Source organism: Chiloscyllium plagiosum, unplaced genomic scaffold (genome assembly GCF_037043375.1).
Source record: "Chiloscyllium plagiosum isolate Xiang-an unplaced genomic scaffold, Cpla_swu_hap1 HiC_scaffold_48, whole genome shotgun sequence".
Lineage (NCBI taxonomy): Eukaryota > Metazoa > Chordata > Chondrichthyes > Orectolobiformes > Hemiscylliidae > Chiloscyllium > Chiloscyllium plagiosum.
In genome coordinates, this window is record NW_028270186.1 from 39094709 (window position 1) to 39166797 (window position 72089).

The 72089-nt window shown below is 47.1% G+C and overlaps 1 long non-coding RNA gene across 2 annotated transcripts; it reads right to left on the minus strand.

The window, feature by feature from the left end:
- Positions 1 to 2076: 2076 nt before the first annotated feature.
- On the minus strand, positions 2077 to 54783 carry LOC148135876 (uncharacterized). 2 transcript variants are annotated; one of them, XR_015754915.1, is made up of 7 exons: positions 54680 to 54783; positions 36797 to 36907; positions 27929 to 27999; positions 27176 to 27310; positions 18674 to 18785; positions 10629 to 10755; positions 2077 to 2204 (listed from the first exon to the last, which is right to left on the minus strand). It is a non-coding gene; the product is annotated as an uncharacterized LOC148135876 (long non-coding RNA). The 2 variants fall into 2 exon arrangements; XR_015754914.1 differs by lacking the exon at positions 27929 to 27999.
- Positions 54784 to 72089: the final 17306 nt, after the last annotated feature.

Sequence of the window (72089 nt, forward strand, 5' to 3'; positions counted from 1 at the left end):
TTACAGCGACTGGATGCATTGAGGAGTTGGAGGCTGCTACAGGTGTTAAACATGCTGCAATAACCTTACATAGATCAGGGGGATTGGAAGCTCTGGAGATAAAGAATGAGAATTGCAGTAACTGAAGAATATCACAGAGATGGGGAGTAACATATGAGTTAGAGGAGTTATAACATGAGATGAGCTGTATTCAATGGAGTCAGGAAAGATACAGGGAGATCTGAAGGGACTACAAGTGATCAAAAGGACAGTGAGGCTTCTCAGTGTAGGATTGGGGTAGTTTACACGGACAGGGAGTATTTTATGGAATGTTGCTATTTACAGAGATTATGAAGTTATATGGAATTGAGGAACGAACAGAGATATGGAAGGCTGTAGTTAATGAAGTCATTTGTTGATGTCAGATGCTGAGGTTCTGGAAATTATATGGACCGGAAAGCTGGATAATCTGTCAGAGCTTACAGAGACAGGAACAGCAATAGAGCCTGGGGACACTAACACAGATAGGGGTGTAAGAGCTGGAGAAGGTTATGGAGAAGATTAGATTGATGGAGAGACTAGAGGAGCTTACATTGACAGGGCGGGTGATAGCGGCGGGAGAATGTTACATAGATGGTAAGTCTTATAGAAACTGATCGGGAGAGTCACAAGTATTGGAGTTGTTTCCACAGATCGGGGGTGTTGCAGGGACCTGAGAGGATTACGCAGATAGGGAGGATTGTAGGATGCCCACATTTTCAGAGTGTTTCAGGAATGGAAAAGGTTACACAGTTAAGGAGAGATGTTGGAGCTGTGGGAGTTCACAGAGACTTGGAGGTTTGAAGGGTTTGGGGCTGTTTATGGATAGAGGGATATATTTAGGGACAGTAAAATAGAACGCAGAGGGAGAGTATAGATTAGATTCCTTACAGCATGGGAACAGGTACTTCGGCCCATCAAGGCCACACCGACCCTCCAAAGGGTAACCCACCCAGACCCACTTCTCGCTGACAATGCACCTAACACTATGGGCAATTTAGAATGACCAATCCACCTGACCTGAACATCTTTGGACTGTGGGAGGAAACCGGAGCACACCCACGCAGACACAGGGAGAATGTGCAAACTCCACACAGACAGTCACCCAACGCTGGAATCGAACCTGGGATCCCTGGCGCTGTGAGGCACCATTTCTCACCACTGAGCCACCGTGATCCCCCAAATTGCAGAATTACATGAAGAGATATTGTTTGAGGTGCTGGGAGGGCTGTCGGGTTTGGAGGAGCAAATAGAGATGTGGAGTGCTGTTGCGGCTTGAAAAGGGTGTGGAGGTGTTAATACAGATAAGGAGGTCGGTAGGGATGGGAGAAGGTTACTGAGGTCGTGTGGTGCTATCGCCAGGAGGCAGGAGTGTTATAGGGCCTGCAGAAGGTTACAGTGATATCATATTCTCCTGGGGCTTGAGAAAGGTACACAGGTGGGTACTTTGGTCCAGGCTGGAGGATTTTACAGTGACGGGGGCACTGTAAGTATTGCGCAAGATTACAGAAATCGGGATTATTGTACTGAGATTAGTGAGATTGGGCATGTTATCGACACTGGAGCAATTTACATATGGGGAGAGTCATCAGCATTGGAGTAGGTTTCAAATATACAGCAGGAATATGGGAGGGGTGGAGGTTGCAGAAATAATAATATTTCTGGGAATAACAAGCATTCAAGACAACAATTTGGACCAAAAGGCATGTTTCCATGCTGCATAACTGCATCACACGACAAGAGACAGTGTGAGAGAGGGAATATAGAACAGAAAGATCCCAGGTTTCAATACCATCTCATTGAGGAAGGCCTACTTTCCCCTCTGTTGTACTGATCCTCACTAAGACAGCACAGGCCTGGATTGATAACTGTCAACTTACTGTATTGTCAGAGGAAGGCTCAGTACAGCAGAGATGAAAATTAACAAGACGGTGGGGATTGAGCCTGGGACCATCATGCTCTGTGTTCGTGCTTCAACACCGTATCTGTGTCATGTCTTCTGGACCAAAGTTAGATCCCTTAAATACACTCTGCTCTGTTCACTGTGAGTGATCTTACCTCACTGCAGGATTTACTGAAGGCTCCAGATCTCACTCTCCATCTCTCTGGCTGACCGACTGTCTTCAATGTGGTGATGAAGGAAACAGGAATTGGGGGTTCTGCTGAGTCGGGAGCATCCTGAGTACCTACAGGAGACAGAGAAATGAACAGAATGGGAAATTAGACTGATGCAGTCAGGATTACACATGGAGAATGGCACTGAATCCCGCAGAGATCTGGAATATTCCAGTCTCCATCCCTGGCTTATGCTGCCCGTCTCTCTGGAGTGGAGAATTCTGTTGCCTCAGGATCTGGAGTAGCTGCAAAAGGTGTGGTCACCGGCAGCAATTAGACCCTCACAGTGACATATATCACATGGAGAGAGACTGCGTGATATCACCAGAGTGCAGGAAGGTATCAGGATCAAACCACGGTTAGGAAGAAGGTGCACTGGGATCAGTACTCAGGGCTGAGGGAGCTATCAGTGGGCCAGGCAATGGCCTCGTGTTACTCTCACGCGACTCTTCATCCAGAATTTAATGCCGGTAGCAGGGATACCCATCTGACTACTGAATACCCTTTAAGTAAGAAAATCTGTTATGTGCTGCAGGTCTGGCCTACATATGAATCCAGACCCAGAGCAAGGAGGTTGACGCTCAACTGCCCGCTGGAATGATCTGACAAGCCACTCAGCTCAAGGGCAGCTCGGGGGTGGGCATGAAATGCTGGGAAGCCAGAGACAGCAACATCCCACGAGTGAAATAAAAACAACACTGCAGGGAGCAGTGTCCTGGCCAATCGTGTCGGTAGGTTTATGGACAGGGCTTTAAACTGACAGAGAGGATGCAGGGACAGGGTTCAGGTGAAAGGAGCTTTCCAAATCCAAATAGAAAAGGTGACGCATCAGAGCAGCGTAAGGACGTGACAATACAAGCAGAAGGGAACGGGAAAGGGACAGAGTTTAACTAAAACTGTACACCACTGAATTAGGCTGTGACAGCAATTTCTGGGAAAAAGTCAATTACAGTTTTTTTTGGAATTGTCAAAGTATCAGCAATAACTTGTAACACAGGGAAAAATAAGATTTGGTCACCAGAAAGATGCGTTTACAAGAGAAACTGTGCTGTGTTCTAAATAGGGATGGTTATAGTTGCAGGAAGAAGTTTCAGGAGGCTGAAGAGGATGAGAACTGAACGAATAGACACAATTAGGAAGATTTGCTCGGAGTGCCAGAGGTAACAGAAACACCAATGTTCTGATCTGAAACAGATGACCCAGATTGGGATGGGTGTGGGGATTGGAGGTGGTTTCACAGGGAGGGTTTGGGGGCGGGTGGGGTGCTCTGTTGGACGCGGGCGGAGGGTGATGTTGGATGGGTCTGGGGGCAGGCGAGGTGCTCTGTTGGAGCCGGGTGGAGGGTGATGTTGGATGGGTTTGGGGGTAGGGTGGGTGGCAAGTGGAGGGTGGCGCTGCACGGTTTTGGAGGCGGGGGGTGTCGCGGGTCGGTGTTGGATAGGTTTGGGGGCAGGCAGGGTGCTCTGTTGGAGGTGGGCAGAGGGTGATGTTGGATGGATTTGGGGATGGGAGGGGTGCTCTGTTGGAGGCGGGCCTAGGGTGATGATGGATGGGTTTAGGGGTGGGATGGGTGGCAAGTGGAGGGTGGCGTTGGACGTTTTGGAGGCGGGGGTGGCGTGGGTCGGTGTTGGATGGGTTTGGGGGCGGGCGGGGTGAACTGTTGGAGGCAGGGAGAGGGTGATGTTGGATGGGTTGGGGGCGGGTGGCAAGTGGAGGGTGGCGGTGGGCAGGACTTTGTGGCGGGGGATGGCGTGGGTTGGTGTTGGAAGGGTTTGAGAATGGGTGGGAGGCGATATTGAGGTGTGAGTGGGGGCGGTGTTGGAAGGGTTTGGGGCCGAGCAGCGGGGTGTTTTCGGGAGTTGGCGGGGCATGAGGGCTCGCGCATGGTTTGCTGCTGCCTAGTCATCTCAACGGGGACTAGACATTACCAAAACTCCGAGCCCCAGAGGAAAGGCATGGAATCGATTAATCGAATAACCAATTATCTGAATGTACTATTGCCCGCCCATCTCGTTCAGATAATCGAGGTGACTGTGTAAACAGCTGGATGTTAACCTGGTTTTGTGTGATTTTTACCTTCACCCAATCAACCTCTGCTCGATCCTGCTGAATGGCCCCAATGGTGGCCCTGTTCCAGTTTAAGACCTTAAATTGTGGACCTGTCTGATCTTTTTCCACAACTATGTTAAAAATAAGACAGTTGTGGTCACTGGACCCAAACTGCTCTCTGACTGACACTTCAGTCACTTGGCTGACCTCGGTTTCTGAGGGGAGGTCCAGTGTTGCATCCACCTGAGTAGCATAAAGCCCTGTACATCTTGATTTAGGAAACATTCTTAGACACATTTGACAAATGCCACCCCGTATGGTCCTTTTACACTCTGGGTGACCCAGTAAATCCATGGGAAGTTAAAATCTCTATCCAATACTACTCTATTATTTTTATCGGTACCTGAAATCTCACTGCGCATTTTCTCCTCTCATGCCCGCTGGCTATTTGGGGGACTAGAACACCATCCCAGCAGACTGACCACCCCCTTTTTGTTTCTAACTTTTTAAAAATATGGCCTCATTTGATGACCACTTAACAATATTGTCTCTCAGCACTGTTTTTCTGCCCTCCCTAATCAAAGGGACAACTTACCCTCCTCAATTACTTGTCCTTCTGTCACGCATGTAGCTTCTGTATCTTAGAACACTGTGCTGTCAGTCTTGCGCTTCTCTCAGCCATGTTTCTGTTATGGCTATAATATCCCAGTCCCCAGAGCTAATCCATGGTCTGAACTTGTCTGCCTTACCAGTCAGACCTCGTGCGTTGAAATTAATGCCTTTTAAACCAGAAGTCTTTTCCCTCCCTGTACTGTGCCCAGATATCCTGGATAGGAAACTTGCTTTCGGTGGCTCATGTATTTTCCCCTGACGAGTTGATGGCCCCTGTCTTATTCAGAGTCTCTACTCCCTGCCAAACTAGTTTAAATTCTGCCGGGTAACACTAGCAAATCTCCTCCCAGTGATACTGGTGCCTCTCTGCTTCCAGTGCAAACCATCCCCCCTGGTACATGTCACCTCCACCCAGAAGAGATCTCAATGACCTAAGAACTGAAAACCCTACCCCCTATACCAGCGCCTCAGCCACACATCCATTGGCCGATCTTTCGAATTCTATCCTCACTGGCACGTGGCACTGGGAGTAATCTGGAGATCATTAACCTCAATATCCTGTTTTTTTTTTACTTCTTACCTAATTCCCTGTACTTATTTCACAGGGGCCTATCCCTTTGTCTACCTCTGTCACGTGGGCCGATGTGGACAATGACCTCTGGATGTTCACCCTCCCCTTAAGAATGTTCAGTAACCGCTCAGAGACATCCTTGACCCTGGCACCCTGGAGGCAGCACACCATCGGGGGTCTCTTCTGCAGCCACACAGTCTCCTGTCTGTCCCCCTCACAACTGAGTCTCTTATCAGTATTGCAATCATTAGACAGGATATGACAAACAGAGCAGGGAGGAACTACCCGCTGTTGGGTCAATATTAGGAAAGTGGGAATATTTAAAAGTGATGCTGTGAAAACTCTGGGCCAGTGGGTTCCTTGAAGAGTGACTAGTGAAGGCAGCAACTCCAGTGAATACTGATCAAGTGATATCGTGAGTTTGATAAAGAAGATCCAGTTCAATAAAATCAGTTGAAGCCATTCACAAGTATAGAGAGGGCAAGCGGGTTGTAGAAAATGAGGGACAAACAATGGTCATGAAGTACATTTGGCAGATACAACTGAGGAAAAACCACAAGATGTTTGATCACCATTGTTAGCATAACAGGCTTCCCAGCGAAAGGGTGAGGCCTGTTAGAAACTAAAGGGACAATCTGTGCATGGAGCCAGAGGAAGTAGGTGAGGTCTTCAATGAATACTTCCCATCTGTATTCACACAGGAGAAAGGCAATGTAGCCGGGGATTTCAGTCGTGATGGTGAGGTTCTAGAACATGGTAAGATCAATAAGGAGGGGGTATTAAATGTTTTCACAGGCATAAATAGGTGGAGAAATCCACAGAGCCCAATGAAATGTACCCCAGGCTGCTGTAGGAGGTAAGGAAGGAGATTGCTGGGGCCCTGGCGGATATATTTAATGCTTTGCTGGCCACAGGTGAAGTGCCGAATGACTGGAGGATCACTAATGTGGTTCCTTTATTCAAGATCAGCAGGGACAGGCCAGGTAATTACAGAGCAGATAGTCTGATAGCAGGGGGAGGGGTATTATTGGGAACAATTCTGAGGGACAGTTTGAATTCATAACTGGAAAGGCACGGATTGATTAGGGTTAGTCAGCACGGATTTGATACAGGATGATCTTGTCTGGTGAAATCAGTTCAGTTTTTTGAAATGGTGTCTGAAAATACTGATGGGTGCAGTGCAGATGTTGTGGGTTCCAGGGAGTTCTTTAAGGCCTTTGACAAGATCCCACAAGGAAGGCTGGTCCAAAAGGGAAGAGCCCATGGGATCCAAGGCAAGTTGGCAAATTGGACCCATAATTGCTGGAGGGTTGGTTTTGTGACTGAAAGCCTTTGCCCAGCGGGTGTACCACAGAGACCTGGGCAGGAACCATTGCTGTTCCTTAGGGGCATTAATCATTCGGATATGAAAACAGAAGGTATCATTATTAGGTTTGCAGATGACATGAAAGGTGAGGGTGTTGTCCACAGTGAGGGGGATGGTCTCAGGCTACAGTCTGAAGGTTGAGGCTGGGACAGAATTTCAATAGAGTAATTTCAATTGATAACCAGGCTAGAACACAGCAGGCAATGAGGGAAAACTGATGAATTAAATTGCATTTACTTTGATGTAAAATGCCTGACAGGTAAGGCAGATGAACGCACGGCATGGATGCAAGGATGGGACTGGGAAATCACAGGAATTACAGAAACACAGCTGAGGGAGGGACAGGACTCGCAGTTCATTGTTCCAGAGGACAGATTCAACAAGAAGGATAGAAAGGGAGGCAAGGGAGGAGGGGGAGTGGAGTTTTTGATCAGTGACAACATCACTGCAGCACTGAGAGAGGATATTCCTGGGGATTGCCCAGTAAAGCTGTTGTGGAACTGAGAAATAAGAATGAATAATTAGTTTGATATGACTGTACTACAAGCCCACAGTAGTCAGCGCGAAATTGAGCAGCAAATATGTCGGAAATCTCAGATATCTGTAAGAAGGATAGGGTTGCAATGGTAGGGGATTTTAACTTTCCAAACCTAGACTGGGGGACTGTCAGTGTGTTCACAGCTTGGATGGGAGGGATTTGTTCAGTGTGTTCAAGAAAACTGACTCAATCAGGATGTAACTGGCCCGACTGGAGAAAAGGATAAAACCTGACCTCCCTTCGGGAAACAAGGGAGAGAAAGGGGCTGAAGAGTTTGTGGGGCAGGACTTCTGCAAAGTCACCACAATTCTATTAGTTTGAAAATAGCGATGGAAAAGGGCAGGCCTCGTCCACAAGTTAAAGATCAAAACGGGCCTTGCCTCAGTCCAGAAGGTATTAGGCAACACTGTCCAAAAATTGATTCGTGGAGGCTATTTGCAAGTAAAGGAATGTCGGGCAAGTGGGACACTTTCAAAAGAGAGATAAATTAATATTTCAGGGCCAGCATATTCCTGTTAGCGTGAAGAACAATGCCGACACAAGTGGGATACACTGGATGACTGGGGATATTGAGGCTCTGGTCAAAGCAAAAGGGGGCACATGTCCTCTATAGCCAGCTGGATTAAGTCAATCCCTTGAAGAACATTGTGGGTGTGGTAATACTCTTAAGAGGGAAACCATGAGGGCCTAAAGGGGAACTGACAGAGCTTTGGCATAGAAGGTTCAGGAAAATCCAGAGAGATTCTAAAAGTATATTAACAATAGAAGATTAACTTGGGACAGAATGTGACCCCTTAAAGTCATCTATGTGTGAACCCACAGGAAATGGGTGAGATCTAAAACAAACACTTCACGTCAGAACTTACTGTGGAAAACACAGTGGGGAAGCAGGGAAATAAACTGTGATATTTTCAAACAAGTCCACATTGGAGAACAGGAGGTGCTGAAGGTTTTCAAACACATTAAAATTAGACAACTGCTTGGGAACCAATCAAGTATATCCCAGGACATTGGGGTAAGTTAGGGAAGAAACTTACAATGATATTTCTATCACTGACAGCCACGGGTGGTGAGCTGGGAGCCTGGAGGTTGCCTAATGTTGTGCCAGCATTTAGGAAAGGCTGCGACGGAATGCCAGGGACATAAACACCAATTAGCTTGATGTCAGTGGTGCAAATGTTGTTGGAAGCAATTCTGCAGGACAGGACTTGCATGCATGTGGAAAGGCAACACTTGATTAGGGAGAGTCAGCACAGCTTTGTGCATACAAAGTCATGTCTCTCAAATTTGATAGAGTTTGTTGACGAGGTGACCAAGAAGATGGATGAAGGCAGAGCAATAGACGTTGTCTATCCTGACTTCAGCAAGGCCTTAGACAGGGTTTAGCGTGGTGCACTGGTTCGTAAGGTTAGATCACATGGGATCAGGGAGAGCAAGACAAATGGACACAAAATGGGCTTGACTGCAGGAGACAGAGGATGCTGAGAGAGGGTTGTTGTGCAGACTGGGGGCCTCTGACCAGCGGTGTGCCATAAGCATTGGTGCTGGGGTCACGCATGTGCATTATTGACATAAACAAGAATATATAAATTATTGTTAGTAAGTTTGTGGATAGTAAAATAAGTGTTATAGTGGGCAGTGAATGCAATTATCAAAGGTGCTCTTAACCAACTGAGCCAGTGGGTCAAGAAATGAAAGATGGAGCAGAATTCAGGTGTTGGATGTTGTTAAGATAAACCAGGGACGACTAACACAATTAATGGCAGAGCTCTGGACAGTGTTGTCGAACGGAGAGAGACCAAGGAATGCAGTTACATTGTTCCTTGGAAGTGGTGTCACAGGTGGACAGGATGGGGAAAGCAACATTTGGCACACTGGCCCTCATGGGTCACAGCATTGAGTACATCATGATACGGCTGTTTCAGACATTGCTGGGACACTAGTTGGGGTACTGTGTAGAATTGTGATCCTCCTGCTTTAGGAAGCATATTCTGAAACTGTAAATGGAGCAAAGATTGACGAAGATATTACTGATACTGGAGCGTTTGACAGAAACAGAGAGGCTGGATAAGCTAGAAAGCAACATGGGTGGAATGAGATAGATTTGGCAGATAAGGTTAAGGCGAACCCAAAGAGATTCTACAGAATACAAGTACAAAAAAGCTACTAGAGAGACAATAGGGCTCCTCAAAGATCAATAAGGCCATCCATGCCTGGAACCACAGGAGATGGGCACGACCCGAAATCAATATTTCATGTCAGAACGTACCGTGGACAAAGACTAGGAAAGAAAAGGAAATAAATAGTGATGTCTTGAAAAGAGTCCCCATTACAGAAGAGGTGGTGCTGGAGGTCTTAGCAAACAAAGGTAGAGAAAGCCCAAGGTCCTGAACAAGTGTATTCCAGAACATTGCGGCAAAGTCGCAGTGGGGACCGTGGCAGAGATATTTGTATCATTATCCTGCATATTTCCATTGGGTGTAGGTGGCTTAGGGGTGACCTTATAAATGTTTATAAAAACATGAGGGGTATACGTAGGGTGAATAGTGAAGGTCTCTACAGCAGGGTAGGGGAATCCATAACTAGAGAGCAAAAATATGAGGTGGGAGAGGAAATACATAAAAGCGACCAGAGGAGCAAATTTCCACACAGAGAATGGTGCACATATTGAATGAGCTGCCGCTGAAGTGGTAGAGAAAAGTACAATTGCATCATGGAAAAGACATTTGGGCAGGTACATGGAGAGGAGAAGGTTTGACGGGATCAGGACCAAATGCAGGCAAATGCAACTCGATCAAGAACCGTGCTCAGCGTGGACTAGTTGGATGGAAGGAACCGTTTCTGTTCTGCATGGCTCTTTCTCCAGTTATTGGAGGGGGAGACTACTGAGATAAGGCATGTTGTAGGCATTGAAGCAAGTTACAGAGATAGAGATGGTAGTCTAGAATGCAGTATATTTCAAATATGTAGAGGGACTATCGGGACGGGAGGAGGTTACAGGGACAGGAACTGTTATAGGAGTTAAAAATTATTGAAGGCACTGGTCCACGAGACATGGTATATATACAGTTGGGGAACACAGAGCAGAAAGATCTCAGGCAGCATTCCCACACACTCATGAGAAACCTGCTTTCCCCTCTGTTATACTGATGTTCGCTAAGACAGCACAGGCCTGGCTTGATAATTGTGACACTCCCGATACCGTCTCAATGCAACAAAACTTACAGTAGGGCTGGTGATTCACCTGGGGCGTGTCTGTACTCTGCTCCCCCTCCAATACTGTATTGTGTCATGTCTTGTTATCCGATGTTTGGAGCCCTCTCATAGCTCCGTGCTCTGTGCACTGTAAGTGATCTTACCTCACTGCAGGATTTATTGAAGGCTCCAGATTTCCCTGCCCTTTGTCTCTCTGGCTGACCAACCATCTTCATTGTGGTGATGGATGAGACATTGGGAATTCTATTGAATCAGGAGCTTCCTGATTACCTGCAGGAGACAGAGAAATAGACAGGATGGGAAATTAGACTAACGTAGTGAGGATTACACATGGAGACTGGCAGTAATTCCCACAGAGATCTGGAAAATCCCAGTCTCCATTCCTGGCCTGTGCTGTTGCGTCTCTCTGGAGTGGAGAATTCTGTAGGCTCAGGATCTGGAGCAGCTGTAAGAGTGAGAGACACTGACAGAGGCAGCAATTAGACCCACACAGTGAGGGATATCACTTGGAGAGATACTGAGTGATATCAGCAGAGTGCAGGAAGGTATCAGGATCAAACAATCATGAAAGAAAAACATGTTTGTCTCCATGGTGCACTGGCATCAGTGTTCAGGGATGAATAGCCTGTGAGCAGGCGAAGTGATGGCCTAGTGGTGTTATTGCTAGAGCATGTATCCCAAACCTCAGCTAATGTTCGGGGGAGGAAGGTTGAATTTGAAATAAGTTATTTTAAAAATAGTAATTGTCAATCCATTACTGATGTACAATAAATCCAAAAACTTTGCCTTTCAAGAAAGACATCTGCCCATCCTCACGTGGTCTGCATGACATATCCACAGCAAACATTTCCCTCTCAATAACCCTTGAAATGGTCGAGCAAGTTACTCAGCTCAAGGGCAGCTCGGGCTGGGCAAGAAAGTTTGGTCAGCCAGTGACACCCATAACCCATACTTGATTTTTTAAAAAAATTCATTCCGATGGTCCCACCTGCCCAATCATGTCGATAGGTTTATGGACAGGGCTTTAAACTGACAGAGAAGATGCAGGGACAGGAGTCAGGTGAAAGGAGCTTTCCAAATCCAAAGAGAAAAGGTGATGCATCAGAACAGCATGGGAATGTGGCTGAAGACAAGCAGAAAGGAACAGGATGGGACAGAGTTTAACTAAAACTATACATCAGTGAATCGATTTGTGACAGGAAATTGTGGGAAAGAGTAAGTTATGTTTTTTTTTAATGGACAAAGTCACTTCAATAAGGTGGATGGACTTGTGACACAGAGGTGAAAGAGATTTAAACACCAGAGATATGTGGTTACAGTGCGAACAAAAGATGGAAATTAAATACTCAATATTTCACAAGCTTGCAGAAACTCAGGCAAAATGGGCAACACTAAAAATAATGGATAACAAAGGCATTACAGAGAAAGCATTTGGTCTCAGATCATGAAGTAGAGTCAGTTTGAAGGTAAATTCTGGCTACTACTTGCCAAGGACACAAGGAGCAGAAGAGAGTTAGTCACCTAACAGCATTTCACTGCTCATCACTGCAATAAACAGGAACTCATTGGAACTTTTAATAAAGGTATTGTGATAATTTAGTGAAACTTCAATATTCATATCATTTTGACAATCATACTGACAAGAGTGATATTCGAAGAGATTGTAGAATTTTTTTCAGTTTTTCTTTAAATAACCAATTGTGCAACTGGTTAAGGACATAACTATCTCAGACCGACTGTTGCGTGATGAAACTTAGTGAATGAGTACTGTGACCTGGGGATATCCTCTGGGAAATTGTGATAAAGTGCAGTTTAAATAAACATAAAGTTTTAAAGTGAATCACAGAAAGGACAAGCTACAACTAGAAACAAAAACAGACAATTACATGAGTTTGAGAGGAGAACTGACCAAGATAAACAGGCGAAACATACTGAAACATGTGTCTGTAAATGAACAGAGGAAAACATTTGAAGGAACAGTGTAAAATATTCAACAAAAGGACATTCCATTGAAACATCAAAACCTCAGCAAGAAATTCCCTCCCATCCCTCATTAAGGACAAAATGGATCATATTAGACTATGAGGCTTAGAAGATCACTACAAAGTACTTAAAATCCTGAAATGAGAGAGAGTTTAACCAGTAAGTATTAGAGGGATTGCGAAGGGTCTGCTAGCATGAAAAAGGCAGTGGGAAGGGGAATCATTGTCAGGGCTTAATGACACGATATGAACAGGGAGAGGTGAAGGTGCTGGAGGTGGTGAGAGTGTTACAGAGAGTGTTCAGAGCCTGAACGATGTTACAAAGCCAGTACGGATTTCTGCAGATGGAGGTGTGCTCAGAGGTAGGGAGGGACATCTGCATTTTTATTTATTCATGCATGGGATGTGGGGGTCACTGATTGGACCAGTATTCTTTGCCCCCACTGCTAATTGCCCAGAGTGCAGATCAGACTCGGCTATATTGCTGTGGGTCTGGATTGACGTGGAGGCCAGACCAGGTTAGAATGTCAGATGTCCTTCACTAAAGGAGGTAAGTGAACCTAATGAGTTCTTCCAACTGATCAACAATGCTTTTATGGTGGCCGCACCAATGTCTTGTTCAGACAACATGAACTGTGTACCTGCATCCCTGGGTCACTGATTGACAACACGACCCAGGGCCCAAACATTTACTGTCCAAGTCCCACCTGGTTTGTCTCATCAAAATGAAGCACTTCACCTTTATCTAATTAAACTCCATCTGCTATTCTTCAGCCCACTATCCCAGCAGTACTGTTCATCCTGATGTATCACAGATAACCTTCTTCACTGTCCACTTTACCACCAATGTCAGTATCATCCAAAAACCTTACTTACCATGAAACTAATATTCCCATCCAAACCATTTATCCAAATGACAAACAACAGGGGACCCACTACACCCCTGGTCCCATGCCTCCAGTCAGAAAAACAACATGTATCCCATCACCCTGTCTCCAACCATCAAGGCAACTGTGTAACCAGTTCACTAGCTTCTCCTGAATGCCATATCCTTTTACACTGATCTGAGCTTATTACCCAGTTTACCATACAGAACGTAGAACACAGAACAGTTCAACCCACGGCCCTTCGGCCATGATGCCACGCCAACCTTTTATCCGACTGTAAGATCAAACGAACCTACATACCCTTCGTTTTACTGCCACCATGTGTGTATTAAATGTATTATCCATGAGTGTATTAAATGTCCCTAATGTATCTGACTCTCCTACCACCGCTGGCCGTGCATTCCACACCCCCCACACAAACTTTGTGTAAATAACCTGCATCTGAAATCTCTCCTTAACCATCCACCATGTATGCCATGATATAAAGAAGTCTCTACTATTCACTCTCTCTGTGCCTCACATCATCTTGTTCACCTCTACCAACTCGCCCCTCACCCTTCTTCACTCCAATGAGAAAAGCCGAACCTCCCTCAACCTTTCTTCATAAGACATGCGCTCCAGCACAGGCAGCATCCTGGTAAATCTCCAATTTACCGTCCCTAAGCTTCCACTGCCTTCCTGTAATGAGGGGATGAGAACTGAACATAACATCACAAGTGGGGTCTAACTCGGGCTCTATAGAGTTGCAGAATAACTTCACTGCTATAAAACTCAATCCCCCATCAACTGAAAGCCAACACAACATATTCCTTCATTACAACCCTATCAGCTTGGGTGGCAACTTTGAGGGATCGATGGACGTGGAACCCAAGATCCCTCTGTTCCACAACACAGCCAAGTATTCTGCCTTTAACCCTGTATTCTGCATTCAAGTTCGGCCTTCCAAAATGAATCATTTCACACTTTTCCAGATTGAGCTCCATCTGCCAATTCTCAGTCCAGCTCTGCATCCTGTCAATACCCTGCTGCAACCTACAACAGACCTCCACACTATCCACCACTCCACCAACCTCCATGTCATTGACAAAATTACTAACCCATTCTTCCACACCCACATCCGAATCGTTTATAAAAAAACACAAATAGCAGAGGTCCTTCAACTGATACCTGCAGAACACCACTGTTCACCGAGGTCCATACTGAATGCTTCTCATCTATCACCATCCTCTGTCTTCCATGAGCCAGGAATTCTGTATCCAGACAGGTTTCCTGTATCCCATGCCTCTGTACTTTCTGAATGAGCCACAAAGGATTCAATAAGATTTGTGAGGGAGAGACCTGTCCCTTACAAAGCCACGCTGACTATCTCTAATCAAACTATAGTTTTCTACAGAGTCATAAATCCAGTCTCTCAGAGTCCTCTCCAATAAATTGAATACCACAGACATAAGAAAGTGAAGTCTGTAATTCCCAGGATTATCCCTATTCCCTTTCTTGAACAAGGAAGTAACATTTGCTACCCTCCAATCATCTGGTACCAAAGGTGCAGCAATCGTTTCCTGTAGTAACTTTGGGCATATCCCGTCTGGTCCAACAGACTTATCTATCTTTATGTTTTACACAAATCTTAGCACATCCTCCTTCTTAGCATCCACCTGTTTATATATATCAGTCCTTTTCACGCTGTCCTCACAAATGACAAGGTGCCTCACAGTAGTGAATACTGAAGCACAGTATGCATTAAGGATCTTCCCTAACCCCTGTCACTCCAGGCGCATGTTCCCTCCAATATCCCTGACCGGCCCTACCCTCACTCTGACCATCCTCTTGTTCCTCACATAAGTGGAGAATGCCTTACGGTTTTCCTTAATCTTTCCCAAAAAAGCTTTTGCATGTCCCATTCTAGCTGTCCTAAGTCAATTTTTCAGTTCTTTCCTGGCTACCTTCAGAGAGTCTCCAGAGTGTGGAAACAGGCCATTTGGCCCAACAACTCCATATGGACCTTCTGAAGAACATCCCGCCGAAAACCATTCCCCCACCCTATTACTCTCCATTTACCCTGACTAATGTGTCAATCCTGCACTTCCCTGAACACTGGGTAATATAGCATGGCTGAATCACCTAATCTACACATCTCTGAACGGTGGGTGGAACCTGGGGCACCTGGAGGAACCCCACGCAGACATGGGGAGAACGTGTAAACTCCACACAGACAATCGCCTGGGACTGGAATTGAAAGCGGGTCACTGGTGCTATAAGGCAGCCATGCTAACCACTGAGCCATCGTGCCGCCCCCATGTAACCCTATAGAGATCTAACGATCCTAGTGTCCTCAACCTTATGGAAGCGTCGTTGTTCCTCTGGACGAGATATCGTACATCCCTTGGAACCTAATCAAAAGCTTTGCTGAAGTCCATGTAGACAATATTGACTGCTCCGCCTTCATCTATCTCTTGGCCACCTCTTCGAAGAGTCAATTCGGTTTGTGAAACACGGTTTCCCACTCACAAAGCCATGCTGACTATCTCTAATCAGCCTTTGCCTTTCCAAATATATGTAGCTCCTTTCTCTCAAAACCTCCTCCAACAACTTACCCAGCACTGGGCTCACTGGACTGTAATTTCCTGGCTTTTCACTGCAGCCCTTACAGCATTAACCACCCTCCAGTCTTCCGGCACCTCACTGTGTCTGTTGATAATATAAATATCTCTGTTCGCGACACTGCAATCTCTTCCCTAGCTTCCCACAGTGTTCTAGAATAAACCTAATGAGCTACTGAGGATTGCTCTACCTTTATTTGTTTTAAGATTCCAGCACTTTCTCTTCTCTGTTGAGGATTCTTTCCAAGACATCACTATTTATTGCCTCAAGCTCCCGATCCTCCATGTCTTTCTACATAGTAAATTCAGACAAGATTTTTTTTTTGTTTAAGATCTCACCCATCTCCTCAGGTTCCACACATAGGCGACCTTATTGATATTGAAGGGGCCCTATTCTCTTCCAAGTTATTCTTTAGACCTTACTGAAACGTGCATCAAGGCTTCTGAAAATTCATATAGTACATTTCCCCCATACCACCACATCCCCACACCCTTAGCTATTCTGCCATTCACATTCACACCAACAAATCCAACAGGCTCAAAAACACATTCTCCTTTATAAAATGTGTTTCTAAGGTTTCAGTTATTTTTTTATTGATAGGTCTTTTCTCACTCCTTTCAGCATGCTCCTGACTTACTGTCAGGCTAACACTATTTGGTTTCAGACAGGCAGCAGAAAGGGTTGAGGGAGTTCTTGTTTATCAATCTGAAAAAGGTAGCTTACAGAGTCATCAGGTAATAGAGAAGACTAATCAAATGCTGCGACTTATTACAAAGGGAATGGAGCCTAAAAATAGGAAGGTCTTGCTAAAACTATACGAGATATAAGTCAGACCACACCCAGAATACTATGAACAGTGTGAGTGCCCGAAGAAAAGATATGCTTATATTGGAGGCAGGTCAGAGAAGGGTCCCTTGGTTGGTCCTGGGAATGGATGAATTTCCCAATAAGGGATGGAGTAGGTTGAGGTTGAACCCATTGAAGTTTAGAAAACATGAGAGAAAAAGTGAATGTAAGATTCAAGATTCAGAAGAGCTTTGATCAGGTAGATGCTGGAAAGTAGGAAATTAGAAAGTACAGCACAGCAATAGGCCCTTCGGCCCACCATGGCTGTGTCGACCATGATGATATTCTCAACACATGCCATCTGCCCCCACATGGTCCATATCCCTCCAATCTCTGTCTGTTCAATGACGTTATTGAAAACCATCTAGTATACAATCCAGGATCCTAGCACTGATACTCATTAGTTATCTCGTGCGGATGGAGACCACTGTCACACACAGATACTGTACTGCCCTTGCTACAAGTATATTCAGTGTCCTGACTGTAGCCATATTTGCATTCCTATCACTGGTTGGTCCCTATAAAAGAATTCCGCCCAATGATTGCTGCTGTTTGTTCATTCCCAGCTCCATCCAAATCGCCTCCAAATTTTGACTTCAGTTCCACGTGGCAATTTCATTACTGCACTAACCTCATCCTTTCTTCACACCTTGTTGCCTTTTTGCCTAGCCTGCCTCGATCCCAACAATCCTTCAATATTCCCTTCCCAGCGATGGTCATTCTGCAGCTACATCTCCGGAATGATGGTTCCATCATATCTGTTCACTGTCATTCCATCTCCCTTATGTCGAATGCAGGGAGTCATTCCTCAGCAGTGGGGGGGAGGGGGTGTGGGGGGGGGGGTGTGGGGGTGGGGGTTGAAAATAATGGTACAGATTACAGGAGATATGGAGGCTTACAGTAGCTCGAGGATATTAGCGTTAAACAGAGTTACATCTTGTCAAGAATGTCAGAAGGTCAAAGGGGTTTGGGTAATTGGAGGAATTTATAGAGCTAGAGGGAGCTGGATTAGCTTCTGGAGATAGGGATAGGGATGGATAAAAGGAGAGGCAGGCAGACTGAGAGGCACAAACAGGGGGTGTTTCAGGGAGAAGATTATTGTGTGTACTAACAGAGATATGGAAGGTTGTAGCGACTGAACACGTTCACAGATATAAGAAAGCTTCCAGGTTCAGGAAGACTACATAGATAGGAAGGCAATGGAGAATGCCATGTTACTGGTATGGAGACAGTTACACAGATGGGGAGGGTTGTACAAATTGGAAGAGGTTCCTGTGGTCAGGCGGGTTGGTGGGGACAGGGTGAAGTTTATATAGATTAAGACTGAAGGTTTGGAGAACGATAAGGAAGTTCTGATTTTTTCACAGAAAGGAAGGGTTGTAGGAGCTGGAGAAGTTTACCCAGATAGGGACAGATGGAGAGGTTTAAGGCAAATGCATTGACATAGAGAGTGGTGTTGTTAGGAGGGGCTCACAGGGACAGACAAGACTGTGGGGTTTACAGGGATGAAGGAATTTAGTATCCACTGGCGAAGTTTTGGGATTAGGGTGCTAGGGATTGGAGAACCTGACAGAAACAGAGGGCATTGTGTGGACGAGAGAAGCTTCCAAACAGAGGAAGGATCATCGGGACTGGAGGATATTACAGAGATCACTACTACAATATGGGCCAGGATTGATGCTTGGGACTTCTGTGCTGTCTCAGTGAGGACCAGTACAGCAAAGGTGAAAGCAGGACCGTTACTCGATGGTGGGAATGAAGCCTAGAATGTTGCTGTTCATTGCCCAGCTCTGTATCTATGTCTTGTCTTCCGTGTCTGAATACAGAAAGCCACAAACTCCTCCATGTGCTGTTTACTGTGAGTGATCTTACCGGCTGCAGGATTTACTGAAGGCTCCAGACCTCGCTCTCCATCTCTCTCTGGCTAACCAAGCATCTTCAACGAGGTGATGAAAGAGACAGGATTTAGCAACCTCCTGATTACCTGCATGAGAGAGAAATAGACAGAAAGGAAAATTAGACTGATGCAGTGAGGATGGCTCATATAGAGTAGGAGAAAGTGAGGACTGCAGATGCTGGAGATCAGAGCTGAAAATGTGTTGCTGGAAAAGCGCAGCAGGTCAGGCAGCATCCAGGGAACAGGAGATTCCTGAAGAAGGGCTTATGCCCGAAACGTCGATTCTCCTGTTCTCTGGATGCTACCTGACTCGCTGCGCTTTTCCAGCAACACATTTTCAGCTCATGTAGAGTAGAACTGAGTCCAGCAGAGATCACAAAAATCCTAGTCTCTGTCCCTGGTCTGTGCTATTGTTGATCAGAGGATTATTTTGGCTCAGGATCTCAGACCAGCTGCAAGAGTGAGAGAAGCTGACAAAGGCAGCAATTAGATCCACACAGTGAGGGATACCACATGGAGAGATAATGAGTGCTATCACCAGAGTGCAGGAAAGTGTCAGGATCAAACAACGGTCATGGTGAAAGGGTTTCGATTCATGGTGCACGGGGATCAGTACTCAGTGACGGGTGAACTACGAGTGGGACAGCTGATGACCTCACGTTATTCTCACCAGACTGTTCATCCAGAATTTAATGCCGGTGTCAGCTAAACCCATCTAACTGCTTAATAGCCTTTAAGGAAGGAAATCGGTTATCGACAGCAGGTCTGGCCTACATGTGACTCCAGACGCAGAGCAACGCGTCTGATTCTCCACTGCCCCCTGAAATGACCTGGCAAGCAACTCAGCTCAAGTGCAGCTTGGAGGTGGACATGAAATGCTGGCCAGAAAGAGACAGCAACATCTCACGAGTGAATTGAAAACAACCATGCTGGGAGCAGTGTCCTGGCCAATCGTGTCAGTTGGTTTATGGACAGGGCTTTAAACTGACAGAGAGAATGCGGAGAAAAGTTCAGGTGAAAGGAGCTTTCCAAATCCAAAGAGAAAAAGTGAAGCATCGGAACAGCATGGGAATGTGGCTGAAGACAAGCAGAAAGGAACAGGATGGGACAGAGTTTAACTATATCTTTACATCAGTGAATTAGGCTGTGACAGGCAATTCTGGGAAAAAGTTAGTTTCAATATTCTTTCTTTGGAATAGACGAAGCATCTGCATTAAGATAATAGACTTGTGACACAGATTAAATAATATTCGGTCACCAGAAAAATGTGGTTACAGGAGAAACAAAAGGTGGAACATAAATATTCTATTGTACACATCCTTGAGGGGTGTCAGGGAGTGCAGGATGGGTAGCCCTGACAGTAATGGGTAACAAAGGCATTACAGAGAAAGCATTTGGCCTCAGATGATGCAGCTGAATCAGTGTGAATGCAGATTATGAGGAATGCATGTCAAAAACACAAGCAGGAGAGAACAGTTTTTAGGCTGCCTAACAATATTTCATTGCTCAACACTGTTACACATTCCAATGAATTCTTGTGTAATGCAAAGGCACTGTGATAATTTTGGGAGACTTCCATCTTTGTCTAAAATGATATTCTCCGAACTCCTCTCCGAATGGTTGTGTCAGTGTTTCTTTGAACAACACATTGAGTAAATGGCCAGGGATGTGACTGTCTCAGATCGATCATTGGGTGATGAAGTTGAGTGAAGAAGTAATGTCACACTGAGATATCGTCTGGGAAATTGTGGTATAGTGGAATTCAAAGAGATGAAGAACTTTAAAGTGACCATAAAGCACATCCTACAATCACAACCAAAGCCATTGATATGTATTTGAGAGGGGAACTGGCCAAGGTAAACAGGGGAAACAGGGAAGTGTGTGACTGGTAATGGACAGTGGAAAACATTTACAGTCATAGAGATGTACAGCACAGAAACAGGGCCTTCGGTGTCCAACTCGTACACGCCACCCACATATCCTAACATAATATCATCTTATTTGCCAACACTTGGCCCAAAACCCCCTCAACCCTTCCTGTTCGTATACCTATCCAGATGCCTTTTAAATGCAATAATTGTACTAGTCTCCACCACTTCCTCTGGCAGTTCATTCCATACATGCATCACCCTCTGCCTTTTGTATCTTTCTCCTCTCACCCTGAAGCTAGGCTGTTCAGTTGTGGACTCCACTACCTCAGGGAAAAGCCCTTCTTTGTTAAACCTATCCATGCCTCTCATGATTTTATAAATCTCTGTATGGTCACCCATCAGCCTCAAATACCCCAGCCCATTTAACCTCTTGCTGTAGCTCAAATCTTCCAATCCTGGCAACATCCTTGTAAATCTTTTCTGAAACCTTTAAATTTACACAACATCCTTCCGATAGGAAGGAGACAAGTATTGCACGCAATATTCCAAAAGTGACTTATCCAATGTCCTGTACAGCCAGAACGTGACGTCCTAACTCCTCTACTCAATGCTCTGATCAGTAAACGCAAACATACCAAACACCTTCTTCACTATCCTATCTACCTGCAACTCCACTTTCAAGGAGCCATGAACCTGCACTCCAAAGTTTCTTTGTTCAGCAACACTCCCCAGGAACATACCATTAAGTGCATAAGTCCTGCTGGGATTCGCTTTCTCAAAATGCAGCACCTCACATTTATCTAAATTAAACTCCATCTACCACACCTCAGCCCATTGACCCACCCGATCCAGATCTGAGGTAACATTCTTCGCTATCATAACACCTCCAATTTTGGTGTCATCTGCAAACTTACTAACTACACTTCCTATGTTCACATCCAAATCATTTATATAAATAACAAAAATAGTGGATCCAGCACCGATCCTTGTGGTACTCCACTGGTTACACGTCTCCAGTCTGAAAAACACCATCACCACCCTCTGTCTTCTAGCTTCAAACCAGTTCTGGAACCAAATGGCTGGTTTTCCCTGTATTCCCTGAGATTTAACCTTGCTCACCAATTTCCCATGTGGAAACTTTGCGAACACCTTACTCAAGTCCATATCGCTCACATTGACTGCTCTGCTCTCATCAATCCTTTTTGTTATTTCTTCAAAAACCTCAATTCAATTTCTTGAGACATGATTTCCCACACAAAAAGCAATGCTGACTATCCCTAATTAGACACTGCCTTTCCAAATACATGCAAATCATGATTCCCTCCTTGAACGTGCCCACCACTGATGTCAGGCGAACCGGTCTGTAGTTCCCTGGCTTTTCCTTACCATCTTGTTTAAATAGTGGCACCACACTAGCCAACCTCCAGTCTTCTGGCATCTCACCTGGGACTATCGATGATACAAATATTTCAGCAAGGGGCCCAGCAATCACTTCCCTAGCTTCCCACAGAGTTCAAGGGTACACCTGATCAGATCCTGGTAATGTCCGAGGGAATGCAGGTCCATAGCTCCTCGAAAGTAGGGCCTACAGGTGTTCATGGAGATGGGGAGATTGGAAGGGATGGAGCAGTTTACAGGTGAAGGATGTTGGTAGGATGGGGAGTTTCACACAGACAGCAGTGGTTTTGGTGAATGGAGCAGCTTATAGAAATCAAGACGGTTTTATAGATTAGAAGAACACACAGCTATGTGGAGTGCAGTCGCGAGTGAAGATGTTTATAGTTAAAGAAAGAATAAAGTTCTGCAGGTTATTTCGATATAGAGGATGTGGAGTCGGACATTTTTTACCAGGAGGAAAGGACAGTAATTTTGGTTAGAGACAGTTTCACGGATAAGGGAGCATTAGTAACCTCCTGCAGTTTTGTCAAATTGGGATGGGTTGTCGGGGAGGGTGACGTTTCCACAGATAGGGGTGTAAGAGCTGGAGAAGGTTATGGAGATGAGTGGCGAGATGGAGAGACTGGAACAGCTTGCATTGACAGGGTAGGAGATAGCCACGGGAGGATGTTACACATATAGTGAGTCTTTTCGGAAGTGAATCAGATAGTCACAGGCATTGGAGTGAGTTCTACAGATCAGGAGTGCTGCACGGACCTGAGAGGATTGTACGGTTTCCACAGATTGATTGTATCTTTCGGACTGGAAAAAGATACAAATAGCTTAAAGTCAATGTATGCTGCTTTCTTTTTCCTGAACAGAGCCTCAAGATCTCTCATCAGCCAGGGATCTCTGAACCTGCCAGATTTTCCCTTCACTCAAACACACTGGCCTTGGATTCCTGAGATCACACTTTTAAAAGCCTCCCATTTGTCAGTCATTCCTTTTCCTTCAAACAGACTTGCCCAATCGATTGTAATCATAATGTGGAGGAGACGTTGTTGGAATGGGGTGGACAATGTTTAAAATCACACAACACCAGGTTCCAGTCCAGCAGGTTTATTCGGAGGCACTAGGTTTCAGAGCACTGTGTGTTCATCAGGTGGTTGTGGAGGACAATCATAGGGCTCAGAATTTATAGCAACAGGATAGCAGTGTCATGGAATGTAATATCAAACACATTTAGTTTCAGCCTTTCATCTTTTAGGATGATCATCTGCGCTTCGAAAGCTAGTGCTTCAAAATAAACCAGTTGGACTATAACCTGGTGTTGTGTGATTTTTAATTCACCCAATCTACCTCTGCTCGATCCTGCCTAATGGCCCCAAATCTGGCCCTGCTCCAATTTCACACCGTAATCTGTCAATCTGTCTAATCTTTTTCCATAACAATGTTAAAACGAAGACAGTTGTGGTCACTGGACCCAAAGGATAGGCCAGGTAATTACAGAGCAGACAGTCTGACAGCAGGGGGAGGGAGATTATTGGGAACAATTCTGAGGGACAGTTTGAATCAATAACTGGAAAGGCAGGAAGCAATTAGGGATAGTCAGCACGGATTTGGCAAAGGAAGATCCTGTCTGATGAATTCAGTGGAGTTTTCTTTGAAATTACGATTAAAAATATTGATGAGGGCAGTGCAGATGATGTGGGTTCCTTGGAGTTCATTAAGGCCTTTGACAAGGTCCCACATGGAAGGCTGGTCCTAAAGGGAAGATCCCATGGGATCCAAGGTACGTTGGTAAATTGGCTCCGCAATTGGTGGAGGGTTGGTTTTGTGATTGAAAGCCTTTGTCCAGCGGGTGTACCACAGGGATCTGTGCAGGAACCATCGCTGTTTATTATGTACATTCATGAGTTGGATGTGATAGCAGAAGGTTTACAGATGACATGAAGGGTGAGGGTGTTGTCCACAGTGAGGGGGATGGTCTCAGGCTAGAGTCTGAAGGCTGAGGTTGGGACTGAATTTCAAAGAGTCATTTCAATCGATAAGGCAGGCAAGAGCAGAGCAGGCAATGAGGGAAAACCGATCAATAAAACTGCACTTACTTTGATGTAAAAGGCCTGACAGATAAGGCAGATGAGCGCATGGCATGGATGGGAACACGGGACTGAAATATCACAGGTATTACAGAACAACAGCTGAGGGAGGGACAGGACCAGCAGCTCAATGTTCCAGGGACAGATGCTAGAGGAAGGACAGAACAGGAAACAAAAGTGGAGGGAGAGTGGAGTTCTTGATTAGTGAAAAAAATCACTGCAGCACTTAGAGAGGGTTTGCCTGGGGATCGCCCAGTGAAATTCTCTTAGTGGAACTGAGAAATAAGAATGAGTCATCACTTTGATATGACTGTAGTACAGGCCTCCAATAGTCAACGGGGAATAGAGCAGCAAATATATCAGGAGATCTCAGATATCTAAGAATAATAGGGTTGTAATGGTCGGGGATTTTAACTTTCCATAACTAGACTGGGACTGCCATAATGTATACAGCTTAGATAGGAAGAATTCGTTCAGGATGTTCAAGAAAACTGTCTCAGTCAATATGGAAATGGCCTGACTGCAGAAAGGGATAAAACCTGACCTCCCCTTGGGAAACAAAAGTAGGGACTGGGACTGAAGTGTCTGTCGGGGAGCACTGTGGCAGAATTACCACAATTCTATCAGTTTGAACATAAATGTCACGTCAGAACTTACTGTGGAGAAACTCTGGGGAAGTCAGGGAAATAAACAGTGATGTCTTCACAAGAGTCCACATTGGCGAACAGGAGGTGCTGAAAGTATTAAAACGCATAAAAAGTAGACAACTCTCTCGGAACTAATCAGGTATATCCCATGACATTTGGGGGCGGGAGGGGGGGGGGGGAGGGGAGTTAGGGAACAAAATTGCGGGGCCCCTTAGAGAGATATTTCGATCAAAGACAGCTACAGATATTGAGCTGGGAGTCTGGAGGGTGACTAATGCTGTGTCAGTATTTAAGAAAGGCTGCGAGGGAAATCCAGGGGCCAAAAGACCAATTAGTTGATGTCAGTGGTGCGAATGTTGTTGGAAGCGATTCTGTAGGGCAGGAGTTACATACATTTGGAAAGGCAAGGATTTATTAGGGATAGTCAGCACAGCTTTGTGTGTACAAAGTAGTGTCTCGCAAACTTGATTGAGTTTGCGAAGAGGTGATTAAGAAGATAGATGAAGACAGAGCAGTAGACATTGTCTATCCTGACTTCAGCAAGGCCTTTGACAGGGTTTAGCGTGGTGCACTGGTTAATAAGGTTAGATCACATGGAATCAGGGAGAGCGAGACAAATGGACACAAAATGGGCTTGACAGTAAGAGACAGAGGGTAGTGGGAGAGAGTTGTTGTGTGGACTGGAAGCTCTGACCAGCGGTGTGCCACAAGGATAGGTGCTTGACCCACATGTGCATTATTTACATAAACGAGAATATAGGAATCATCGTTAGTAAACAAAATAAGTGTTACAGTGGGGAGTGAAGACAGTTATCGAAGAGGCTCTTGATCAACTGGACAAGTGGGTCAAGGAATGAAAGATGGATTTTAATTAATGGATTTTGTTAAGACAAAACCGGGATGACTAATACTGTTAATGGTAGGGCCCTGTTCAATGCTGTCGAACAGACAGTGAGACCAAGGGGTGCAGTGACATTGTTCCTTGTCAGTGGTGTCACAGGTGAACAGGATGGTGAAAGCGGATTAGGTACACTTGCCCTCATGGGGTCAGAGCATTGAGCTGGTACATCATGGTACGGCTGGACAAGACATTGCTGGGTCCCCAGTTGGAGTACTGGGTAGAATCCTGATTTTCCCGATTTAGGAAGCATTTTCTGAAACTGTACACGGAGCAAAGATTAATGAAGATGTTACTGATACTGGAGGGTTTGACTTCCAAGGACAGGTGGATAAGCTGGAAAGCACAACAGTGGGAATGAGATAGTTTTGGCAGATAAGGTTAAGGAGAATGCAAGGAAATTATACAGCATACAAGTACAAAAAAACAACTAGAGAGACAATAAGGCCCCTCAGGTGATGGGCGAGACCCTAAATGAATATTTCATGTCAGAACGTACTGTGGACAAAGACTAGGAAACAAAGGGAAAGAAACAGTGATGGCTTGTAGAGAGTCCCCATTACAGGAGAGATGGTGCTGGAGGTCTTAGAACACAAATGTAGAAAAAGCCCAAGGTCCTGAACAACTGTATCCCAGAACATTGTAGCAAAGTAGTGGCAGGGACACGAGCAGAAATATTTATATCATTGTCCTTCGTATTTCCATTGGGTGTAGGTGGCTGAGGGGTGACCTTATAAAGTATTATAAAACCATGAGGGGTACAGGTAAGGTGAATAGTGAAGGTCTCTACCCCAGGGTAGAGGAGTCCATAACTAGAGGGCAGAAATTTGAGGTGGGAGAGGGAAGGCTTAAAAGGGATCAGAGGAGAACATTTTTCACAGAGAGCATTGAATGAGCTGCCAGGGGAAGTGATGGAGAGAAGCATAATGACAACATGGAAAAGACATTTGGGTGGATACATGGAGAGGAGAAGGTTTGAAGGGATACGGGCCAATTATCGGGAAACGCGACTCGTTCAGGAACCGTGTTCAGCATCGACTAGTTGGATCAAAGCAAAGGTTCTGTTTCCGTGCTGCATGACTGTGTCATTTGAGGAGGAGACGACCGAGATAAGGCATGTTGTAGACACTGAAGCAAGTTACAGAGATAGGGATGGTAGGCTGGAATGCAGTACATTTCAAATATGTGGACGGACTATAGGGAAGGGAGGAGGTTACAGGGTCAGGAACTGTTATAGGAGTTAAAAATTATTGAAGACACCGGTCCATGCGACATGCTATAGATACAATTCTGGAGAGGGAAATACAGAAGAGAAATCCCAGGCAGCATTCCCACCCTCTCTTGGGAAGCCTGCTTTCCCCTCTGTTGCACTGATGCTCACTAAGACAGCACAGGCCTGGATTGGTAACTGTGACACTTCCGGTACTGTCTGAGTACAACAAAACTTACAGCAGGGGTGGTGATTAAGCCTGAGGTTTGTCTGTACTCTACTCCCCCTCCAGCACTGTATCTATGTCATGTCTTGTTAGCCGATATATGGAGCCCTCTCATTGCTCTCTGCTCTGTGCACGTTGAGTGATCTTACCTCACTGCAGGATTTATTGAAGGCTCCAGATCTCCCTGCCCATGGTCTCTCTGGCTGACAAACCATCTTCAATGTGGTGATGGACGAGACACCCAGCAGCTGTGAAATCTATTGAGTCAGGACCTTCCTGAGTACCTACAGGAGACAGACAAATAGACAGAATTGGAATTTATACTGATGTAGTGAGAGTTACACATGGAGAATGGTCCTGAGTAAAACAGAGATCTGGAAAATCCCAGACTCCATCCTTGCTGCGTCTCTCTGGAGTGGAGAATTCTGTTGACTCAGGATCTGAAGTAACTATAAGAGCTAGGGGAATTGACAGAGGCAGCAATTAGATCCACACAGTGAGGGATACCACATGGAGAGAGATACTGTGTGATATCACCAGAGTGCTGGAAGGTATCAGGCTCAAACAATCGTGTCGGAAGGTCTCAGAATCAATCAATTGTGTGGGAAGAAGGGGTTCTGCTTCATGATGGTATAACTGTTCAGGAAGGAGCAACCAGTGAGCAGGCGAAGTGATGGTATTATTGCTAGAGCATGTATTTAAAACCTCAGCTAATGTTCAGGGGAGACATGTTTGAATCCCACCATCAGAAATGGGGGAATTTGAAAACAATACTTTTAAAGATAATAATTAATAATCCATAAATAAATATGAGACAATTGCTGATGTACAAAAAATACAAGCATTTGTCATTTCGAGAAGGACATCTGCCTATCCTCACGTAGTCTGCACAAAATACTCACAGCAAAGTGTTTGTCTCTCAATGACCCTCTGAAATGGCCGAGCAAGTTACTCAGTTCAAGGGAAGCTAGGGCTGGGAAAGAAAGGCAGATCAGACAGAGATACCAATATCCCATGAGTTAATAAAAACAATCCCGTTGCACTGGGTTCCCCTGGAAATGTGCTGGGACCAGTGTCCTGGCCAATCATGTCGGTAGGTTTATAGACAGGACTGTAAACTGACTGAGAGGATGCAGGGACAGGGTTCAGGTGAAAGGAGCTTTCCAAATCCAAATAGAAAAGATGAAGCAATGGTACAGCATGGAGATGTGCCTGAAGACAAGCAGAAAGGAACGGGATGGGAAAAAGTTTAGTTAAAACTGTACATCAGTGAATCGGTTTGTGACAGGAAATTGTGGGGAAGAGAAAGTTATGTTTTATTTGGAATGGACAAAGTCTCTGCAATAGGGTAGAATGGATTTGTGACACAGAGATAAAAGAGATTTAGATAACAGTGAGACATGGTTCCAGGGTGAACAAAAGGTGGAACACAAATATTCAATGGTTCACAACCTTGTGCAAACTCAGGCAAAATGGGTAACGCTAACAATAATGGATAACAAAGGCATTACAGAGAAAGCATTTGGCCGCAGACCATGAAGTACAGTCAGTCTGAATGTAAATTCTGGCTACTACTTGCCAAGAACACAAGCAGCAGGACAGTTTTAGCCACCGAACAGCATTTCATTGCTCATCACTGCAATAAACAGGAATCAATTAGAATTTTTAATAAAAGCATTGTGATAATTTTGGGAAATTTCAATATTCCCAAAATCTGGGACATTCACACTGACAAGAGCAATATTGGAAGAGGAGTTCAGAATTTTTTTTCAGTGTTTCTTTGAATAACACATTGTGCAACTGGCGAGGGACATAACTATCTCAGAGCGACCGTTGTGTGATGAAACTTAGTGAATAAGTAATGTCACCCGGCGAGATCCTCTGGGAAATTATGAGAAAGTGCAGTTTAAAGAAATATATAGCTTTAAAGTGAATCACAGAAAGGACAAGCTACAACTAGAAACAAAAACAGCCAATTACATGGGTTTGAGATGAGAACTGACCAAGGTAAAGAGGCGAAACAGACTGAAATATGTGTCTGTAAATGAACAGTGGAAAACATTTGAAGGAACAGTGTAAAATATTTAACAAAAGAACATTCGATTGAAATAGACAAAACTTCAGCAAGAAATTTCCTCCCATCCCTCATTAAGGACAAAATGGATCATATTAGATTATGAGGCTTAGAAGATCACTACAAAGTACTTAAAATCCTGAAGTGAAAGAGTGTTTTACGAGTATGTTTAAAAGGGATTGCAGCGGGTCTGCTAGCAGGAAGAAGGCGGTGGGAAGGGGAATAATTGTCAGGGCTTAATGACACGATACGAACAGGGAGAGGTGAAGGTGCTGGAGGTGGTGAGAGTGTTACAGAGAGTGTTCAGGGCCTGAACGGTGTTACAAAGCCAGTACGGATTGCTGCAGCTGGAGGGGTTTGCAGAGGTAGGGAGGGACATATAATTTTTTATTTATTCATGCATGGGATGTGGGGGTCACTGATTGGACCAGTATTCTTTGCCCCCACTGCTAATTGCCCAGAGGGCAGATCAGGGTCGGCTATATTGCTGTGGATCTGGATTCACGTGGAGGCCAGACCAGGTTAGAATGTCAGATGTCCTTCAGTAAAGGTGGTAAGTGAATCTAATGAGTTCTTCCTGCTGATCAACAATGGTTTCATGGTGGTCTTGCCAATGCCTTGTACAGATACAAATGACATCCTTCTCCTACTTTCAATGCTCTGACCAATGAAGGTAACCATCCCAAACGCCTGCTTCACCAGCCTGTCTACCTGTGACACCACACTCAAAGAACTGTCTACCTGCATCCCTGGGTCTCTGACTGACATCACTACCCAGGGCCCGAACATTAACTGGACAAGTCCCACCCTGGTTTGTTTCACCAAAATGGAACATTTTACATTTATCTAATTAAACTCCATCTGCTATTCTTCAGCCCACTATCCCAGCAGTACTGTTCATCCTGTTGTATCACAGATAACCTTCTTCACTGTCCACTTTACCAGCAATTTCAGTGCCACACAGAAAACTTACTTACCACAAAACCAATATTCCCATCCAAACCATTTATCCAAATGACAAACAACAGTGGCCCACTACACCGCTGATCACATGCCTCCGGTGAGAAAAACAAAATGTCTCTCATCACCCTCTGTCTCCTACCATCAAGCCCAATTTTGTAACCAGTTCCCACGCTCCTCCTGAATGCCATATCCGTTTACATTGATCTGAGCTTATTACCCAGTTTACCATACAGACACAGAACACAGAACAGTACAGCACAAGACCCTTCGGCCATGATGCCATGCCAACCCTTAATCCGACTGTATGATCAAACTAACCGACGTACCCTTCATTTTATTATCATCCATGTGCCTATCCAGAAGTATATTAAATGTCCCTCATGCATCTAATTTTACTGCCACCACTGGCAATGCATTCCACTCACCCACCACTCATTATGTAACGAACCTACCTCTGAAAACTCCCCTTAATCATCCGAGAATCACCTGAAAATTATACCCCCTTGTAATAGCTGTTTATGTCAGGGTAAAAAATGGCTCTCACTATTCACTCTCTCTTTGCCTCTCATCATCGTGTTCACCTCTACCAAGTCACCCCTCAGCCTTCTTTACTCCAATGAGAAAAGCCTTAGCTCCCTCAACCTTTCTTCATAAGACATGCTCTCCAGTACAGGCAGCATCCTGGTAAATCACCTCTTTACCCTCCCTAAAGCTTCCACATCCATCATGTAATGAGGGGTCCAGAACTGAACACAATATTCCAAGTGGGATCTAACCAGGGCTCTACAGAGTTGCATCATAACTTCATGGCTTAAAAACTCAATCCCCCAGCTAATGAAATCCAGCACAATATATTCCTGCTTAACAAGCCGATCAGCTTGTGTGGCAACTTTCAGGGATCTATGGGCTTGGAACCCAAGATCCCTCAGTTCCTCCACACTGCCAAGGATCCTACCTTTAACCCTGCATTATGCATTCAAATTCAGTCTTCCAAAATGAATGACTTCATATTTTTGCAGATTCAACTCCATCTGCCACTTCGCAGCCCAGCTCTGCATTCTGTCATTGCCCAGCTGCAACCTACAATAGCCCTCCACATTCTCAGCCATTCCACCAACCTTCGTGTCATTGCCAAACTTACTAACCCACTTTTCCACTCACACATCCAAGTCATTTATAAAACCACAAAGAGCAGAGGGTCCTGTAACCTCTCCCTACAGAAAACCACTGGACACTGAGCTGCAGGGTGAGTGCTTTGCATTCATCATCACCCTCGATCTTTTATGAGCCAGGAATTCTGTATCCAGATAGACAGGTTTCCCTGTATCCCATGTCTCTATACTTTCTGAATGAGCCATAAAAGTGATTTGTCACATTGACAAAGGACTCAATAAGATTTGTAAGGCATGACCTGCCCCTTACAAAGCCATGCTGACTACCTCTAATCAAACTATGGTTTTCCAAGGAATTATAAATCCTGTCTCAGAGTCCTCTCCAATAATCTGCACACCACAGACATAAGACTGACAGGTCTGAAATTCCCAGCGTTATCCATATTCCCTTTCCTGAACAAGGGAATAACATTTGCCGCCCTCCAACCATCTGGTACAACTCAGTGGTCAGTGAGGGCACAAAGGTCATTGCCAAGTGCACAGCAATCTCTTCCCTCATTTCGTGTAGTAACTTTGGACACATCCCGTCTGGTCCAATAGACTTATCTATCCTTATGTTTTACACAATACTCAGCACATCCTCATTCTTAACATCAACCTGTTCACATATATCAGCCTGTTTCACGCTGTCCTCACAAATAACAAAGGTCCCTCTCAGGAGTGAATACTGAAGCACAGTATGCATTAAGGAAATCCCCTACCTCCTCCGACTTCAGGTACAAGTTCCCTCCACTATCCTGATCGGCACTACCCCCACTCTGGCCATACTCTTGTTCCTCACATAAGTGGAGAATGCCTTACGGTTTTCCTTAATCCTTCCCAATAATGCTTTTTCATGCCCCCTTATAGCTGTCCTAAGTCCATTAATCAGTTCCTTCCTGGTACCTTCAGAGAGTCCCTACATTGTGGAAACAGGCCATTTGGCCCAATGCCTCCATATCAACCCTCCAAACTGTACACCAACCAGAACCATTCTCCCAACCTAATTCTCTCCATTTGTCCTGGCTAATTCGCCAAACCTACACATCCGTGAACACTATGGGTAATTTAGCTTGGCTGAGTCACCTGACATGCACATCCTTGGGCTGTGGGCAAAACTGGAATACCTAGGGGAACCACACGCAGACACAGGGAGAATGGGCAAACTCCACACAGACAGTCGCCTGAGGCTGGAACCGAAATGGAGTCCGTGGTGCTATGGGGTAGCAGTGCTAACCACTGTGCCGTCGTGCTGCTCCATGTTACCCTCTCGGAACCTGTCTGACCCTTGCTTCCTCAACCTTAAATAAGCTTCCTTCTTCCTCTTGACTAGATGTTCTACATCCCTTCTAACCCAGTTAAATGCTTTGCTGAAGTCCATGTGGCCAACGTTGACTTTCCATCTCTTGGCCACCTCCTCAAAGAGTCAATCCAGTGTGTAAAACACAGTTTCCCACTCACAAAGCCATGCTGACTATCTCTAATCAGCCCTTGTCTTTCCAAATATACGTAGCTCCTTTCTCTCAGAATCTCCTCCAACAACTTCCCCATCACTGGGCTCACTGGGCTGTAGTTTCCTGGCTTTTCACTGCAGCCCTTAAGTGACGGACCAGCATTATCCTCCCTCCAGTCTTCCGACACCTCACTGTGTCTGTTGATAATATAAATATCTCTGTTCGGGACACTGCAATCTCTTCCCTAGCTTCCCACAATGTTCCAGCATAGACCTAATGAGCTTCTGAGGATTGATCTACTTTATTTGTTTTAAGATTCCAGCACTTTCTCTTCTCTGTTGAGGATTCTTTCCAAGACATCTCTATGTTTATCCCTAAGTTCCTGAGCTTCCATATTTTTCTCCACAGTAAATACTGACAAGATTGTTTTGTCCAATATGTCACCCTTCTCCTCAGGTTCCGCACATAGGTGACCTTATCGATATTTAAGAGGCCCTATTCTCTACCAAGTTACTCATTAGCCCTTATTGAAACTTGCGTAAAGGCTTTTGAAAAATCAAATACACCATATCCCCCATACCACTACATCCCTCCTACATACTTACAATGCTGCCATTTATACTCACACCAACAAATTAAATCCAACAGGCTCAAAACACATTCTCCTTTATAAAATGTGTTTCTAAGGGTTCAGTTATTTTTTTATTGACATTCCTTTCTCACTCATTTCAGCACGCTCTTGACTTACAGTCAGGCTAACACTGTTGGGTTTCAGACTGGAAGCAGGTTGTGGGAGTTCTTGTTTATCAATCTAAAAAAGGTAGCTTACAGGGTCAGCAGGCAATAGAGAAGGCAAATCAAATGCTGCCTTTTATTACAGAGGGAATGGAGTTAAAAACTTGGGAGATTTTGCTAAAATGACGCAAGGTACCAGTCAGACCACACTACAATATTATGAACAGTGTGAGTGCCCGAAGGAAAGATATTGTCGCATTGGAGGCAGTCCAGAGAAGGGTCATTCGGCTGATCCCGGGAATGGAGGGATTTTCTAATGAGAAGAGGTGGAGTAGGTTGAGGTTGAACCCATTGACGTTTAGATAAAGAGAAAGAAATGGAATGAAACATCCAAGATTCTGAGGGGCTCTGATCGGGCAGATGCTGGGAAGTTAGAAAATAGAACAGTAGAGCACAGCAACAGGCCCTTCGGCCCACCATGTCTGTGCTGTCCGTGATGCGATTCTAAATTATCCCATCTGCACATGGTCCGTATCCCCCTATTCTCTGCCTGTTCATGTTTCTGTCGAAATGCCACTTCAAAACTTCACTCACATTTTTGCTTCCACAAACACCCTCGATAACTTCCACTCTCTATGTAAAAAATAAACTTGCCTCACACATCGCGTTTAAACTTTCTCTTTCTCACCTTAAACCTATGCGCTCTAGTATTCAAAACTGACACATTGGAAAAGAGATTCTGACCATCCATATTATCTGTTCCTCTCCCAATGTTTGTTCCTGTACCTGGTCGCCTGTCACCCTCTGATAATCTCGCAAAACAAATCAACTTTGTTTAAATTTCCTCTTACACCAAACAACACTTAAAAAACCTAACGCAGGCAACATGCTGATAAACCCCTTTTGCACCCTCTCCAAAGTCTCCACATCCTTCCTCTTGTGTGGAAATGAGAACTGCACACAGTACTCCCAATGTGGGCAAACAAATGTCAGATGCAAACCGCTGTACCCAATACTGTGACCGATGCAGACCAGTGTTCCATTTGCTTTCCTTCCCATCTGAAACACTTCTGTTGCCATTTTCAGGGAGTTACTGACTTGCACCAAGATCCTTCTGTTCATCAATGTCCCTATGTATCTTAACTTTCTTCTTGACTTTGACATGACCTCACATTTGTCCAGATTAAACTCATTTTGCCATATCTCTCCATATCTTTCCAACTGATCAGTAACCTCCTGCAACCTTGGATCTCCTTGCTCATTCACCCCAACTCCACCAATTTTCATGTCACCTGCAATAATCATATTTGTCACTTCCTTGCATTTCAGTTGTGTGAGAATCTGTAACCAGAGGGCATAATACCCCAGCAAAGGCTCACCCATTAAAGATGGAGAGGAGGAGGATTGTCTTCATTCAGAGGGTACTGACTCTGTGGGAATTCCTGACTGCGGGGGCTGCTGAGGCTGGGTCATTAAGAATAGTTACAGCAGAGATGGTGAGGTTTTAATGAATCAGGGAAACAAGAGTTTTGTGAAGAAGGGAGGAAAGTAGAGTTAAAGATCATCAGGTCAGCCATGATCTGATTGAAGAGCAAGAGTATCCTCAATGGGCCAAATGGCCTAATTCCGCTCTTGCATCTCATGGTCCGAACTCAAACTCAATATGTCCAGCATAACATTATGGGTCTCTGCTCACAAAGCTCCTTTATAATGGGATTTTTAGATACTTATTGTTACACAGCATTTGAGCTACAGTAGACAATTTTGTTGATGGCTCCTTGATGTGATGTTACAGCAAACCATCTCGTATCCAATCCAGGATTCCATCCATTCCAGCCCTGATACTCAATAATAATCCAGTCGGCATGGAGACCACTGTCACACACAATTACTGTATTGCCCTTGCTACAAGTACATTCAATGTAGTTATATCTGACTGTAACTATATTGACATTACCATCATTGACTGGTGCCTCTCAAGGAATTCCTGCTTCTGGTTGCTGCCCCTTGTTTATTCTCAGCTCCATCCAAATAGAATACATATTTTGATCTTCAGTTCCATGTGGCTATCTCATTTATGCATTAACCTCGTCCTTTCTTCGCAACTTGTTGAGTTCTTTTGCCTAGTTTGTCTCTTGGGACTAGATTGGGTTGGGATATCTGGTCGGCATGGATGGGTTGGACTGAAGGATGTGTTTCCATGTTGTACATCTCATTGGCTCTATGACTATATCCCAACAACCTTCAATATTCCCTTCCCAGCGATGGTCATTCTGCAGCAACATCTCCGGAATGACAGTTCCATCATATCTGTTTACTGTTATTCCATCTGCCTTATGGCAAATGCAGGGAGTCAATCCTCCGTAGTGGGGAGTTGAACGGACGGGTAGAGGTTACAGAGATAGGGTGGCTTACAGAGGCTCGAGGATGTTTGAGTTAAACAGATTTACATCTGGTCAAAAATGTCAGTGGATCAAAGGGGATTGAGGATAAGAGGAATTTACAGAGATAGAGGGAGCTGGATTAGACTCTGGAAATAGGGATAGGGATGGATGTAGGGAGAGGGGCAGACTGAGCGGCACAGACAGGAGTGTGTTTCAGTAGGATAGTATTGTATATACTAACAGAGATATGGAAGGTTGTAGTGACAGAAGACGTTTACAGATATAAGGCGTTTTCTACTTTCTGGAGACTTCATAGATCGGAGGGAAATGGAGAATGCCAGGCTACTGGGTTGGAGACAGTTACACAGATGGGGAGGGTTGCACAAACTGAAATAGGTTCCTATGGTCCAGATGGGTGTGGGGTCGGGAACGAGGGTGAAATTCAAAACAATTCAGATCGAAGAATTGGAGAAAGATAAGGAGATTACAAATCTTTCACAGCTAAGGAAGGGTTGTAGGAGCTGGAGAAGATTACTTAGGTACGGACCGATGGAGAGGTAAAAGACAAATACATTGATATGGAGGGTGGTATTGGTAGGAGGAGCTTACAGTGATAGACAGGACTGTCGGGGTTTGCAGGGATGAAGGAAATTAGCATCTACTGGAGAAGGTTAGGGATTAGGGCGTTAGGGGTTAGACAACCTGACAGTGACAGAGAGAATGGTGTGGACTAGAGGAGATTCCAAACAGAGGAAGGATTATCGTGTTTGAAGGATATTACAGAGATAACTAATACAGCATGGGCCAGGATTGATGCCTGCGATCCCCTGTGCTGTCTCAAGGACGACTAATACAGCAGGGGTGAGAGCAGGACCCTCACAAGATGGTGGGAATGAAGCCTAGAATGTCGCTGTTCCTTGTCCAGCTCTGTATCTATGCCCTGTCTTCCGAGTCTGAATATAGAAGGCCACTAACTCCTCCCTGTGCTGTTTACTGTGAGTAATCTTACCGGCTGCAGGATTTACTTAAGGCTCCAGACCTCCCTCACCATTTCTCTCTGGCTGACCAAGCGTCTTCAATGAGGTGATGAATTCGGAATATCCTGATTACCTGCATGAGGCTGAGAAATAGACAGAATGGGAAATTAGACTGATGCAGTGAGGATAAATTGTGCAGAGTGGCACAGAGTCCACCAGAGATCACAAAACTCCCAGTCTCCGTTCCTGGCCTGCGCTGCTGCGTCTCTCTGAAGTGGACAATTCTGTTGACTCAGGATATCAGACAAGCTGTAAGAGGGAGAAACACTGACAGAGGCAGCAAATAGACCCACACAGCGAGGGATACCACATGGAGAGAGACTGAGTAATATCACCAGAGTACAGGAAGTTGTCAGGATTATATAATGCTGTCAGAAGACGTGGTTCTGTTGCGGTGGGAACAGCTACCAGTACTCAAGGAGGAGTTAGCCATTATATTGGAATGGGTGGTACGGTGCTAGGGCCAATGTCCTTGTCAATCATATGACCAGGATTATGCAGATTGCTTTAAACTGACAAAGATGAGGAGGGACACGGTATAGGTAAAAGGAAATTCCCAAGTCCAAAGAGAAAGGTTGAAATACTGGAACACCATGGGATGTGGTTAAAGACAAACAGAAAGAAACAGGAAGGGACTGCATTTAACTGAAATTGTACATCAGCAAATAGGTTTGTGACGGAAATTGTGATTAAAAAAAGTAAATTGCTGTTTCTTAATTTGAATGCATGAAGTATTTGCAATAAGTTACATGGACGTGTGACTGTGATTTCTGTCTAATCACAATCGGTGACATTTTCACAGAGTGAACAAAAAAGGTGAGTCATTGATATTCGAGGTCAGACAACATTGTGGAAAGACAGACAGAATGGGAAGCAGAATGGGGAACTCCCACAGTTCGAGATTACAATGGGATTACCAGCAAAATATGTGTCCTCAGATTATCATGCAATAGGAAACCAAATTCTGGGTAATAACAGTCAGAACACAAAAGTGGAAGGACAGTGTTAAAGCCCTTTTATAGCATTACATTATTAGACACTGCATTAACGGGGAGTTATTGGAATTTGTAACAAAGGCGCTGGGATAATTGAGAGGGAATTCAGCCTTCCTATCTCATCATCTCATTGGTGATGGGTCACAGACGAGGCTGACTCTCATTCACTCTCAGTGGAACCTGTAGGTGGCTGTACAGACCGATGTGGCCTTCCATATGTTCTCTTACACTAGGGCTAACAGGTTGCCGTGGGAAGGGGGTGGGTGGGGCGTTGGTGTGGCAGCACGCTCGTTGTGCTGTTTTCTCCTGGACTCCCCTTTTTCCCCACAGCAAGTCTCGAGGTGCCCGACACCGTCCCAATGCTCCTTCCCCACTTCGGACGGCCTTGACCTAGTATTTCCCAGGAGTTACCAGATTTGATTAAGAGATGAAAAAAACCTATCAATTCTGAAGGAGCCAAAGTTTAGAAATGTGGACGCATTTGTTAAAGAGATCACTAGGGAGTCTCCGAGCAGGAGTGCAGTAGGAAGAGGAAACGTTGCCAGTGTTTAATCAGAAGATAGGAACAGGGAGAGGTGAAGGTGCTGGAAGTGGTGAGAGTGTTACAGAAGGGGCAAAGGCCTAAACAATGTTACAAAGCCAGTACGAATTGCTGCAGCTAGAGCTGTTTGCAGAGGTAGGGATGGACATATGTATTTTTCATTGATTCATTCACGGCCTGAGGATGTCATCGGTTGGACCAGCACACATTGCCCTCCTGCTAATTGCCCAGAGACAGCCATATTGATGTGGGTCTGGAGTCACATGTAGGCCAGGCCAGGTAAGAATTTCAGATGTCCTTAACTAAAGGACATATGTGAACAAGATGAGTTTTTCCAGATAATCAACAATGTTTATATGGTGACCTCATGAATGTCCGGTACAGATACAACCTGACATCCCAACTCCTAGTCTCAATACTCTGACCAATGAAGCTAACTATCCCAAATTCCGGCTTCATCAGCCTGTCTACCTGTGACGCTACTTTAAAAGAACTGTGTATCTGTATCCCTGGGTCACTGATTGACAACACTACCCAGGGTCCGAACATTAACTGTACAAGTCCAGCCCTGGTCTGCTTTAACAGAATACAACACTGTGCATTTCTCCACCTGTTATTCCTAACCTCTCTGACCCAGCAGTACTGTTGATCCCATTGTAGTCTTCGATAACCCTCTTCACTGTCCACTTTACCACTAATTTCAGTGTCACTCACACACTTACTAACCATGACTCCTGTCTTCTCATCCAAATTGTTTATATAAATGATGCACAACAGTGACCCAGCACACCGCTGGTCACAGGCCTGCAGTTTGAACAGCAACCCTCTATGAATACGTTCTGTCTCCTACCGTCAATCCAATTTTGTATCCAGTTGGTGAGTGCTCCCTGGTTATGTATGATCTAAACTTATTAACCAGTCTGCCATGCAGACCATTGTCAAAGGCCTTGCTAAAGTTAATGTGGACATCATGTACTGCTCTGCTTTGATCTGTCACTTATCCACCTCTACACACAGGTTTGAGGCATGATTTCCCAAACACAAAGCCATGCTGACTATCGTTAGTCTGTCCTTGCCTTTCCAAATGCATGATGATCCTTTCTCTCAGAATCACCTCCAACAACTTACCCACCTCTACCATCAGTCTCACTGGTCTGTAGTGGCTGTCGATGACACAAACATCTCTGCGAGGGACCTGGTAGCTTCTCACAAGGCGCTGGGATACAGCTGATCATGTCCCAAGGTTTTATCTAACGGTTTGCATTTTTAGACATCCAGCACCTCCTGTTCTCCAATGTGAACTCTGTTCAAGACATCACTATGTATTTTCCCAAGGTCCTGAGCTTCCATCTCTTTCTCCAAAGTAAATCCTAATGCAAAACACTTGTTCAGTATCTCACCCATCAGCAGTGATTCCATATAGACAGCCTCATTGACATTTCAGGGGCCCTATTATCTCCCGAGCTATTTTTTAGCCCTTGTTGAAACTTGTCAAAATGCTTCTGAAATTTAACATATCCCCCGAGCGCTACTAGCCTCCCCCAGATTTAACTATTCTGCCATTTATAGTCACACTAAAATATAGAATGCAACAAATTTAAAAAAATATTCCCCTTTTATAAAATCATGCGTCTCCCGTTGTTTCTAAGCGTCCAGTTATCATTTATTGTCATATCCTTTATAACACATTCCAGCACGTTCCCGACTTACTGTCAGGCTAACACCGTTTGGTTTCAGACTGACTGCACAAAGGATTTTGGGAATCTTTGTGGATCATTCTGTAAAAGGTAGTTTACAGTGTTAGCAGGTAGTAGAGAAGGCAAATCAAATGTTGGCATTTCTTACAGGGGAATGCAGTCTAAAATTAGGGAAGTCTTGCGAAGACGATGCAAGGTGCAAGTCAGACCACACCTAGATTATAATGAACAGTATGCATGCCCTAAGTAAAGATATTCCTGTATCAGAGGCAGGCCAGAGAAGGTTCACTTGGCTGACCTGGAGATGGCGAGATTTTCCAATGAGAAGAGGTGGAGTAGATTGACTTTAAACCATTGGGGTTTTGAAGAATGGGAGAGAAATTGAATGAAACATCCAGGATTCGGAGGGGCTTTGACAGGGTAGATGCCGTTAAGTTAGAAAATCGAACAGTACAGCAGAGTAATAGGCCCTTCGGCCCACCATGGCTGTGCTGACCATGATGCTAATCTAAACTAATCATATCTGCCTGCACATGGGCGATATCCCTCTATTCTCTGCCTGTTCATGTGACTATCGAAATGCCACTTCAAAACTTCGCACTCGTTGCCACTTCTCTCACCTCCTGAGCAGCTTCCACTCTCTCTGGCAAGAAAACTGGCCTCCTTCATCTCACATAAAACTTCTCACACTCACCTTAAACCAACGCACCCTAGTATTTGAGATTTCAACATTGGAAGAAGGATTCCAACTATCCACACGATCCATGCCTCTCCTAATGCTACATATCTGTATCAGATCACCCCTCAGCCGCCGATACCCGCGCAAAACAATCCAACTGTGTCTATACTCCTTACAGTAAACACATTCTCATCCAGACAACATTCTGGTAACCCTCTATTGCACGGTCCCCAAAGCATCCACATCATTCCTGTAGTGTGTCGATGAGACCAACACACAACATACCAAACATGGCCGAATGAAGTTTTATTCAGTCACAACATGACATGCAAACGTCTGTACTCAGTACTGTGACCAATGAAAGGAAGCATGCCATATTCCTCCTTTACCACCACATCCTGCTGTGTTGTTATTTTCAGGAAGCTACGGATTTGCATCCAATGTCGCCTGTTTTATCAATGTTTCCAATTAGTCAATTGGTGTAATTCTCTCTTCCATTTGACTTCATAAGTGCATCACCTCACACTTGTCCCGATGAAATTCGATTTGCCCTTTCTCTGCCCAGCGTTCCAGCTGATCGACACACTGCTGCGACCTTTAACACTCTTCCTCACTATCCACAACTATCCCTAATCATTACATGCCTTTCCAAATGTCGTCTGCAAAATTACCACTCCAACTGCTGACCTTTTCATCTGAATCACAGATATAAATTACAAACAGATATCGCAGCACTGATCCTTGTGAAACATCATTGGCCACAGACGTCCAATCAGAAACTCACCACTGCACATGCCTCTTCCTACTATCACCAAGAAAATATTGTATCCAACTTACCAACGACCATGGATTCCATGGATTGTGATTTGATCTTCCAGATTTCCCTTGCTATTTGAAAGTTGTCCATTCAACATTACTCTAAATTTTGATTCCCAGATTAAATTGGCTGTCTCACTAATGCACTGGCTGCATCCTTTCTTCACAACAAAACGGGACCTTGTTTGTTTTTTTTACTTATCCTGCCTAACTCCCTACAACCCCTCAATAATCAGATCCCAGCCATGGTCATTCTGCAGCCACATCTCCATAACAACATGTCGATCACATCTGTTCTCTTCAGTTAATGCTGTCATTCCATCTGCCTTGTTGCAAATGCATGGCGCGTATCACCGAGAGAGGGCCTTTGAGGGATGGATAGAGGTCACAGAGTTGGAGAGATGTTTGGGAGTGCGACGATGTTGCAGGCACTTGGTATGCATTCCTTTATTGGTCAGTATATTGAGAACAGGAGTTGGGAGGTCATGTTGCGGCTGGACAGGACATGGTTAAGCCACTTTTGGAATACCGTGTGAATTCCGGTCTCTTTCCTATCAGAAGGATGTTATGAAACTTGAAAGGGTTCCAAAATGATTTACAAGGATTTTGCCAGGGTTGGAAGATTTGAGCTATAAGGAGAGGCTGAACGGGCTGGGGCTGTTTTCCCTGGAGCGTCAGATGTTGATGGGTGACCTTCTCGAGGCTTATAAAATTATGAGGGGCGACCTTAGAGAGGTTTATAAAATCATGAGGGGCATGGATAGGATAAATAGGCAAAGTACTTTCCCTGGAGTCGGGTGTCCAGAACTAGAAGGCATAGGTTTAGGTTGAGAGGGGAAAGATATTAAAGAGACCTAAGGGGCAACGTTTTCACACAGGATGGTACGTGTTTGGAATGAGCTGCCAGAGAAAGTGGTGGAGGCTAGTACAACTGCAACACTTAAAAGGCATATGGATGGGTACATGAATAGGAAGGGTTTACAGGGAAATGGACTGGGTGCTGTTTGGTGCGACTGGATTGTCATGGACAAGTTGGACCAAAGGGTTTGTTTCCATGCTGTACCATCTCTATGATTCTCTGACCTTAATTGCCGAAGTTTCAAATCACTGCAGGCAGTTAGAGATCGAGATGGAATTGTAAGGTCTTTTGGAGGTTCCACAGTTCGGGAGGATTGCAGGGACTTGATGATGTTGCACATGGAAGTAGAGTTATAGGGACCGAAGCTGGGAACAGAGAAAGAGAGACGCACAGGGGATTACAGAGATATGGTGGCCAGTTGCCTCTGGTGGAAGTTCCATGGAGAGGGATGGTTTTTGGAATTGTTGGACTTTGGAAAGATAGGTAGATTTGGAAGGACTGGAGGGGTTTACAGATGCATGCAGAAATGTAGTGACTGGAGCATACGGAGATGGTGAGGGCTGTAGGAGATGCAATAATTTAGAAGGACTGTAGAAGCTGGAGGGGTTCTCACAGACAAGGAGGATTGTAGGAATGTGGGAAGTTTCCAGAGATCGGGGGTTGGAGCATTCTCAGTAATTAGTGGTTTGGAGCACTGTCCAGACTGGGAGAGGCTTCAGAATGATGGAGGGGTCGAGCAAAATGAAGTGGTTGCAAAAATTATAGAACATAAACATGTCACTTCGGTGCTGTGCCGCTGAGGATCATCAGGAAGACAGTCTTCCTCATTAAAATGTACAGACCCTCAGGGGAATGGACAGGGTGGATGCTGAAAGGATGCTTCCTTCTCCTTATGGGAGAGAGGCAGACAACGAGAGTCTGACAAGGATGGAGAAGAGGGAGTTGTCTTTTTCTTCCAATGGCCCAAACCTACTTCAGGTTTGTTCCCACACAGCTCAAAGGAAAGCAAAGCGATAACAAAGAGCAAGGTTGTTTGGGACTGCAGGAGATATGAGACGAAGGCCAGGTTGGAAGGGCTGGAGGGAGTGAGAGAGAAGGAAGATGTTCAACAGCAAGAAGGGTTTACAGGGAGTGGACACTGTCAGGACTGGAGAACACCGTCATGAGAGGGAGATAACGAAATGGCACAAGGTCAAACACAGCAGGAGGATCCCAAGCTCCGTACCTGTCATTTACTCAGGGAGCGGCTCTCACCCAGTCTGGTGCCATGCCCCACATACAAGCAGCATGAGGTTTCCCAGCTGCTGGTGCTCAGAGCCCAATGCACTCATCCCTGAACCAGTCGGTGAAGTATTTACACAGTTATACATTTCCAGAAACCCTGTGTCCTAGCCGACATAAACTGGTAAATTCACACTCTTCCAGGCAAAGACCATCTGCACTCAGATTCCCTGGTGATACAACCCTCTGAGTGATAGTCTGTAGAGAACAACAGAATCCACAAATCCCCATTGCATGGGTCAGGGTCAATGACAAAAGTTTCATTCTTTCAAAAATGACAACTCCTCAATACCTGCATCTCACAAAACTGCCATTTTTAAATGTTAAAATAAAGAACATTCCAAATTAAGGCTTTGATGAGGTGAGCTCTGGTCAGTAACACAGACCTGGAGGTTACCAGATCCACGGAGAGTGCTTTCTACCAGAGCACCACCAGGTCAGCATCAGGCACACAGATAGAACGGAAAAATAGATTCACATTGGAATTCACATCTCCCAGCCTGGGAATTTGAAGCTGTGCTCACCCATTCCGGCAAAGATCTATAGAAACAGGACATCAGAACCAGAAGACTGGAGGTTGGCTATCGTGTTGCTATTATTTAAGGAAGGCAGTAAAGAAAATCCAGGAAACTATAGACTGTTGAGCCTGACATCAGTGGGCAAGTTGTTGGAGGGAATCGTAAGGGACAGGATGTACGTGTATTTGGAAAGGCAAGGACTGATTAGGGATAGTCAACATTGCTTTGTGAGTTGGAAATCATGTCTCACAAACTTGATTGAGATTTTTGAAGAAGGAACATAGAGGATTGATGAGGGCAGAGCGGTGGATGTGATCTATATGGACTTCAGTAAGGTGTTCAACAAGATTCCTCATGGGAGATTCGTTAGCAAGGTTAGATCTCACGGAATACAGGGAGAACTAGCCAATTGGTACAGAACTGGCTCAAAGGTAGAAGACAGAGTGTGGTGGGGGAGGGTTGGTTTTCAAACTGGAGGCCTGTGACCAGTGGAGTGACAGAAGGATCGGTGCTGTGTCCAATACTTTGCATTATTTACATAAATAATTTGGATGTGAGCATAAGAGGTATTGTTTGTAAGTGTTCAGTTGACAACAAAATTGGAGGTGTAATGGTCAGTGAAACAGGTTACTTCAGATTGCAATGGGATCTTGATCAGATGGACCAATGGGCTGAGAAGTGGCAGATGGAGATTAATTCAGATAAATGCAAGGTGCTGCATTTCGCAAAAGCAAATCTTTGCTGGACTTATACACTTAATGGTAAGGTCTGACGAAGTGTTGCTGAACATAGGGAAAATGGAATGCAGGTTCATAGCTCCTTGAAAGCAGAGTCGCGGGTAGGTAGGATAGTGAAGAAGGCGTTTGGTATGCTTTCTTTTATTGGTCTGAGTATTGAGTACAGGAGTTGGGAGGTCATGTTGTGGCTGTACAGAACATTGGTTAGGTCACTTTTGGAATATTGTGCCCAATTCTGGTCTCCTTCCTATCGGAAAGATGTTGTGAAACTTGAAAGCGTTCAGAAAATATTTGCAAGGATTTTGCCAGGATTGGAGGGTTTGAGAGGTTGAATACGCTGGGGCTGTTTTTCCCGGAGCCTCGAAGGCTGAGGGGTGACCTAATAGAGGTTTATAAAATCATGAGGGGCATGGAGAGGGTAAAGAGACAAAGTCTTTACCCTTGGGTGTGGCAGTCCAGAACTGGAGGGCTAAGGTTTATGGTTAGAGGGGAAAGATATAAAAGAGACTTAACGAGCTTTTTTTCCCCCCGCAGAGGGTGCTACGTGTATGGAATGAGCTGCCAGAGGAAATGGTGGAGGCTGATACAAAGACATCTGGATGGGTATATGAATAGGAAGGGTTTGCAAGAATGTTGACCAGAGATGCTGGTAGGTGGGACTAGATTGGATTGGTATATCTGTTCGGCATGGACGGATTGGACCAAAGGGTCTGTTTCCTTGCTGTACATCTCTTTTACTCTAAGAGGGGCTGAATGGTCCAATCAAAAATGATCTGTGATTCAAATCATAACATCCTTCAGTTTCCGTAATCCATTCTTGGTTCCATCTTGCAGGCTCTATGTATCCCGCTCCCTCTACACTCCTACAGGACCCACGTCCCTTCCCATGTTTGTACCATCGTCCAGGTTCTGCAGCCCTTCCTACCTCTGTCACATGGCCCGGACACTACAACTCTTCCTTCTTCTGCAATGTTCCCCAGAAGAGTACTGGAGGCCGGTGGCATTTACAGAGTTAGGGAGGACTATCGGGACTGGAGGATTTTGCAGGCATTAGGAATATTGGGACTTGAGGAGGTTTCACAGTTTATGAGTGTTGTAGGGACTGGAGGAAGTTACAAAGATAGGGATGGTTTCACATTGGAGGATTCTGCAGAAAAAGAACTTTACATGGTTAAAGGCAGGATACTTAGCAGTGTGCACGAACAGAGGGTTCCTGTGTCCCTGAAGTTACTCCCCAAGTTGAGAGGGTGTTAAGAAGGCATACGGTGTGTTGGCTTTCATTAGCGAGGGATTGGGTTTAAGAGTTCCAGGGTTTTGCTGCAGCTCTATAGAGCCCCAGTTACACCACACTTGGAATACTGTGAACAGTTCTGTTCACCTCATTATAGGAAGGATGGGGAAGCTTTAAAGATAGGACAGAGGATACTTAGCAAGATGCTGCCTGGACTGGAGGTCATGCCCATTGAAGGTAAGTTGTGGAAGCTCGGGCTTTTCTGATCGGAGTGAATAAAGAATAATGGTCACATGATAGAGGTGTACAAGGTAAAGAGGGGCTGAAAATGTGTTGCTGGAAAAGTGCAGCAGGTCAGGCAGCATCCAGGGAGCAGGAGAATCGACGTTTCGGGCATGAGCCCTTCTTCAGGAATCTTCAGGCAAGAGAGGCATCAATTGCGTGGATAACCAGAGATAACTTCCCATGGCAAAATGGCTATCACAAGGGGATATATTTTTTATGGTAATTGGCGGAAGATTTAGCTAAGATATCAGAGGTAACTTATTTACACAGAGTGTGGTGGGTGCGTGGAATGGACTGCCAGCCGTGGTAGGAGATTCAGACACATTACGGACATCTCAGCAACTCTTGCATTGCACAGCGATTATAGCAAAATGTAGGGAATGGAGGTTTGTTTAGTCTTAAGAGTAGGATAAAGGGTCAGCACAATATCGAGGGCTGAAGGGCTTGTACTGGGCTGTCCTATTCTATGTTCTAAATAGCGAGGGTTATGATGGCAGGAAGCGGTTTCGTGAAGCTGTAGAGGATGGGGTCTGAATGAAGAGACACAAAGAGGAGGCGTTGCTGAGGTTGTATGAGGTAACAGAGACAGAGGGTTGTGGGGACTGGAGGTGCTTTCACAGGGAGGGAGGAGCACAGAGCCACAGCAGGTTACAGAAATGTGGAGAGCTGTAGGGCCTACAGCGGTTTCATGGAGCTGGGGAGGTTGGGAGGGATGGATCAGTTCACAGGGATAAGGATGTTGGTAGGATGGGGTGTTTTACACAGACATGAATCTTTCAGGTGAATGGAGCTGAATACAGAGATAAAGTGGGTTGTACAGATTGGAAAAACAAACAGACATATGGAGGGTAGTCGTGACTGAAGATGCTTATAGATACAGGAAGGCTTAGGTTCTGCAGGTTATTTAGATATGGAGGGAGTGGAATCATACAGATTTTCCAAGCGATAAAGAGAGCAATTTTGGTTGGAGACAGTTTCACAGATTAGGGAGCATTTGTAACCTCCTCCAGTTTGGTCAAAGTGGGAAGGGTTGTCGGGGAGGGTGATGTTTATACATGTAAGAACTGGGGTAGATTATGGAAATGAGCAGATGGATGGATATAGTGGAGGAGCAGACATTGACAGGGTGGGTGCTGGCAATGAAAAGATAGCGCATAGATAGTTGGTCTGGATCAGAAGAGTCACAGGCATTGGAATGACTTCTGCAGATTGGGAGTGTTACAGGGACTGAGAGGATTGTAGGGTCTCCACAGATTGATCGCGTCTTTAAGAATGGAAGAGTTTATGTAGATACGGAAAGCTTAAACCCAATGCATGCAGTCTTCATTTCAAGACCAGAGCCTTATTATCCCTCATCGGCCAAGGATCCCTAACCCTGCCAGCTTTTCCCTTTATCCAATGGAGCATACTGGCCCTGGACTCTTGATATCACACTTTGAAAAGCCTCCCATTTGCCAGTTGTTCCTTTTCCTTCAAACAGACTCACCCGATCGATTGGAATCATAATGTGGAGGTGCCGGTGTCGGACTGGGGGTGGACAAAGTTAAAAATCACCCGACACACGGTTCCAGTCCAACCGGTTTATTTGAAAGCACTGGCTTTCAGAGTACTGCTTCTTCATCAGGTGGTTGTGGAGCACAATCCTAAGGTACAGAATTTATAGCAACAGGATGGCAGTGTCATGGAATATAGTATCAAACATACTTAGTTTAAGCCCTTCATCTGTTACAGTGATTACCAGCGCTTCCAAAGCGAGTTGGACTACAACTGGCTGTTGTGCAATTTTAAATTCACGGCATTGACGCTGGCCAGATCCTGCCTAATGGCCCCAAACCTGGCCCTGTTCCAGTTTTCCTCTTCAATCTGCGGACCTGCTGATCTTTTTCCATAACTATGTTAAAACGAAGACAGTTGTGGGCATTGGACCCAAAGTGCTCTCTGAATGACACTTCAGTCACTTGCCCGACCTCGTTTTCTGAGGGGACGTCCAGTGTTGCACCTGCCTGAGTAGAATAGGGCCCTCTGCATATTGATTTAGGAACCTTTTTTGGACACATTTGAAAAATTGCCCTCCGTCCAGGTCTTTTTATACTCGAGGTGGCCCAGTCAATACAGGGAATATTAAAATCTCCAGCCAATACTTCTCTATTATTCCTATAGTTATCTGCAATCTCTCTACACAGCTGCTCCTCTGGTATCTGTTGGGTCTACAACAGTCTCCAGTACAGTCCCAACATAGTGACCACCCCTCTTCTTCTTTCTAACTTCTAACCATGTGGAATTTTAAATGAATATATGTTTTAAAAATTGGAATTAACAATCCATAAATAAGTATTGATAAAAATCCAAACACTTGACCTTTAAAGAAAGACAACAGTTCACTCTCATGTGGTCTGCACGACATACCCACAGCAACGTGTTTGTCTCTCAATTACCCTGTGAAATGGGCGAGCCAGCTGCAAAGCTCAAGGCAGCAAGGGATGGGCAATAAAGGCGGGTCAGCCAGAGACACCCACATCCCATACCTGTTTTTTAAAAAAAATCCATTCAGATTGGTCCCAGCACAGTTCCAGTGGAACAATGTCCTGGCCAATTACGTTGGTACATTTATGGACACGGCTTTAAACTGACAGAGAGGATGCAGGGACAGGCTTCAGGTGGAAGGAGCTTTCCAAATCCAAAGAGAAAACGTGAAGCATCAGAGCAGCGTGGGAATGTGACCGAAGACAACAGAAAGGAACAGGATGGGACAAAGTTTAACTAAAACTGTAGATCAGCAAATCCATTTGTGACAGGAAATTGTGCGAATGAGTAAATTATGTTTTTTTATTAATGGACAAAGACTCTGCAACAAGGTAGATGGATTTATGACACAGAGGTAAAAGGGATTTAGACACCAGAGAGATGTGGTTACAGGGCGAACAAAAGGTGGAACATAAATATTCAATGGATCACAACCTTGTGCAAACTCAGGCAAAATGGACGACGCTAACAATAATGGGTAAGAAAGGCATTACAGAGAAAGCATTTGGCATTAGAACATGAAGTAGAGTCAATCTGAATGTAAATTCTGGCTACTACTTGCCAAGGACACAAGCAGCAGAACAGTTTTAGACCACCGAACAGCATTTCATGGCTCGTCACTGCAATAAATAGGAATTCATTGGAATTTTTAATAAAGGCATGGTGAACATTTAGTGAAACGTCAATATTCGCAAAGTCTGGGACAATCACACTGACAACAGTGATATTGGAAGAGGAGTTCGGAGAGTCTTTTTCAGTGTTTCTTAGAATAACACATTGTGCAACTGGCGAGGGAAGTAACTGTCTCAGAGAGACTGTTGTGTGATAAAACTTAGTGAATGAGTAATGTCACCTGGAGAGATCCTCTGGGAAATTGTGATAAAGCGCAGTTTAAAGAAATATAAAGTTTTAAAGTGAAACACAGAAAGGACAAGCTACAACTAGAAACAAAAATAGCCAATTACATGAGTTTGAGAGGAGAACTGACCAAGGTAAACAGGCTGAACAGACTGAAATATGTGTCTGTAAATGAACAGTGGAAAACATTTGAAGGAACAGTGTAAAATACTCAACAAAAGGACATTCCACTGAAACAGATAAAAACTCAGCAAGAAATCCCCACCGGTCCCTCATTGAGGACAAAATTGATCATATTAGATTATGAGTCTGAGAAGATCACCACAAAGTACTTAAAATCCTGAAGTGAGAGAGAGAGAGTTTTAGAGTAAGTTTTAAAGGGATTGCAATGGGTCTGCTAGCAGGAGGGCGGCAATGGAAAGGGGAATCGTTGTCAAGGTTTATTGACACGATACGAACAGGGAGAGGTGAAGGTGCTGGAGGTAGTGAGAGAGTTACAGAGAGTGGTCAGGGCCTGAACGGTGTTACCAAGCCAGTACAAATTGCTGCAGCTGGAGTGGTTTGCAGAGGTAGGGAGGGACATATGTATTTTTATTTATTCATTCATGGGATGTGGGGGTCACTGCCTGGACCAGCATTCTTTGACCCCATGCTAATTACCCAGAGATTGTTGGGGCCCTGGTGGATAAATATAATACTTTTCTGAACACAGGTGAAGTGCTGAATGACTGGAGGATAGCGCATGTGGTTCCTTTGTTCAAGAAGGGCAGCAGGGATAGGCCAGGTAATTACAGAGCAGATAGTCTGACAGCAGGGGGAGGGAAATTATTGGAACAATTGTGAGGATGAATCAACAGTTGCAAAGGTAAGGATCAACACGGTTTAGTCATCACGGATTTGGCAGAGGAAGATACTGTCTGAGGAATTCAGTTCAGTTTTTTTGAAATGGTATATTGGTGGGTTACGCTTCGGCGAGTCGGTGTGGACTTGTTGGGCCAAAGGGCCTGTTTCCACACTGTAAGTAATCTAATCTAATCTGTAAGTAATCTAATCTAAAAGGGTGTAGACGTATATGGGCCAAATGCTGGAAAAGGGAATGGATTTAATTAGATCTTCTGGGAAGCCTGGACGAGTTGGGACCGAAGGGTCTGTTTCTATGCTGTATATCTCTATGACTTGAAAACAGCACATGTTATAAAACAGGTGGTGCTGGAGGTTTTAAAACTCAAAGCTATGGCAAGTCTCAGAACCTGATTAAGTGTATCACAGGACACTGTGGGATGCTAGGGAAGAAATTGTGGAGCTCCTAGCAAAGGTATGTGTACTAACTGACAGCTATGTGTGATGGGCTGGCAGGCTGGAGGGTAGCATCATGGACAGTGAAAGATGTTTTCTGAGATTACAAAGGGATCTTGATGAAGAGAGTGAATGGGCTGAAAAAATAGAGATGGAATTCAATACGAGGTAATGCATTTTGTAAAACAAACAAGGGTAGAGCTTATACAATTAATGTTAAGGCTTCAGTTAGTGTTTTAGAGCAGAGGGACCTCCGGGTTCAGGTACATAATTCTTGAAGTTTGCGTCACAGGATGGATAAGACAGTGCTTGGCATGCCTGACTATTGCTCAGTCCATTGAGTGGAGGATTTGGGACGTCATGTTGAGATTGCACAGACATTTGTGAGGCCTGTTCTGCAATACTCTGTCTAGTTCTGGTCGCCCAGTTATAGGGAGGATATTATTAAGCTGCAGGGCATTCAGAAGAGATTTACCAGGATATTGCTGGGTATGGAAGGCTTGCGTTCTGAAAAATGGCTGGATAGGCTGAGTCTTTTTCACTGGAGCCTGGAGGTTGAGACATGATGCTATAAAGGTTTATGGGAAAAAATAAGGTATATAGATCAATTTAATGGTAGTTGCCTTTTCCTCAGGATGGGGGAGTCTCAAGAGGAGGGGCCACATTTTTAAGGTGAGAGGAGAGAAATGTTCAAAAAAAAGATATGGGGCAATTTGCTACACAGAGGCTGGTTTGAGTGTGGAATGAACTTCCTGAGAAAGGGGTTGATGTGGGTACAATTACAACATTTGAAAGATATTTGGATAAACAAGTGAATAGGGAAGGGTTGGAGTGATATGGGCCAGCAACAGGCAGCAGTGAAGAGTTTAGTTTTAGATTATGGTGGGTATCAGCTGAAGGGTCAGTTTCCATGCTGTATGGCTCTATGACAAGAATATGGTTTTATTCCATTATTGAAGAAAGGATCAGGGCTGGGCCCACTGATGTGCATCATCTACATAAATAATTTGGTGGAAAATATAGGAGTGATTGTGCGAAAGTTTGTTGACGATCAAATGAATGGTGTCGTGGGCAGTAAGTACGGTTATCAAAGGGGATCGTGACCAACTGGGTCAGTGGACCAAGGAATGAAAGATGGAGTTTAATCCAGGTGTTGGATTTTGTTAAGACAAACCATGGAGGACTAACACAGTTAATGGAAGGGCTCTGGGCAGGGTTGTCGAACAGAGAGAGAGTGAGAGCGAGCGAGAGAGAGCGAGAGTGAGAGCGAGAGAGACAGACAGAAATCCAGAAATTGACTATAAGCAAAAATAATAAGTAACCACAGCTGCTTCTCATTCTTAAAGATAACAGTGATGGATCCCCACCATGCAAATCAAGTTGAGCAGGTTCTAAAAACATCTGTCATTTGCTGGATGAAGACCATGCTGTATGGAGTAAAGTTGCAGTTGACTGTGGATTAGACTACCTCCCAGAAATAGATGAGTTCAAATTCCTTGTGGGAAAGACAGTTGAAAGATGTGTGGCACACTGTAATAAACAGCCAATTTGCAAAGCTTTTTTTACAAATCGTATTCATCCATAATTTGCTTGTTACTTCCTGTTTAATTCAAGGTAATCCTAAATAGAGTCATAGAGTCATACAGTACGGAAACAGACCCTTCGGTCCAACCATTCGATGCCGAACAGAATCCTGAACTAAACTAGTCCCACTGCCTGATCCTGGTCTAAGTCCCTCCAAACATTTCCTATTCATGTATTTATCCAAATGTCTTTTAAACGTCATAGTTATGCCCTCATCTCCAACTTTCTCAGGAAGTTCATTCCACAAGTGAACATTGGTTCATGTCTTTTCAAACGTTCCCTCTTCTCACCTTAAAAATACGCCCCTGTGTCTTAAAATTCCCCATTTTATGGAAAGACAACCACCATCAACTCTATCTATACCTCTGATTATTTTACAAACTTCCATCAGGTCACTTCTCAACCTCCTCTGTTCCAGCGAAATAAGTCCCAGCCTATCCAGCTTTTCTTTATAATTCACACCTTCCTGATAAATCACTTCTGAACCCTCTCCAGCTCAATAACCCTTCCTATAAATGGGTGACCAGAACTGAATACAGTTTTCCAGGAAAAGCCTCACCAATGTCCTGTACAACCTCCACCTAACATCCTAACTCCGATACGTAACTGGAGTTTAGGACTGATACTATTTTGACTTTGCCTGGTTGACTCTTACGTTCTAAACTGTGAAAGCTTGTGGCTTTTTATTTCAGCAAATAACTGGGATTACCAATTTTTTTTACTTTAAAACAAAAAAATTACTGGTTTCTAATAAGTTTGTAATAGGAGAATCAGAGATCTAGACAGCATACATATATATGTTCTAACAAATCTTGAGTAAAATTTAAGATAAAAAAAAAATTCTACTTTTCCAGTAGTCATATGATGTGGAGAAGCAATTCCAATGAAAGCAATTAACAGTTTGAAACAACAAAATGACTGAGAAATAAATTGAAGGGTTTTGACTAGGGGGTGCAAGTTATATTGTTCCTCGGAAGTGGCATCACGGGTGGACAGGGTGGGGAAAGCGGCATTTGGCACATTTGCCGACATTGGCCAGCACTTTGTTACATACGTTGGAGACATTTGTAACATTGTCCTCAATATTTCCCTTGGGCAGAGGAGGCCACGGGGTGACCCTAAGAATGGTGAATAACCAAGGGTAGGTGAGTCCAAAACTAGAGGGTATCAACAGGAGGTGAGAGAGCAAGGATTTAAAGAGGGAGCTGAGGGGGAACATTATCCACAGAGGATGGTGCACAGACAGAACAGACTGCCTCAGGCACATGGGAGAAACAAGAACAATTACAGCATGGAAAAGACATTTGGGGAGGTATATTGAGAGGAGAAGGTTTGAAGAGATAAGGGCCAAACGCAGGCAAATGAAACTCGTTCAGTTTAGGTCACATGGGCAGGTTCTGTTTCCGTTCTGTATGACTCTGTATCCAGTTAAAGAGGATTACAGTACCGAAATAAGGCATGTTGTAGACACTGAAGCAAGTCACAGCAATAGGGATGGTAGTCTGGAATGCAGTACATTCCGACTATGTGGAGGGACTATCGGGAATGGAGCAGGTTACAGGGACAATTACTGTAATAGGAGTTAAAAATGACTGAAGACACTGGTGCACAAGCCATGCCACAGATACAGTGTTGCAGAGTAATGAATCTTAGTACAGTGTTGGACGGAGAACACAGAACAGAAAGATCCCAGGCAGCATTCCCAACCTCTCGTCAGAGGCCTACTCTCCCCTCTGTTGTACTGATGCTCACTAAGACAGCACAGGCCTGGATTGATAACTATGATCTCCCGATGCTGTTTCAGTGCAACAAAAGTTAAAGTAGACATGGTGATTGAGCATGGGGTGTGTCTATACTGTGCTCCCCATCCAGCACTGTATCTATGTCATATCTTGATGGCCAATGCTTGGAGCCCTCTCATTGCTCCCTGCTCAGTGCACTATGAGTGATCTTACCTCACTGCAGGATTTATTGAAGGCTCGAGAACCCCCTGCCCTTTGTCACTCTGACTGACCAACCATCTTCAATGAGGTGATGGATGAGACACACAGCAGTTGGGAAGTCTATTGAATCAGCAACGTCCTGAGTACCTACAGGAGACAGTGAAATAGACAGAATGGGAAATTAGACTGATGCAGTGAGGATTACACAAGGAGAATGGAAATGAGCCACACAGATATCTGGAAAATCCCAAACTCCATCCCTGGCCTGTGCTGTTGCGTCTCTCTGGAGTGGAGAATTCTGTTAGCTCAGGATCTGGAGTAACTTGAAGAGTGAGAGACGCTAACACAGGCAGCAATTAGACACACACAGTGAGGGATACCATATGGAGAGAGACTAAGTGATATCACTGGAGTGCTGGAAGACTTCAGGATCACACAGTCATGTTGGAAGAATGGGTTTAGCTTCATGTGTCAGTGCTCAGGGATGAGCAACCAGTGAGCAGGTGAAGTGATGGCCTAGTAACATTATTGTTAGGGCATTTGTCCAAAACCTCAGCTAATGTTCAGGGGAGGCAGGTTTGATTCCCATCATAAGGTTTGGTGTAATTTAAAATCAATAATTTTAAAAATAGCAATTAACAATCCATAAACAAATATGAAACCATTGCTGATGTACAAAAATCACAATCCCTTAGATTAGATTCCATACAGTGTGGAAACACGCCTTTCGACCCAACCAGTCCACGCCATCCATCCAAAGAGTAACCCACTCAGACCCATCTCCCTCGACCTAATACACCTAACATTATGGGCAATTTAGCATGGCCAATTCGCCTGACCTGCACGTCTTTGGACTGTGGGAGGAAACCGGAGCATCCAGAGGCAATTCACGCAGACACGGGGACAATGTGCAAACTCCATACAGTCGCCCGCGGCTGGAATCGAACCTAGGACCCTGGTGCTGTGATGCAGGAGTGCTAATCACCCACTTGTCTGATCACCACGTGGTCCGCATGACATGCCCACAGCAAAGTATTTGCCTCTCAATTGCCCTCTGAAATGGCCAAGCAAGCTACTCAGTTCATGGGCAGCTAGGGCTGGGCAATAAAGGCTGGTCAGCCAGAGACACCCACATCCCCGACCTGATTTATAAGAAAATCCAATAAGATGTTCCCACTGCAACCGTGCTGGGACCAGTGTCCTGGCCAATCATGTCAGTAGGTTTAAGGACAGGGCTTTAAACTGACAGAGAGGATGCAGGGGCAGGGTCCAGGTGAAAGGAGCTTTCCAAATCCAAAGAGAAAAGGTGAAGCATCGGAACAGTATGGGAATGTGGCTGAAGGCAATCAGAAAGGAACAGGATGGGACAGCGATTAACTAAAACTGTACATCAGTGAAGGGGTTTGTGACAGGAAATTGTGGGAAAGAGTAAATTATGTTTTATTTTGAATGGACGAAGTCTTATCAATAAGGCAGATGGATTTGTGACACTGAGATAAAAGAGGTTTAGACACCAGAGAGATATGGTCACAGGGTGAACAAAAGGTGGACATAAATATTCAATGGATCACAACCTTGCGGAAACTCAGGCAAAATGGGTAACACTAAGAAAGGCATCACAGAGAAAGCATTTGGTCTCAGATCATGAAATAGATGCAGTCTGAATGTAAATACTGGCTACTACTTGCCAAGGACACAAGCAGCAGAACAGTTTTAGCCACCGAACAGCATTCCATTGCTCATTACTGCAATAAACAGGAACTCATTGGAATTTTTTAACAAAGGCATTGTGATAATTTTGGAAAACTTCAATATTTGTATAATCTGGGACAATCACACGGACAACATTGATATTGGAAGAGGAGTTTGGTTAATTTTTTTTCAGTGTTTCTTTGAAAAACACATTGTGCAACTGTTAAGGGACGTAACTATTGCAGAGGGACCGTGTAATGAAACTTTGTCAATGAGTAATGTCACCTGCAGAGATCCTTCGGGAAATTGTGATAAAGTGCAGTTTAAAGAAATATAAAGTTTTAAAGTGAATCACAGAAAGGACAAGCTACAACTAGAAACAAAAATAGCCAATTACATGAGTTTGAGAGAACTGAGCAAGGTAAACAGGCTAAACAGACTGAAATATGTGCCTGTCAATGAACAGTGGAAAACATTTGAAGGGACAATGCAAAATACTCAACAAAAGGACATTCAATTGAAACGGTATAAAACCTCAGCAAGAAATTCACACTGATCCCTCACTTCGGACAAAAGGAATCATACTAGATTATGAGGCTGAGAAGATCACCGAAGAATACTTAAAATCCTGAAGTGAGTGTGTTTTTTAGGAGTAAATGTTAATGGATTGTAATGGGTCTGCTCGCAGGAGGAGGGCTGTGGGAAGGGGAGCCACGGTCAGGGTTCATTGACATGATAGGAAAAGGGAGAGATGAAGGTGCTGGAGGTGGTGAGAGTGTTACAGAGAGTGGTCAGGGTGTTACAAAGCCTGTATGAATTTCTGCCGCTGGAGGAGTTTGCAGAGGTAGGGAGGGACATATGTATTTTTATTTATTCATTCATGGGATATGGGTGTCACTGCCTGGAACAACGCTCTTTGACCCCACTGTTAATTACCCAGAGGGCAGCTCAGAGTCGGCCATATTTCTGGGTCTGGAGTCACATGTCGGCCAGACCAGGTTAGAATATTTAATGTCCTTCCCTAAAGGAGGTTAGTGAACTAGATGAGTTCTTCCTACTGATCAACAATGTTATAATGGTGGCCCCACCAATGTCTTTTATAGCCACAACATGACATCCCAACTCTTACTCTTAATGCTCTTCCCAATGAAGGTAACCATCCCAAAGACCTGCTTCACCAGCCTGTCTACCTGTGACACCACTTTCAAAGAACTGTGTACCTGGGTCACTGACTGACAACACTACCCAGGGCCCGAACATTAACTGTACAAGTCCCACCCTGATTTGTTTCACCAAAATGGAACACTTCATATTTATCTAATTAAACTCCATCTGCTATTCTTCAGCCCACTATCCCAGCAGGACTGTTCATCCTGCTGTATCATAGATAACCTTCTTCACTGTCCACTTTACCACCAATTTCAGTGTCACCCAAAAACCTTACTTACCAGGAAACCAATACTCCCATCCAAACCATTTATCCAAATGACAAACAACAGGGACCCACTACACCGCTGGTCACATGCCTGCAGTCAGAAAGACAACATGCCTCCCATCACCCTCTGTCTCCTACCATCAAGCCCAATTTTGTATCCAGTTCCCTCGTTCCTCCTGAATGCCATACCCTTTTACACTGATCTGAGCTTATTACCCAGTTTATCAGACAGAACACAGAAGGCAGAACAGTTCAGCCCAAGACCCTTCGGCCATTATTTCATGCCAACCTTTTATCCAACTGTAAGATCAAAGTACACTACATACCCTTCATTTTACTATTATATATGTGTCTGTCCAAGAGTTTATTAAATATCCCAGATGTGTCTAATTTTACTACCACCATTGACAGTCCATCCAACCATCTACCATTCTCTATCCTCTTATCCATTCTCCAATCACCTTACAATTATGCCGCCTTGCAATAGCCATTTATGCGATAGGAGGAAAAGTCTCTGACGATTCATTCACTCTGTGCCTCTCCTCATCTTGTTCACCTCCACAAAGTCGCCCCGCCTTAGCTCCCTCAACCTTTCTTTGTAAGAACTGCCATCCATTCCAGGCAGCAAGCTGGTAAATCTCCTGTGTACGCTCTCTAAAACTTGCACATCCTTCCTGTAAACAGGGGACCAGAACTGAACACAATATTCCAAGTATGGTCTCACCAGGACGCTATAAAGATGCAGTAAAACCTCACAGCTCTTACAGTCAATCCCCTTCTAAGGAAAGCCAACACAACATATGCCTTTTTAACAACCCTACCAACGTGCGTGGCGATTTTGAGGGATCTATGGACACGGACCCCATGATCTCTGTTCCTCCGCACTGCCAAGTATTCTGCCTTTCACCCTGTATTCTGTATTCAAATTCGACCTTCCAGAATGAATCACTTCACACTTTTCCAGATTGAACTCCATCTGTCACTTCCAGCCCAGCTCTGCGTCCTGTCAATATCCTAGCACAACCTACAACAGCTCTCCACATTCCCCACGACTCCACCAACCCTCATGTGATTGGCAAACTTACGAATCCACTCTCCAACATCCACATGCACATCTTTTTTTAAAAAAAATCACAAAGAGCAGAGTCCCAGAGCCGATGGTTACAGAAAACCACAGGCCACTGAGCTCCAGGCTCAATACTGTCCATCTGCTGCCATACCCTGTCTATTCTGGGGTATCCAATCCTGTATCCAGACAGACAGATTTCCATGTATCCAAAATCATCCTTCTTTTTTGAATGAGCCGTCAACGTATTCTGTCATATCCACAAAGAATTCAATAAGGTTTGTGAGGCATGACCTGACCCCTCACAAACCCATACTGACTGTGGCTAATTTAACTATGGTTTTCCAAGTAGTCATAAATCCTGTCTTTAGAATCCTCGCCAATAATCTGCACACCACAGACATTCGACCAAATCTGTAATTCCCAGAATTCTACCTCCGTAACATGGCTCGGACTTCACAAATCTTCCCTCCTCTGCCATGTTCCCCAGAATGGCACTGGAGGGTGGTGGGGGTTACAGAGATAGAGAGGGATATCAGGACAGGAGGATTTTGCAGACATTAGGAGGGTTGCAGTGCCAAAAGGAGGCTTCAGTGAGGTTTCATGGCGATGAAGGCATTTGAGGAGGGAGGGAGGGAGGGAGGATTGTAGGGTAAGAAATGTTTCACAGCTTAGGTGTTTTGTTAGGGCTGCAAGTGGTTACTGAGTTTGGGAGGGTGTAAGCACTGGTGGATATTACAGAAACATGTGGTTTTGGTTGCAATGTAGGAAGAGGATGCAGGAAGCTGGAGAGTATGGGGTCTGAATGAGGTTACACAAATGGGAAGAGTTGTCAGGAGTGCAGGTGTTTACAGAGACAGCAATGGTCTGATCTGGAGCAGAGGGCCCAGATTGGGAGGGATGTGGGGACTGGAGGTGGTTTCATAGGGTGGGAGGACCATAGACCCACAGGAGGTTACAGAAATGTGGAGAGCTGTAGGGCTGACAGGGGTTCATGGAGATGGGAATGTTGTGAGGGATGGAGAAGTTTACAGGGATAAGGATGTTTGTAGGCCAGGGCTGGATCACAGACAGGGACTGTTTTAGGGAGCTGAGCAGATTACAGAGATAAAGATGTTTGTATTGACTGGAAGAACAAACAGAGATATGCAGGGTAGTCGTGACTGAAGATGTTTATAGACATAGGAAGGCTGCTCTGGGGATTATGGAGGCTGTGGAATCTGGATTTCTTTTCAGAGACTGGGATAACAATTTTGGTCAGAAACAGTTTCACAGATAAGGGAGCATAGCACAAACAGGAGGTAGTTGTCGGGGAGGGTGACGTTTAAACAGAAAGTGGTGTAAGAGCTGGACAAGGTTATGAAGATGGGTAGATGGTGGAGACACAGGAGGAGCTTACATTGACATGGGGATTATAGTGACAGGAGGGTGTTAAATAGATAGTGGGTTTTGTAGGGACTGGATTGGGAGAGGCACAGGCAAGGAGTGAGTTCGACAGATCAGGATTACTGCAGAGACCTGAGAGGATTGCACTGATAGAGCTGGTGGGCGGGTCTCCACAGACTGTTGGTGTTTAGGGAATGGAAGAGACTTGGTAGATGGGAAGGGATGTAAGAGCTGCAGGAGCTTATGGAGAGTTGAAGATTTGGAGCAGTTTGCAGAGGTAGGTTTCTCAGACAGGAGTAGGTTATAGATAGTGAGGGTTGTGTGGTCTGAGTAAGTCAAAAAGAGGAGATTATTCGCGTCAGGAAGAGGTTACACTGACAGGGACAGTTGAAGAGACTGAAGCAAAAATGCATGGGGAAGGTTACACAGATAGGGAGGTGAGTAGGGACTGAAGGTGAATACACAGACATGGAGGGTTGTATTGTTAGACGGAGCTGAGAGGGACAGGGACTGGTGTAGGGATTTACACAGATAGAGAAGGTTGTATTTTTGGAGAAGGTTACAATGATACAGACAGTGTTAGGGAGTATTTAGTGGACTACAGAGGAGCTCAGAGAGAATGTATTATGGGGAGTGGAGGAGATTACAGACACAGAGATGGCTGTCGGGTTGAAAAGAGCTTCTACAGATCCTCAGTGCTGTAAGGCTGGAGGGAGGTTATAACAGTGCGTGTTGCCAAGAGTTAATTACTTCACTGATATAGAGCAGGTCTCAGCACGTAACTGTCAAAGGGAAGTTGAGACATTCCAGATGAGTTTTCAGAGATACAAATATTTATGGGAGTTTCAAGAGGGAACAATGATTGGGAGTGCTGTACCAAATGGTAATAGTTATAGGGAGGGTTCTAAAAGCAGGAAGAGGTGATGGACATATCGATCTTTGCAAGGACTGGAGAAGGTTACCTCGCCAAGGAGTGTTTTAGAGTCTGGAGGAGATGACAGTGTTTAGGAGAATATTGGGGATAAGGCCAGGTGTAGGAGACGGGGATGGTGGACAGGGCTGGACAAATACCTGAACAGAATCGCCATCGTGTGGAACCAGGCCATTCGGCCCAACTAGTACATTCCAAACCTCTGAAGAGCATCTGACCCAGACCCACCCCTCTACCTGTACATTAAACCCTGCATTTCTCGTGGTGAACATACTTAAACCACACATTCCTGAATACCACAGTTAATTTATGATGGCCAATTCACTGACAGTGCAAATTTTGGACACACACACAGCAATGGAGCGACACGCAAACACACACAGTGAGGGAGATACCCGCAGACACACAGCGAGGGAAGGACATGCACACACACACAGTGAGGGGGATACACACAGACACACAGCGAGGGAAGGACATGCACACACACACGCGCACACACACAGTGAGGGATATACCCGCAGACTCACAGCAAGGGAAGGACATGCATACACATACACACAGTGATGGGGGTACACGCAGACACACAGCGAGGGAAGGACATGCACACACGCAGTGAGGGGGGATATACGCAGACACACAGCGAGGGAAGGACATGCATACACACGCAGTGAGGGAGATACACAGACACACAGCAAGGGAAGGATATGCACACACACAAGCACACACACACACACAGTGAGGGGGATATACGCAGACACACAGCGAGGGAAGGACATGCACACACACACACACAGTGAGGGAGATACCCGCAGACTCACAGCAAGGGAAGGACATGCATACACATACACACAGTGATGGGGTACACGCAGACACACAGCGAGGAAAGGACATGCACACACACAGTGAGGGGGATATACGCAGACACACAGCGAGGTAAGGACATGCATACACACACAGTGAGGGAGATACACAGACACACAGCAAGGGAAGGATATGCACACACACACGCACGCACACACACACACACACACACAGTGAGGGAGATACCTGCAGACCTCACAGCAAGGGAAGGACATGCATACACACACGCGCACACACACAGTGAGGGATATACCCGCAGACTCACAGCAAGGGAAGGACATGCATACACATACACACAGTGATGGGGGTACACGCAGACACACAGCGAGGGAAGGACATGCACACACACAGTGAGGGGGGATATACGCAGACACACACAGCGAGGGAAGGACATGCATACACACACAGTGAGGGAGATACACAGACACACAGCAAGGGAAGGATATGCACACACACAAGCACACACACACACAGTGAGGGGGATATACGCAGACACACAGCGAGGGAAGGACATGCATACACACACGCACACACACACACACACAGTGAGGGAGATACCCGCAGACTCACAGCAAGGGAAGGACATGCATACACATACACACAGTGATGGGGGTACACGCAGACACACAGCGAGGAAAGGACATGCACACACACACAGTGAGGGAGATACACAGACACACAGCAAGGGAAGGATATGCACACACGCACACACACACACACACACACACACAGTGAGGGAGATACCTGCAGACCTCACAGCAAGGGAAGGACATGCATATACATACACACAGTGATGGGGGTACACGCAGACACACAGCGAGGGAAGGACATGCACACACACAGTGAGGGGGGATATACGCAGACACACAGCGAGGGAAGGACATGCACACACACACAGTGAGGGAGATACCCACAGACACCCAGCGAGGGAAGGACATGCATACACACACACACACACACAGAGGGAGATACACGCAGACACACAGCGAGGGAAGGACATGCACACACACACACACACAGTGAGGGAGATACACGCAGACACACAGCGAGGGAAGGACATGCATACACACACACACACACAGAGGGAGATACACGCAGACACACAGCGAGGGAAGGACATGCACACACACACACACACACACACACACACAGAGGGAGATACACGCAGACACACAGCGAGGGAAGGACATGCACACACACACACACACACACACACACAGTGAGGGAGATACACGCAGACACACAGCGAGGGAAGGACATGCATACACACACACACACACACACACACACAGAGGGAGATACACGCAGACACACAGCGAGGGAAGGACATGCGCGCGCACACACACACACACACACACACACAGTGAGGGAGATACACGCAGACACACAGCGAGGGAAGGACATGCACACGCAGCGAGGGAAGGACATGCACACGCACGCACGCAGCGAGGGTGGGACACGCACGCACGCAGCGAGGGTGGGACACGCACACGGGCAGCGAGGGTGGGACACGCACACGGGCAGCGAGGGTGGGACACGCACACACGCAGCGAGGGTGGGACACGCACACACGCAGCGAGGGTGGGACACGCACACACGCAGCGAGGGTGGGACACGCACACACGCAGCGAGGGTGGGACACGCACACACGCAGCGAGGGTGGGACACGCACACACGCAGCGAGGGTGGGACACGCACACACGCAGCGAGGGTGGGACACGCACACACGCAGCGAGGGTGGGACACGCACACACGCAGCGAGGGTGGGACACGCACACACGCAGCGAGGGTGGGACACGCACACACGCAGCGAGGGTGGGACACGCACACACGCAGAGAGGGAGGGACACGCACACACGCAGAGAGGGAGGGACACTGACATACACAACGAAGGGGGGGACATGCACCCGCACACACACACAGACACAGCAAGGGAAGGACACGCACACACAGTGAGGGGAGGAGATGCACAAAGACACACAGCGAGGGAGGGACACCTTCATACACAGCAAGGGAGGGACACACACACACAGGGAAGGAGGGACAAGCACACACATGGCGAGGGGGAGGAAATGTGCACAGAAATTGAGAAGGGATATGCACACACAGCGAGAGAAGACACGCACAGACACGACAAGGGAGGGACACGCACACATAGCAAGGGGGGTCATGCACTCACACAGCGGGGGAGAAGCACTCACACAGTGAGGGGATAAACACAAAGAGCAATGGAGGGACACACACACACACACACACAAAGAGCGAGGGAGAGACATGCGCACTTAGAGCAAAAGGGACACATACACACATAAAGCGAGGGTGGGACACGCACACATACACACAGTTGAGGGGATACAAACAGACACACAGCGAGGCAGACACACACACACACACACACAGCGTGAGAGGGACACACAGACCCACAGTGAGGGAGGGACATGCGCTCACAAACCCGCACACACAGAGCAAGAGAGGAACACTCGCAAACACAGCGAGGGGGAGACACACGCGCACACAAGAGGGAAGGCCACACACACGCGTGGACATCTAGAGGGACACACACACACACACACACACACACACACACACACACAGCAAGAGAGATTCACGCACACACACAGCGAGGGGGAGACTCATGCACACGCAGCGAGGGAGGGCCACGCACACACACGCACAGCAAGAGGGACACACACACACACACACACACACACACAGCAAGGCGGGCGATCTCACACATACACAGCGAGGGAAGGACATGTACACACACTGCAAGGGAGGGACACGCACACACAACAGCAAGGGGGACACGAACACTCACAGCATAGGAGGGAGACACACTTACACATACAGACACACAAACAGAGGGAGGGACATGCACGTACACACATACACACACACACACACACAAACAGCGAGTGAGGGACATGCAGTGAAGGGGGGACACACAAACACATACAGTGAGGAGGTGACACGTATACACAAACAGCGAGGGAGGGACTTGCTGACAAATGCAGCGAGGGAGGGATGCGCGCACACAGCGAGGGAGGGACGTGCTGAGACACGCAGCGAGGGGGGGACACGTGCAGGCACAGCGAGGGAGGGACACACGCACACACAGCAAGGGGGGATGTGCACCCACACACCGTGGGGAGATGCGGACACACAATGGTGGGGATATGCACAAAGAGCAATACAGGGACACACACACACAAGGGACGGACACACACAGACAGCAAGGGAGTGACACGCGCACACACACCCAGGGAGGGACATGCACACACAGCGAGGGAGGGACACACACACACAGCGAGGGACGGACATGCACATACACAGCGAGGGAGATACACACACACACACACACACACACACACACACATACACAGCGAGGGAGGGACACGCACATACACAGCAAGTGAAGGACACACGCGCGCACATACACACATACACACACACATACGTACACACACAGCGAGGGATGGACACGCACACAGAGAGAGAGAGAGACACACACACACACAGCGAGGCAGGGATACACACACACACACGGAAGGAGGGGCAAGTACACACACGGCGAGGGGCAGGAAATGTGCACAGAAAGTGAGAGGGGGCACGCACACACAGTGTGGGAGTGACACGCATACACACACGCACACACATGCAGCAAGGGAAGGACACTCACATACACTGTAAAAGGGTCACACATACTCACAGCAAGAGGGGACACTTACACACAGCGAGAGATAGACATGCTCATGCTCAAGCACACAAACACAGACACACAGCGAGAGAGGGGCATTCACACACACAGCCAGTGAGGGACATGGACGCACACACACACACACACCCACACACGCACACACACAGCAAGAGAGGGACACGCGCACACACAGCGATGGGGGAGACACATGCTCACACAATGAGGGAGGGGCAAGTACACACACGCACACCAAGAGGGACACACACACACACATACACAAAGCAAGGGGGAAACTCACAAACACAGCGAGGGAGGGACAGACAGACACACACACACACACAGAGCAAGGGAGGGACACACACACACAGCGAGGGAGGGACACACGCACACACAGCGAGGGAGGGACAGACAGACACACACACACACACAGAGCAAGGGAGGGACACACACACACAGCGAGGGAGGGACACACGCACACACAGCGAGGGAGGGACACACGCACACACAGCGAGGGAGGGACAGACAGACACACACACACACACAGAGCAAGGGAGGGACACACACACAGCGAGGGAGGGACACACGCACACACAGCGAGGGAGGGACACACGCACACACAGCGAGGGAGGGACACGCGCACACACAGCGAGGGAGGGACACGCGCACACACAGCGAGGGAGGGACGCGCGCACACACAGCGAGGGAGGGACGCGCGCACACACAGCGAGGGAGGGACACACGCACACACAGCGAGGGAGGGACAGACAGACACACACACACACACAGAGCAAGGGAGGGACACACACACACAGCGAGGGAGGGACACACGCACACACAGCGAGGGAGGGACGCGCGCGCACACAGCGAGGGAGGGACGCGCGCACACACAGCGAGGGAGGGACGCGCGCACACACAGCGAGGGAGGGACGCGCGCACACACAGCGAGGGAGGGACGCGCGCACACACAGCGAGGGAGGGACGCGCGCACACACAGCGAGGGAGGGACGCGCACACAAACAGCGAGGGAGGGACGCGCGCGCACACAGCGAGGGAGGGACGCGCGCGCACACAGCGAGGGAGGGACGCGCGCGCACACAGCGAGGGAGGGACGCGCGCGCACACAGCGAGGGAGGGACGCGCGCGCACACAGCGAGGGAGGGACGCGCGCGCACACAGCGAGGGAGGGACGCGCGCGCACACAGCGAGGGAGGGACGCGCACACACACAGCGAGGGAGGGACGCGCGCGCACACAGCGAGGGAGGGACGCGGACGCACACACAGCGAGGGAGGGACGCGCGCACACACAGCGAGGGAGGGACGCGCACACACACAGCGAGGGAGGGACGCGCACACACACAGCGAGGGAGGGACGCGCGCACACACAGCGAGGGAGGGACGCGCGCACACACAGCGAGGGAGGGACAGGCGCACACACAGCGAGGGAGGGACGCGCACACACACAGCGAGGGAGGGACGCGCGCACACACAGCGAGGGAGGGACGCGCGCACACACAGCGAGGGAGGGACACGCGCACACACTGCGAAGGAGGGACACGCGCACACACTGCGAAGGAGGGACACGCGCACACACTGCGAAGGAGGGACACGCGCACACACTGCGAAGGAGGGACACGCGCACACACTGCGAAGGAGGGACACGCGCACACACTGCGAAGGAGGGACACGCGCACACACTGCGAAGGAGGGACACGCACACACAGCCAGGGAGGGACACGCGCACAAACAGCGAGGGAGGGACACGTGCACACACTGCGAAGGAGGGACACGCGCACACACTGCGAAGGAGGGACACGCGCACACAGCCAGGGAGGGACACGCGCATAAAACAGCGAGGGAGGGACACGCGCACACACAGAGAGTGGGAACACAGACACAGTGAGGGAAGTACATGCACGTGTACACACTTAGCGAGGGAGCGACACACACACACAGCGAGGGACGGACACACACACACAGCGAGGGAGGGACACACACACACAGCGAGCGAGCGACACACACACACAGCGAGGGGCAAGCACACACATGGCGAGGGGGAGGAAATGTGCACAGAAAGTGAGAGGGGTACGCACTGACACAGCAAGGGAGGACACACACACACATACACACACACACAGAGCGAGGGAGTGACACGCACATACAGCAAGAGGGACACACACACACACACAGCGAGGGAGGGACACACACACACACACACACAGTTAAGGGGGTACATGCAGACACACAGTGAGAGTGGGACACACCCACACACACAGCGAGCAAGGGACACACAAACAGCTAGGGAGTGAAACGTACACACACAGTGAGAGAGTGACACACCCACACACACACACACACACACACACACACACACAGTGAGGGAGAGAAGGACATGCACACACACAGCGAGGGAGGATACACACACACACACATCGATGGAGGGACACGCAAACACACAGTGAGGGGATTACACACAGACACACAGCGAAGCAGGGACACACACACTGTGAGAGACGAAGACACACACGCGCAAAGCGAAGGAGGGACACAGACACAGACACACACAGTTAAGGGGATACATGCAGACACACAGCGAGAGTGGGACACACCCACACACACAGCGAGCAAGGGACACACAAACAGCGAGGGAGTGAAACGTGCGCACACAGTGAGAGAGTGACACACACACAGTGAGGGATGGAAGGACATGCACACACACAGAGCAAGTGAGGGACACACACACATAGCGAGGGAGCATCATACACAAATACACACAGCGAGGGAGGAACACGCGCACACACAGCGAGGGAGGGACACGCGCACACACAGCGAGGGAGGGACACGCGCACACACAGCGAGGGAGGGACACGCGCACACACAGCGAGGGAGGGACACGCGCACACACAGCGAGGGAGGGACACGCGCACACACAGCGAGGGAGGGACACGCGCACACACAGCGAGGGAGGGACACGCGCACACACAGCGAGGTAGGGACACGCGCACACACAGCGAGGGAGGGACACGCGCACACACAGCGAGGGAGGGACACGCGCACACACAGCGAGGGAGGGACACGCGCACACACAGCGAGGGAGGGACACGCGCACACACAGCGAGGGAGGGACACGCGCACACACAGCGAGGGAGGGACACGCGCACACACAGCGAGGGAGGGACACGCGCACACACAGCGAGGGAGGTACACGCGCACACACAGCGAGGGAGGGACACGCGCACACACAGCGAGGGAGGGACACGCGCACACACAGCGAGGGAGGGACACGCACACACAGCGAGGGAGGGACACGCGCACACACAGCGAGGGAGGGACACGCGCACACACAGCGAGGGAGGGACACGCGCACACACAGCGAGGGAGGGACACGCGCACACATAGCGAGGGAGGGACACGCGCACACACAGCGAGGGAGGGACACGCGCACACACAGCGAGGGAGGGACACGCGCACACACAGCGAGGGAGGGACACGCACACACAGCGAGGGAGGGACACGCGCACACACAGCGAGGGAGGGACACGCACACACACAGCGTGGGAGGGACACGCACACACACAGCGTGGGAGGGACACGCACACACACAGCGAGGGAGGGACACGCATACTCCCAGGGAAGGAGGGATAAGCAGACACACGGCGAGGGGAGGGCATGTGCACAGAAATTGAGAGGGACACACGCACACAAAGCGAGAGAGGACACGCACAGGCACAGCGAGGGAGGGACACACACTCACACAGCAAGGGGGGACATGCACTCACATACCGAGCGGAGATGTGCACATACAGTGAGGGGGATATACACAAAGAGCAAGGGAGGGATACACACAAGGGAGGGACACACATACACAGCAAGGGTATGACACGTGCACACACAGTGAGAAAGGGACATGCACACACAGCGAGGCAAGGACATGCATATACACAGCGAGGGAGGGACACGCGCACACACAGCGAGGGAGGGACACGCGCACACACAGCGAGGGAGGGACACGCGCACACACAGCGAGGGAGGGACACGCGCACACACAGCGAGGGAGGGACACGCGCACACACAGCGAGGGAGGGACACGCGCACACACAGCGAGGGAGGGACACGCGCACACACAGCGAGGGAGGGACACGCGCACACACAGCGAGGGAGGGACACGCACACACACAGCGAGGGAGGGACACGCACACACACAGCGAGGGAGGGACACGCACACACACAGCGAGGGAGGGACACGCGCACACACAGCGAGGGAGGGACACGCGCACACACAGCGAGGGAGGGACACGCGCACACACAGCGAGGGAGGGACACGCGCACACACAGCGAGGGAGGGACACGCGCACACACAGCGAGGGAGGGACACGCGCACACACAGCGAGGTAGGGACACGGACACACACAGCGAGGGAGGGACACGCGCACACACAGCGAGGGAGGGACACGCGCACACACAGCGAGGGAGGGACACGCGCACACACAGCGAGGGAGGGACACGCGCACACACAGCGAGGGAGGGACACGCGCACACACAGCGAGGGAGGGACACGCGCACACACAGCGAGGGAGGGACACGCGCACACACAGCGAGGGAGGGACACGCGCACACACAGCGAGGGAGGGACACGCGCACACACAGCGAGGGAGGGACACGCACACACAGCGAGGGAGGGACACGCGCACACACAGCGAGGGAGGGACACGCGCACACACAGCGAGGGAGGGACACGCGCACACATAGCGAGGGAGGGACACGCGCACACACAGCGAGGGAGGGACACGCGCACACACAGCGAGGGAGGGACACGCGCACACACAGCGAGGGAGGGACACGCACACACAGCGAGGGAGGGACACGCGCACACACAGCGAGGGAGGGACACGCACACACACAGCGTGGGAGGGACACGCACACACACAGCGTGGGAGGGACACGCACACACACAGCGAGGGAGGGACACGCATACTCCCAGGGAAGGAGGGATAAGCAGACACACGGCGAGGGGAGGGCATGTGCACAGAAATTGAGAGGGACACACGCACACAAAGCGAGAGAGGACACGCACAGGCACAGCGAGGGAGGGACACACACTCACACAGCAAGGGGGGACATGCACTCACATACCGAGCGGAGATGTGCACATACAGTGAGGGGGATATACACAAAGAGCAAGGGAGGGATACACACAAGGGAGGGACACACATACACAGCAAGGGTATGACACGTGCACACACAGTGAGAAAGGGACATGCACACACAGCGAGGCAAGGACATGCATATACACAGCGAGGGAGGGACACGCGCACACACAGCGAGGGAGGGACACGCGCACACACAGCGAGGGAGGGACACGCGCACACACAGCGAGGGAGGGACACGCGCACACACAGCGAGGGAGGGACACGCGCACACACAGCGAGGGAGGGACACGCGCACACACAGCGAGGGAGGGACACGCGCACACACAGCGAGGGAGGGACACGCGCACACACAGCGAGGGAGGGACACGCGCACACACAGCGAGGGAGGGACACGCGCACACACAGCGAGGGAGGGACACGCACACACAGCGAGGGAGGGACGCGCGCGCACACAGCGAGGGAGGGACGCGTGCGCACACAGCGCGGGAGGGACGCGCACACACACAGCGAGGGAGGGACGCGCACACACACAGCGAGGGAGGGACGCTCGCACACACAGCGAGGGAGGGACGCGCGCACACACAGCGAGGGAGGGACACGCGCACACACAGCGAGGGAGGGACGCGCACACACACAGCGAGGGAGGGACGCGCGCACACACAGCGAGGGAGGGACGCGCGCACACACAGCGAGGGAGGGACACGCGCACACACTGCGAAGGAGGGACACGCGCACACACTGCGAAGGAGGGACACGCGCACACACTGCGAAGGAGGGACACGCGCACACACTGCGAAGGAGGGACACGCGCACACACTGCGAAGGAGGGACACGCGCACACACTGCGAAGGAGGGACACGCGCACACACTGCGAAGGAGGGACACGCACACACAGCCAGGGAGGGACACGCGCACAAACAGCGAGGGAGGGACACGTGCACACACTGCGAAGGAGGGACACGCGCACACACTGCGAAGGAGGGACACGCGCACACAGCCAGGGAGGGACACGCGCATAAAACAGCGAGGGAGGGACACGCGCACACACAGAGAGTGGGAACACAGACACAGTGAGGGAAGTACATGCACGTGTACACACTTAGCGAGGGAGCGACACACACACACAGCGAGGGACGGACACACACACACAGCGAGGGAGGGACACACACACACAGCGAGCGAGCGACATACACACACAGCGAGGGG